Genomic DNA, 72,089 nt, shown 5'->3' with positions numbered 1-72,089 from the left:
CTGTTATACTTTGTCATATCCAAAACTACGCGAAGCATTTCAACCTTGAGAAGCACATTCGGTTCAACACAAACGTAATCGACATACACCGCAACAACTATGGCAAGTATTGGAAGTTACAGATCAAGGATAGGGATGACAAGCTTTACACTGAAGAGTTTTATTACGTCATGATTTGCACAAGTGTTTACAACGGGGCCTCTATTCCTTCATATCCTGGGATGGAAAACTTCAAGGGAATTAAAATACATGCAAATAAGTATCGAGAACCCAGTAAATTCAAAGGAAAGAAGGTTATCGTCGTCGGTAAGTTACACCCCTATACACAAGCGAGCATAACTATTAAATTTTCCAACTGTAAGTACATCCAAACAGTTTGGAATCATCTGACATCAATATTAGAATTAACGGACGACGCGCTGACCATTATTTTTTACCGTTTATTTATTGGCTTGTGCGCAAGGAAAGCCAAAAATAAATGCCAAGCCCGTTAATTTTGGCTTTCTTCCAGCCAGCGCCCATAAATAAACGTTAATGGTCAGCGCGGAGTCTGTTATTTCCATTATATTATTAACGACCCCCCCCCCCATTAAAAAGACGTCAAAATTTAAGAAAATTCCCCGTGCGAACGACAACTGGGCGCTAGAACCTGTCAGAGAGAAGTGCGCGCTGCAAAAATATTGCAAATCCGGAGATTTTTTATGAAATACAGCGTGTTAACTTGGCCCACAAGTGATCATTCTTATTTTGTGGTTCATTATGATCTTTGTACAAATCACAGTTTTCGTTTAAGCTGTAAAGTTACTATGATTCATGTTCAGGGGCATGAAAATAAACAAACCATTACTGTGAATTTGTGGGCAGTCACATGGTTCAGCTCGACCAATTAAATCGCGATGGACAGGGCATGTTAATATAATAAAGTATATAACATCGACCAAAACCAACAAAAATGGAAATCATATCAACATAAATGATATAAATTTTGTTTCTACAAAAAGACACATTAAATATAAGGACAACGACCACTCTTTTTATTTTTATTTCCACTAGGTGGCAGTTTTACGGCTGGTGAAGTATCATCGGAAATTGGAAGAAATGGCGCAGAGGTAAACACAAACAGCTTTTAAAGATGGATATCGGTTTCAGTTAGTGTTGAGTGTTTCATTGAACATTTTTCATAAAACTTTCTATAAAACCCGGTACAAAAATGCACGGATTTGTCAATACATTAAGCACATGCGTACTTACCTTCTGTTGATAGAAAGGCGACAATTAAGCAAAAATATTGTGGCAAGTCGACCAATGTGGGTGTTACTTGGTATCTTTGCTAACGCTCAATGCCTAACTCTGCATTTTCAGATAAGTAGACGATCAACATTACCTAGTGCTGTATTCGAACTTAACTCTGTATCAAAAAAGTTATGCTTACGAGGTGCAAAACTCGTCCATATGAGCACTCAATGACGAAGTACGCTGATGAAACTACCTACTATAAACTCAAAAATCACTCATAACAACTAAGATTTATGTCTATAGCTATGTTAGGATTGTGTAAATATATTGTAAAAGTTCGAAAAATGCTGTAAAAGTAAGGAAATGCTACCAACATCATTCCCGTAACTTTTTGGAGATATGGATAAAATTATTCCATTGTATTTGGTGTCCATTAATTTTAAAACATATTCAATAATGTGAGAAAGAAGTTACCAATAATTTGATTCAGAGAATTTTAAGTTTTGGATAAAAAAATCAGTCACGAATAGAAATGCGAGTAGCTCTGTCGCGAGATTAAAGTGGAAAATAAAATGTTAAAAATCAGTCACTAATGGTTCAAAACTTCTAAGACTCCATCTTAATATATTAACATAATTCACAGACTGAAAACTGAATGGGCAGTCTCTGACTTCAGATACTTTTAAACTAATACGAAAAGATAGCCCTGAAAATAAGGGCAAAATTCAAAATATTCCGTTCACGTAGAGTGGGGTCATTGAATTTAGCCAAAAAGGCGTAACCTATCGGACAAGTGGTGTCAGAGACTAATGGAGTGAGAAATTTGGACCAACGGTTTACATTCGCGAATGTCGTCATGTTTTGGAAACATTGTAAGGGGCAAACGTTTCAAATAACAATATTTAGACTTCTTGAACATGGTATAAGTATTGAGAACATATAGCTATGTTGATAATAATGTTATCTGTGACAAAATGAAACCTGATCTAACAAATACAGTTGTCAAAAATACCACTCGACGTGAAACACATCAAAGCTATGCCAACTTTTTTAACTCTTAGCAGTTAAACATTATGTAGGGATAGAGCAACTGAATTTTACTAACAGAACAAAACCACTGAAAAGATGCTAAAAGTAATATGTCTCTTTTAATTGGCAGACTTGCTGAAGATTTCAGTCAAAAAACTCTTAACAAGTTCTCAGCATATAAATATTAAAGAAACACTTGAGATACAGGGAACTTTTATAATAAATTATTTTAAATGAGAAGGCCATCGGAGCAGCTTGATGAGACAAGATGAATTTTGCCCAAAAATGATTAAGTAGGACCTCGTTTTGTATATGGCACAAAATTTTTCTCAGCTTAACTCTGCATCACCAACAGTGAACATGATGATGTGCTGTTAAAATGTAAACGTAGTGTGGGACAATAAAGTTTGTAAGTAGTAGTTTTCGTTGTAAATGTTCACATCGGATACTCGTCAAATGATATTCAGAAGAAAGACGGGATAATCATTAAGTGACACATTCGTATGAGGTATATTTAACAAAAAAATCCTCAGGTAGAACGCTCATCACGGGACAGATATTTGGACTCTCAAACTTAAACAACACTTGCTGGGGCTCATTATAAAACTCTTTGTGTAAGAAAAATTATCACCGTCTTAGTTTTTTGAAAATCAAAAATGTTATTATTCTAAACACAGGGATAACGGCCATTTTGAATTTCACATTTTGTTAAATCTTCGGTAATTCGTTTTTCTAGTACAAAAATTTAGACAGTGACCTCTAATTTATTCAGTGTTTGGAAAATTATGGATGAAAGATTCATTAAGGAAAGTTTGAGCAAAAGTTTTTATCTTTCACTTTGGAGCGGCATATTATCTTAAAAATCTTATTACTAATATTTGTACTTCTCTTTAAGGTACACCTCAGCATGCGGCATGGAGTGTGGTTTTTCCCTCGCATCTGCCAGAATGGTCTACCGTAGGACATAAATCTGTTTACTCGGTCGTCTAAAACAAAGCTAATCGCACAGTTAGAGAATGCATGTGAAACAAGAGTCGGTGACCATGTAAAATTCGGTTCACAGGTAAGTTGTTAACAAGAAGACATTTTGTAACTTGGAGCCTCGGGAAACTTAGAATGCAACTTACAAAAGGGTAATGTCTAATGGTGCATTCCAATAGAACATTTCTAAGTTTTATATTATTAATAAAATGTGCATTGCATGGTAAGCTCTTTCGGTATTATCAAGGGTAGTACAGTTACTTTGGGCAGCACACATTGGAAATCCTGCTCATATCATAGCAGATCTGATGAATGTTAGACTAATGCAATGGGGTGCCTAACGATTATACCTATGAGGAGCTTCCCCTAGGAACAAGCAATTATTTTCGGAGGGGTAATTGTTGTTGTACAGGTGCGCCAAAATATCTCATTAGTAAATTGTCACTATAAGACTGGGCTAAATTTCCTAAAAATTGGTATGTTCGCATTGATAGCTTCAATGAATATCGCGCTCGGTATGCAGAATAGCAATTATGCCAATTACAATTTATATATATATATATATATATATATATATATATATATATATATAATATATATATATATATATATATATATATATATATATATATATATATATATATATATATATATATATATATATATATATATATATAAATGAACAGATTACTTAAAGTACAAATTGGTGAAATAATAGATAATATAGATATTATCGTAATATATTTCATTACTTTGTACTTGAAGCAATCTGTTCATTTATAACGCTGTGCTTAGCATTTAGCACTGTAATTTCCCACGAGGACGTATGTATACCTCGATATATATATATATATATATATATATATATATATATATATATGTGTGTGGTGTGTGTGTGTGTGTGTGTGTGTGTGTGTGTGTGTGTGTGTGTGGAGATAATGAGAGAGAGAGAGAGAGAGAGAGAGAGAGAGAGAGAGAGAGAGGAGAGAGAGAGAGAGAGAGAGAGAGAGAGACATTAAAATGCAATATCTCTTTGGGCCTGTGGAGGTTTCGTCAAAATGGTTGCAGTACTCCTAATCGATACATACTTAGTAAAATTTATATCACAGTTTAGTGAGTAGAGAACGTTTTTCACTACTGTCCAATATTTTTCTCATCAGCACTCATTGCAAATTTCATTTCACATATGTATTTTTCCTCATTCTCTCGTAGACGGGCATATGGGCCTGATCAATATCCATTCTTCACAATTAATGAGGCTTTTCTGAAATACTTGATTTCAGGGTAATTAATTTTGAAAATCATACTCGCAAAAAATTACTTCGTTAGACCGAATTAAACGTCCCTGATTTCATTCCGATCCGTGTTTTCTATCATTAAGTCAATAAATATTCTTACGAGTATCATTCTTTTGTGTGCATGTTACTTCTAGCTGTCATTCACTGCTGTTATATGCTGGTGTATTCAACATCTGAAGCAAGTCTCATAAAATATTGTGCAGCTGTTGTTGATTTACATCCGTTCTCTTACGTATTTGATTATGATAATTAAGTACAAGCCAGACACGCCAGAAACATCAGTTCGTGTCACCCCCTAACAGAATTTATAGACATGTACCTGATTTTGACATATGAACTATTATAATGGGACTGCATGGCCTTCTTTGGCGCAGTGTGGGAGAAACACGGTTAAAATCCTCTACGTTTGATTGATTATGTGATCTACTCATCGCCATACTTGTGTTAGTGGATGAAAACATGATCTAGAGTTTACGATAGGAGATATGGGGCAGCCGAGTAGCTAAGATTTTTGTTGCATTTACACGATTGATTTGCAATTACTTTGAGCTTATGCAAATTTGGGTAGTGACGGAAAGAAGTTTGGAACTTCGATTATGCTATGAATTTGAAAATCTCCCTACCTGCCAATATTTCCCCATTCCAACTCAAAACCTAGGCAAGCTTCTTGCTACCATTTGTGCTCCGCACTGCTCGGCTTCCTTCCCTCCACATGACTTGGCCGTCTCTGACTGTACGGTACTCTAAGCAGTTGAATGTAATGTTCACCAACATTCTACAGTATTCCAATAATTGTGGCTCATTTCTCATGGACATAATTAGCGTAGACACTAATGAAAGAAACATAATTGAAGTGAAAAGACGAAGATTCATTCATTTAAAACTGAGTTAAGGGTTTGAACGCCGCTACCTTTCAGCCAAGACAGGAAAGTCATCTGTAGATAATAAAATGTGCATGCAGGTGCACTGTATCTATAATAAACAAATATATTATCGCACTACAGAGCATGGAGATATACCCAGCAAGGAAACGTACTATGGTATCTGATGAAATGCAAGATAGACTTGCACAAGGTCATATCAAACCAATGGTAGAAATCGAAGAGTTCAAGGGAAATGACGTCATTTTCAAAGATGGTACCACTCTAGAGAATGTAGATGCAGTCATCTTCGCGACGGGGTATGAGTTTGCTGTACCAATAATAGAAGACTCGTGGCTTTATGGTAATTTAGTATTTTAGAATTTTCCGATACTATAGCAATTTGACGCTAAACTATAAACCAGTCGGTCAATGCCCACTTTTGGTACAAATCTCCTCCCGTGTAATATGCACATTTTTATACTTTCCATTCACAGACGAATCTGACAAAGCTGAGTTTTACAAGTACATCTTCCCAGTGCGCTTGGAACATCCTGAAAGGTTAGCGTTGATAAACTTGGTGCATTCTGTCGGATCGCATTGGCCTGTAGCTGAACTACACGCCCGGGTCGCAGCAAGGGTCTTTGCTGGAAATCTTGTACTGCCTGACAAAGTTGCAATGAGGAAAGATATTGAGCAGAAGATTCAGTATGAGAAAAATAAGTATTATCCCGTAAGTTTTAATACACGAAAACGTATTCAGCACAAATTAAATGCATCAACAACTGAGTGAACAAATTCAGCGTTCTGTATGCACAAATATTGAGATATTCTTATCAACAGAATGGCAGCTAAAAATTCGTGTCTCTTCCTCGTGATGTGGAAGTGTTGATGTGTTCAATATTTTACGTTTATATTTGTCCGCTCTGTATGATAGAAAGAGTACACATGCGCCTCTCGAACTCTATAGTGTGTGGAGTGGTCGACGTCAGAAAATTTGTAACTACTTAGGTCGCGAAATATATCACTGATTTTAAGGTTTGGGATTTAGCCGAGTGGTTTTGACTGTGATGACAATGTGTTCGCTCTATGAGACTGTCGTACATTATCACCTCGAATCCGAGATATACAATTAATTAATTTCAAGTTCAGTTGATTCAGTATGGCATTTCTTATGATATTATTTGTTCCATGCGGAGCGAACGGTATCTGTCACCAATACGAATATAATCTCTTCTCTAATATAACATTTGGTACAGGTTCCCGGTGGAGCTCATATGGATGAACTGACCGAGATGCTGGGTGTGAAACCATCCTTTTGGCGTCTGCTCCTGTCAGATCCGAAGCTGGCCATGGCATTCAAGTATGGCCCAATGGTACCTTACTGGTATCGTCTGAAAGGTCCAGGAGCATGGCCTGGAGCAAGGGATAGAATATTGAATGCGATAGAAAACACAACCTACGCTTTGAAAGGATACCCCTCGCTCAGAGAGGAAAAATGAATGAGTTTAAAGATACAGTACACTTACCATACGGCAGATTAATGTGGATATTTTTAAGAATCATTAGTCGACTAATTTTTTTGGAAGAGGTATTAAGTTTAAATATTTGCAAGCAACTAACCAGACAGCTGTAAAGCAGTCTTGCACTTTGCGCTAGGCTCGTGACAAACAGTTGTTTTCCATTTAACAGCTAGGTTTATGCCAGGTCTTGCCCTCATAAGTCTGGTAATGTCAAATATTATTTTTCAAATTGGAGCCATATTAAACATGTCCGAAGGCTGGGTTGTACAGTTAAAGGCAGGTAGTTAAAGGCCCGATAGCTGTATCTTTTTCGCATTATTTTGTGATCTTACTTCAAAACTAAAACAAGTTCATGGGAATGCACTCATTGAGGGGTGTTATACCGGTAGAATAAACTGTCCACTGGAAATACATGTGCAATTTTGAGCAAGATAAATAATAAATGTTTGCCCACACATAAAAATGGCGCCCTCACGCAAATAAAGCAAAACACAGTACGCAGTGCATATGCATTGGATTCTTCACAGAAACAACAGAGTAGTCCAATATAATGCATAATGCTGAATGTTCTCTACCGGGACACCATATGCTCTGTTTTTGTTGCAATATTATCAATTTTTAAAAATGGCGGGAAATCAAAATAATGGTTAAAATTTAAATTTGCTTGTCCAATTTTTCAGTGGTTAAAGACTATATCCTAAATTTGTAGAATTGACAGAAAACCAGAGAAAAAGAAAGCCTTTTTCGGGTCCAAAAATTTCAAGAGTTACAGCTACAGGGACTTTAACGTCACGAAAATTTTAGACTACTAGGTAAAGTTATATGGTGTGCACATAATTTACATATGCCAACAATGATGGCTCGAAATTTAGGGTGATTAGAATAAAGCAATAGTATCAACAAATAAACGAATAATTATGAGACCAAGATAGGTGGTACATTTGTGAGGCACATAAATTTACTAACTCTAGAAAATTAGCCTACGTTACAATATTTTAATGGGTCTTACTAAGAGAAAATAAGAAAAACTCCTACCTAGCTACCCCATTTTTTGAATACATGTGCGGGAATCCCTCATATTATTATTTTGCTTTGTCTCTCAAAGAAAGGCAACGAACTATACAATAACCTTAATTATAAACATTTTTGGAGCCCTGAAATTGTAGACCCATTTTAAAACCATTAAATGAAAGGTCCCGTAAGTAGCACTTTAGACTCAATTTTTAAAATCCATACCCAAAAAGACGGCAGATATGTATATATCGTTCAAGAAGTAATTTCCTGCCTACACTTACAGTCGCCCGGCAACTCTGTGAAATACAACCACGTGCTCCTATAAAGGAACGAAGGCAGGTACCTGGATATCATGCATAAGAGCTGCATGATTCCAAGAAGTTCAGTGAAAATTCTGGAAGTACCCACTAAGCTGGCATTAAAGATTGACACCAGTCTTATTTGTTTGGAGTTACCGAATCAAATTATCGAATTGGTTTTGAGTTTTGCCGTATCAATCAATATGTTCAATAATTAGTGAGGCTATCCGAAATTGATTAAAGTAAGGCGTCAGTGGGCGTAATAAAAAACAACCGAAATAGTGGTGCAATTAACTATTAGGGGTATTACACTCACACTGATACTAGAACAACGAAACATGAAAGGTGGCCTGAATTTAAGGCAGGGTCAATGCACATTTTCGCCAAAACAAGGTCTTTCGCATAATTATTTCTCGAAATATAGATTTCCAGAATAAAATGATGAATTACTCTGCCTTACACTGATGCACTTAGTATTGACCATGCAAGGTTCAGTGTCAGTGGAATCAATAACGACATTGAGTCAGGGTCATTCCTATTCATATAGTGCAAATTTAATTTTGATTTTCATGATTGCTTTTATTTAGCAACCACATTCTCTGCAATAACTTACCGCTTTGGATGAATTTTTCCGCAAGTATTTCGAAAAATTTTTTGAATAAATATAAATAAGTTTTCATTGGCTACAGTTCTTTGATTAAATTTGAGGGATATCCGAATAAGAAATTTGTCGACAACTGAAAAATATAAATTCCGTTTTATGTATTTTGGGCTTCAAAAATTGAACTTGTCACTTGAAGGGTAAAGCACTTTTTTCTTCATTATTGGGGCCACGTCTGCATTTATTTGTCTATTTTTAGTTCTTTGAAGGAGTTTGGTTGAAGTACCTTTGGAGAAAAAAATTACGGGACAATAACACATACTATAGTCAATGCGCTTGATACACCCATTTTAGTTTTTGTTTCGTTCTGGCTTTTTTTATTTTTCCTTGTTTCGTTTTGATGGTACACATTTCAGTTATGTGCGAGGCAAAAGAAGCTAGTTCAATGCTTTGCTCTGCGTGGAAGCTCTGTTTGTTGTGTGACGGTTGCGCCTACGAACAATTACACTTATGCACACGGACAAGCCATCCAGACCTAGCGGAGGCTGGGCTCGGATATTCATCAAGTGGTTTTACTGCAACGTCACAGGCATTCGTAATTGTAGACCTAGAAACAAGCCAAGTGCATAGGAAGCGATGGTATCATCTAGTATTATAATGACAAGTCCCGTCGGTATAACACACTTAATCAGGGATGATAAACTTCTCATGGTCAAGGATGATAAAACAGTGTCTTTGAGACACTTTCAATAATTATTTGTTGGGTAGTATTTATTTATCTGCATGTTCAATTTGAAATTCATTATTATCCTTATAGTGGAACATAAAAAATGTGTAAGTTTTTTTGGGTGCATAGAGAAAATTTTCCATTTGTGCATGTTTCATTAATGCACAATAAAAGTACTTTACATTAATTTGAAGTGATAAAGTAAGATCTTATCGGGTTTTTTTCAATGCCCAAAATCACAGTTGTTTGGTGGCCGCACTCGTGATATGGAATCACGTTTGAATAAAAAGAATTTTCTACACAACACCTTAATGTTTATGAAATTTTGCTTTCCCAAAACTAAAGTTTGGTAGATACAAAGTATGAGAGACAAAACTCTATTTTTGGCTGACTAAGCTTTCCAATTTTGACAGCATATCTTTAATTTCAGCGTACAAATCTCTTATCACAAGAAATAATATAAATTTTGTGGACTCAACTTTTATTTTGGCATATACAAATCGCTAATTCTCTAGCATACTTTTGCGTAATTTTATTTTCAAGCACTTTTAAATCTTCAAAAAAGAACATTTCTATCTTTTGTGAGTCAACATTTAAAGTAATCTTTGCTTTTGCATTTGTAAGAATAAGTTTTAAATACTTAACAAACCATCCTTCTGAAGACTGACGACTTAATCCATAAAAAAGATTTGCCCTTTTTTGAACAAGAGTAACTTTAAATAGCCATATTAATAGCTGTGTGATTTATTCAGAACACAATCTTAATACCTTGAAAACGGTAATTTCAGAGGATAAAACATTTTCTTCCTAAACTAATAATTATTTCAATGTTTTGCAAGAATCGTTTTCTTCCTGAAAATATCTTTAATAATCTGAATAAATCTGTTGATTTTCGAAATAAAGAAAACATTTTTATATTGCATACAAGTATTATCTTCAAAAAAAATAAATAAATGTTTCAAAATAAATGTTTTACTTAGGGACAGTTATATTATGAATTGACCAAATTTTTTCGTAAGTTAAACTTTCCTTTTACAATTTCAATCCACTTTGTAGTCGCAAAAGTTTTGTGAAGGCCTTCTCTGTGTTGTACCGACTAATAATTTTGTGAGGGCATATTTTAAGGTGTTGGTACGCAAACTCTTCTTTGAGATGGCAAAATACATTTTCATACAACAAAATTATTTTTTTCTTCGGAAAAGAAGTGAAGTGAAGTTATCCTGCAATTTCCATATAAGAGGACGTTGTATGAGTACAAAAACTCATCAAACGGATACGATGGCTCTGCTGCACTGAGCAGGTTGCCTTCATTTCCTTCATAGTCTTACCGCTCGAGTAGTCAAGCGCTGTCCACTGCATTTTTTGTCCTTCGCCCACACTGCGGGACAACTAGAATCGCTAGAGTTGCACTAAACCTTTTGACCCTTTTGCGTGTACGTAATACCAATGAAGTCAGTAACGGTTGTCTCGGAGACACTGCCTTATCATTGCCCAACTGTTTCGGATGTAAACTTTGGTGTTGCATCAACTTCCGCTGCCATTGAAAAATATGAAGACGCCAGAAAAAATTCTCTTCTCAAAAATGTTACTCTGTCGAATTTGTAAGAGTTTGCTACGCATAAGAGGTACATTGTAGTTGAGCGCGCCCTCATATGAGTGAATCTAAATTGCGCCCTCAAGAACAGTAAGTTTGAGTGTTTCCTTCTCTCTTTTTTGTTCTTTCCCGTATATTTGTACAATACAATTCAGTTTTGCCAAATACTGAAGTCATATGGAAATGGCGCGAATGCATCTTAAAGGATTGATTTTGTTATCTTCAGAAAATAATTTTGCTCTGTTAAAAAGTTTTATTCAAAGTATTTAAATTTGTTGCTCTGAGAAAATCTGTTTTCCAGTAGTGTATATCATAACATGCTTTGGGATACTGTACTTGCTGTTCAAAACAAAGTTGAGAAAGTCATTAAATGCTAGCTTAAGACATTAAGCCAATTTACAGGGACATCAGGAGAATATAAAAAACAAAAACATTATAGATAAAAAATAAAAGATAAAATAACAGAAAGCAATCTAACATCACTGGACAATGCAAAGCAAGCAAACACATAGATGAAAACAACAACACAGGTTAACTTGTAGAGGTACTCACTTTCCAGCACATGCTGAAAGGTGGAAGCAGAAGTACTAGTGAATAAAATGAATGTTTAGATCAGCTTTGAAAATGTTTTGAAGTGGTTAAACATCTTAAAAGGGGGGAGTACATTCTCAGACTAATTCTAGAGGCACTCACGCGAAAAATATAGTTATTTTGTAGCTGTCTGCTTCGTACATTAGAGATTCACCTAAAAGTGTTTGCAACTCATCAACTGTGATGTCGTGGTTTTGTCTTACCAACGATTCACCGTATTAACCTTAAGACTCGACTGGAGCTGCGGCGTTACTGAGCCATTAAAATGATCGACGGTATCCTCATTCGATTCTTTGAATTAGCAATAGCTTAGCGACTCTACATTTCGTCGGACATGCATTCTATGTTTCCATGTCTCGATCTATCCGGTCATCTTTTTGTTAAAAATACCATCAGAGTACAGCATCGATCACGATAGATCGGTCTGTGCACCAAAGCGTACGTCGCGACGTGCATGTATGAACGGTACCAGTGCAAGAAAAAGTTCTCGAAGGTGACGAACAACAGGGGTCATATGCCATGGATTTCATACCTGTGCTAGCGGACATCTCACGATCCAGACCAGTTGATGAGATAAATATATGTATACTCTGTGACCTTTTGACCTTGTGTTTTTAAATTTTGTATGACACGCTATAAATGTCAGCGTGTTCGATTCACATTCGTCTTCTGAACGAGCGAAGGCAACTCAACAGGACCAGTTGATGAGATAAATATATGTATCCTCTGTGACCTTTTGACCTTGTGTTTTTAAATTTTGTATTGCACGCTATAAATGTCAGCACGTACGATTCACATTCGTCATCTGAACGAGCGAAGCCAACTCAACAGGCGGTACTGCTGACCTTTACTGCTCTACACTTTGAAGCCAAATATAGGAGCCGTATCCAAAAATTAGGTCAGACAGCCGTAGTACATAACCTTTACGCCACCGACTCATTTATCAAAAGTGTGAACAGGTTCACTGTGACTTTTACAACTTAGATTTGGTCTCAGTGAAGAGTACATATTATTGATCAGGAGGTTTTTAATAACACACATGACACCAAACATTGCTCAAAATCAAGAATATTAGGCCAAGTCTTACGTCTCAGTGATTGTTATCCTGCTCTTGGCTGCTATCTGACGAAACACCTCTCACTCCCCCCCCGACATGTTTCAACAATCAGAGTCTGACTTACGCCACCAATCAGCCAATTATTCACACAAACTTAACACTGCTTACACACAATATGGCGGCGAAAAAACGCGTTGCAATCGTTGGGGCTGGAGTCGCTGGCTTGGTCTCTATCAAAAGTTGTCTTGAAGAAGATGGGCTTGAGCCAACATGTTTTGAAAGGCACGACAAACTTGGTAAGCATACATTGTATAACATTTTTGGGAATAGCAATGCAATAGCAATAGCAACCGTCAGAGGAGCAGCCAAGACCAGTAATTTATGTTAACGTGTTAGGAGTGACAAGCCAATGCGCCTCTACCATAACTGTTAAATACGTTTTCAATCGGGTTTGAACTAAAAACATGCAGCAGCCTGTGAAACTGGCAGAGAAACCAGGGACAGAACCAAACCCCCACTCTTAAAAAAGAATGGTTCAACAGCCGAGCTAAGTTGTTACCCATCGACACGTTGTAGAGTTCACACTCACGCTCGTACACTCACAATCACACAAATTTTATCAAAGCAATGAATACATCGCCAAAACTGGGCGATAGAGAGCCTCGGGGACAATTCTGTCCACCAGCAGAGCTATTAACCCAGGGAAGAAACCGGGGGTGTTACTCCAATAGCAAAGGTGTACGGGTATGTGCCGCCCGAGTGGGTCACTTTTTCACTAAAAATGCCTAAACATGGATCGATTTTTCATTCCTCAAAAACCCTACACATGAATTGATAACAAAGAAAATGTCCCATTCTTCGGGAAACCTTCAAATGCAACAGAAAAATGAAGAAAATTCCTAGAATTTGTCAAACAAAATCCTTAACAATGGGTCATATTTTTCGAATATTAATAGGTAGATATTTTCAACTCAGGCAGCACACAAATATATGGAAATTTTCTATTTTCTACCCGGGGGGGTAGAAAAAAACGGCAACTATTAAATAGGGTTCGAACTCATATTAAAATATGCTAAGCTGGAATCCGGCAATCTGATTGGCTGGAGCCGGGGTTTATATCCTCAATAATAAGACCTGCGCGCTGCGTAACATTTTTGACCTCGCACAAGTTTACGCCTCAACATTGATCTTCATTGTTAAATTTTAGTCTAGTGCAGCTCGATCAACCAACAAATGAAGAGTTGGTGTAAGCAGAGACGATTATTTGGTCGGTGATCATTTCCCGCCAAATTTCACCCCGAGGTCTTACATACGCAACCAAATACCCTTGCTTGCCGTCTATAACCTCTAAACATATGACAGCCAATCACCTACTAGCAGAGAAGCCACAGATAAAACCGCTAGGCCAAATCCCCACACTTTAAAAGGAGTGGTTCTAAGCTTATAACCGACCTAAATTGTAACAATTTCTCTGACTGCGATCCCTCCACTCGGAGTTAATATATTTCAAAAAACGGAAAGGATTACGTATAGTTCAAGCAGGAATCGCCTATTAGGTAGAGTTATGTATATTTCAAAAAAATCCCACAATTTTAAGGATTTGTTGATAAAGATCATACACATTTCTGACTTGGTGTAACATCAGCAAAAACTCAGCTAATGTTTCATCAGCTAAACCGCTCTGTTTGTCCATGACGACGATTGGCCGATTTTGAGTAGTCTCCTTATAATTTTATATGCAGAAACATTATCATTTCTTCTTTCTGTCACAAAGATTCTTGCTTAAAAACGCAACTCCTCTATGAAGAAGGCGGCAAGGCCATGGCGATACTCATAGTGTAAGAGAACTCTGAAGAGGTAACATACAGGCTAGCTCTCCAGTATATGCTGATTTTTCGACTTAATCGATCGCATAAGGTAACATATACTAACAAATTATCATCGTGTGTATCTTTGCAATCCAGAAAATGACGCGACTTGAAGAGTATTTTTTTAGGATTTTCGTGCTTTGGTGGAAAAAAAAACTAGTCCAGACATGGGTTGCGGTTTAGTAGTCGCTGCCAATTAAACATTGGCGTAAAATTGACGCGCTAATCAGTCGCGTATTTATGAAGTCCCCGTCGTGTTGTCATTGTAATTAGCAGTGATGACGTAAATCGCCTTATCTAGCTTATGTGCAAAAATGTAGTGGATACTGAATAAAGATGCTCATTTGCATTTTGCCGTAGCCTATAAACACTAATAGCCCAATCTTTGTAGAAACAATTGAAGCAACCAACCTCATACAAATTGCACGTTTTTGTTGTTCAAACAAGATTGCATTTAACTTCACTATCAACACAATCAAGAATATTGCTTTGCACTGTCACAAAATAATATACAGAGTCATGTTCCCCCTGTGTGGATGGAGTGACTATGAAATAGGTCTTCTCTTTTTGGAAACTTTAGTGGCCCTGAAAAAGGGCCATTTGGTTTTGTTGTCCTTGGAGAACTGTTTCATGCATATACCCAGCGATGTCCGACGTACCGCATCCAGGGCAAGTTCGGATACAAAGATGGGACTAGCGAAGTCACGCATAAAAAGCATCACTTCGCGTCACGTAAGGACAATGCAATCGACAAGCATAGGCTGTTGTTTTCTGGAAAGGTAGTATCTCTTGCCACGCCATGCAAATCCACGATCTAGTATATTTCCATAAATTTCTGCACAGCCGCAGTCGAACTGTGCGTTTTCAGCCCTCCTCGTTGTCACAAAAGTCAACAGAATTCGATAAGCTGCTAGAGACTCATCGGTAGCAGTTAACCCTAAAGTCGGTATGTATCTTCTTGCTGCTTAAAGCACGTCCAAGGGGCCTATGATTACGCTACTGGTTACAGCAATGAGAACCTGAACTATCATCAAAGGATTACAATTATTGCGTGTTCCAAATCGTTACAAAGGCTTGTATGAAGCACAGGGGGAAACAATTTGTTTTATTTTCACTTTGGACAACATTTTAACATAACCCGAACAAACAAACGTAACAAACTAAAACACACTGTCCTTCCGGTAACATTTTCTGCATCGTTGTCAAAAGTCACCCGCGCAACAAGTGTGTCATTCTAGAGTTGACATATATATATATATATTATATATATATATATATATATATATATATATATATATATATATATATATATATATATATATATATATATATATTATCCAACTGAGTAGGTGACACAGCATAGATTCCTCTGATAAGCACCTCCATGTTAAGGACATAGGGAGTCCGTATATATTTACGTGCACATCAAGATGTAAAGAGGTCGGCGCGTCTAGCCACAACTGTTTACTTAAGAACAACTCTCAGTGACAAAAGCGATCCGCGTGACCCAAATTATCTCTACAAGGTGAGGCTTAGGGACGTCTCTGAGGGTCATTTCAGGGTCGAACTGGCAGCCACAACCGTGACCTTACGATGACTCGCATAGACGAGGCATTTATTTAGTCCCATATAGCTGCGCTTCTGAAGCTACCTATTTCGAAGCCTGTAAGGCAACATAATTCTGCTAAATATTGTATAAAACCAAAATTGCGGCTTCAAGGTAAATTTTACAAGGTCTCATACCAAGTGTTCCTCCATAACGTTCTCAAAACAATAAAAAACCTGGAAGGTAAAAGTTACACCCTTCGATCCCGCGGAAAACAGCGACGCGTCGCACCTTGGTATTACAATGGTCGGGAGTCTGAGACGATAGACTTCGACTTGCAACATGTATGTAGCAAATATGCCTAGCATGGAGGTAAAAATTACAGAAGTTGCGTGGGGATGTGATTTAACCTTGTAGTTGAGACCGCATCATCCATTCAATTTTAAAGACTACATCTTATCGACAAGACGTCATTGTAGCCCATCTCAGTGTAGGTTTACGTTCAAAATCAGATTATTTATTTGTGTCCAATCATGAACGGTCGGTGCATACAAATTTAATAAAGAATGATTATCATTCGAGCTTCTTTATTGTTGCATCAGAACGAAGTCCAATATCTCTTCTCAGCGGCGGCTCGATGTCACGCAGTGTCAACGTCAAACCTTCCGAGCGCAGGTTCGATGTCTACAATGCCTAAGCCAGACCACAGGGCCCCTCTCCACATACTGCATGACGTCGCTACAGTTTGTCAGAAGATGGTGAAGTAGTATTTGTATCCCGGGTAGTTGCTAAATTGAATGAATGAATCGTAGACAGCATTTCCGCCTCTTATTTGGCAACATAGGCTACGCTGGCAGCGTCCAGCAGCATGCCACGAGTCGGCAGACTACGTCAGGGTGACCCGGCGCCAGTCACATATAAGGGACAGCGAGTACCTTAGGTGACGTCATTAAGGTGACATTGCCGATGTTACATTCATGGTGACCTGTACTTAGCGAGATGAACTTTGACCGAATGCGATGCAGCAGAGGAAATAATACAGATATTACGCTACAAAAAGAACCTCTATAAGTTATGTCACTCATGTATACTGAAACTTTAATTATAGGACAAGTAGATGACAAATTCGAACTTCGATAATTAGATTCACCTCGCTGTAATGCAAGAAGCTGTCTATATTCTCATTCTTAACACAAACTTTGCTGTTTGTGCTATTTTGGCCTTGCGTATCCGGTTACGAAAATACGGAGCCATTCGATGGCCTTTTGGCACTGTAATAAAGGCAAAATCAGATGCGTATTGTGCTCCACTCATCGGTTATTGCTTGTAATATTTGTCACGAATCGACTGACTGTCATCGTGATCGACGGAAACAAATTACAAAATGTCAGTTTATGGAGCGAGGAATTTAAACGATGTACCGATCGTTGGACCAATGTTCTAAAGTATTCGCAAACAGACACATATCTACCGTACCGTTTTGGTAAAACGAAATGCAGCACGGCTGTGAATGGACATATTCCTATAGGATTTTATCGGGCAGTACCGAAGACTCAATGGATGGTACGATCACTGCCTGACTTTCAGCTTTCTTTGATCCGTCGACATCGGCATGGTTATACTGATAATGTCTTACGCGTACTTCCGCTGAAATAGCATGAGAAATTTTCATCAGTTGTTGTGACCGAAAAAACCTGAAAATAGGATCCCTATGATAAGTCATGACAAAATATCATTTTTTTAAAATTTAGCACACTGACTCACGTGCATTTCATGTTCTTTCTTGTCGTTACATGATATTGTAACGCCACATTAAGCTAAATATGCTGGCTTTCGAATGAAAATTCCGACTGGATTACAAAATATTTGTCCTCACCAAAGCTATGGTCCTTTCGCATTTTGTAAAATGAATGATGTCGTCTAAAAGCCCCATGGCCATTAGTCATTAAATCACAGGACTAAATCTTCTGAGTGTGACCTTCGCATTCTGTACTAGCTGTAAATCTTATTTGCTAGGCCCTCCAAAACGTGAATCACGTGTATGTGGTGGAAACTTTCAAGCCACTCTCAAGATTATTTATAAACAATACAGTTTTAGTCAGAAAGCATTTTTGCGATGTTAAAAGCGACTTGCTTTGATTTCAACTATTCAGCTTCATTTTTCTGAACAACCAATTTTCGGCTGATTTCTAGGTGGTCTCTGGAATTACTCACCCGAGCTACGGCCTGGACAGGGAACCGCCCTCTACGACAGTGTTGTTACCAACGACAGCAAAGAAATGATGACATTTTCAGATTTCCCCCATCCAAAAGAAAACCCACCATGTCTGCCTCACTCCATGGTACACTGTTATATCCAAAACTATGTGGCACATTTTGATCTTGAGAAGCACATTCGGTTCAACACAGACGTAACCGACGTACAGCGCAACAACGATGGCAAGTATTGGAAGTTACAGATCAAGGACAAGGATGACAAGCTTTCCACTGAAGAGTTTGATTACGTCATGATTTGCACAAGTGTTTACAACAGGGCCTCTATTCCTTCATATCCTGGGATGGAAAACTTCAAGGGAATTAAAATACATGCAAATAGGTATCGCGAACCTAGTAAATTCAAAGGAAAGAGGGTTATAGTCATCGGTAAGTTACACATCCATATCCAAGCAAGCATAAGTAATAAATGTATCATCTCTAAGAACATCTCAACAATGATAAAATCGACGAACATCAATAATGAAACTAACATCGACCAAAACGAATGAGAAGTAAAATCATATTAAATGAGTGATATACATTGTGTTCAAAAAGTGAGACATTAAATAGTAGTGGCACGATTACTTTTTCTTTATTTCCACCAGGTGGATGTCATACGGCTGGGGAAGTATCGTCGGAAATTGGAAGGAATGGCGGTGAGGTAAACACACAGAGATTTAAAGATAAATATCGGCTCCATATATATATATATATATATATATAATATATATATTATTATATATATATATATTATATATATTATATATATATAAGTGAAAGCTTATTTTAGAGTAGCTACTCTAGATTGCAGGATGTATGAAACTTAAGTAAAAGATATCATTACGTTGTACTTGAAGTAATTTGTGTTATTATATATTTATGATGCTCAAAATGACTAAGTAGATCCTTGTCATGTACCACTGTTATCACTATATCATCGAAACGTAGTTTACCATAGACAAGTCCCCATCAAAATCTGAAAGTTTTCTGACAAGCGAGAAGGTATATGAGAAATTTTAAAATGTTAAACGACGACGGACAGTAAATTTTCTCAGCTCAACTCTGCATCACCAACAGTAAACCCAATACAAGATGCTGTGCTGAATTGCGGCCGCTTGGAATTTCAAAATTAATTAAATCTTGGGTGATATGTTCAGTATCTTTAGTATTAAAACTTTCGCATTTACCCCTGATTTTATTTCTTGATTTTGAAATATATTATGGATAAATGATTCATTGAGCAAAGTTTGAGCAAAAATTTAAGTGTTCTCTGTCGAGAAGCACATTAATTCACATTTTAACTTGCGTTTAAGGTATACCTCAGCATGCGGCATGGAGTATGGTTTTTTCCTCGAATTTGTCAGGATGGTCTACCCTACGACATCCATCTGTTCAGTCGTTCGGCGTATAAATCTGCAACACACCAGATCGCACTGATAGAGAAACTATGTAAAACCAGAGTCAGTGACCATAGAAAATTTGGTTTACAAGTAAGTATGAACAGGAATACCACTTTTCAATAGGGAGCATTGGGACGAAGGTGTTGGTATGTGGTAAACAGTTCCATATTCTAGGTGGGACAGCAGGTACAGTTCACCAAGTAAAATGTGTTTCCGTGGCGACATTATGAGACAAGTTCTGACCTTCTGTTGCTCGGACTCTTCTTGTCGGCAGTAATTATGCAGAGTTTTTTTTTCTAAGAGGCACAAATTACATCGTTTTGTTTCGTTGGCGTATACTCTTGCTCTTATGACGATGGGCTAGCTGATATTCAATGGTAGTCCACTTTGTTTTAGTTTCCATGTGTGTTTTGAAAGAAAGTTGCTTTTTTCGTGTTCCTTGTGATTGAATGAATACCTGTGGTTGGTGTAATGGCTTTTGATCTGAATGTTGATTCTGTTAGTCCGAAGTAGCATTTAGTGAATTTTTTTATGCTTTCCGTTAGGCTTTGTATATTACATATGTCACTTGGCATTATTCACCGAGGGAACGGTTTTCCTTCTTTCGGCAATTACAAGCTTTCTGTGTAGCATCATTCTCGTGAAATTCTCCTGTTGATACTGATGTTTTTATGCACCTCTAGCTAATTTGGATGTTGTTTTTGTTCAATATTGTCTGTAGTTTAGAGTCTCTTGGTAAGTGTTTGTCAATCAGCCTGAGGAAGCTTTCCCGACGTTGGTTCAGGCATTTTTGCTGTGTGGCGTGTTGTACCAAATGATGTTCCTTTAATATGTCTGCGTATCTTGGTTTGTAAACTAAGTCAGTTACTTATGTATCTCCAGGCAATCCTAAAGTACACATTGCATTGCGGAGTTACGCTTTAACAATTTACTTTACACACACACACACACACACACACACACACAGATATATATATATATATATATATATATATATATATATATATATATATATATATACAGAGAGACATCAACGTACATATTTAGAGAGCGTGATAGAGAGGGAGAGGGGCAGACAAACATACAAACAGACAGCCAGACATAGATAGATAGATAGATAGATAGATAGATAGATAGATAGATAGATAGATAGATAGATAGATAGATAGATAGATAGATAGATAGATAGATAGATAGATAGATAGATTGATTGATTGATTGATTGATTGATTGATTGATTGATTTATTGATTTATAGATAGCTAAAATAAAAATCGACATTTAGTGTGCAGAAAATGACTGGCATGAAACTTGTGAATATCTTTCGTCACTGCTTCATGTTTGTATCATCAATACTCATTATAATTTTCATTCACTTTGGACGGGTTCTTTCTTGTATATGTATATTTCCTCATTACCTTATGAGCGGTCATATTAGCCTGATCAATACCAATCTTTCATAATAAATGGGGCCATTCTGATATACCTGATTTCAGGGTAATAAATTATGCAAATTATACTCACAAAAAGTCATTACTTCTTAAAACCGAATTAACGTCTTTGACTTTATTCCGATCTGTGAGGTTAATTAGGAGAAAAAATTATTCATACATTAAGTTCATCCGATATGTATACGAAAATCTTACTTTTATATAACCTCGTTTTAACATTCACTACTGTTATATACTTGTGGACTAAACATCTTCAACGAGTCTCATTAAATTTTGTGTAGCTGTTGTCGATTTATATTTGGATTTTCAGGCATATTTGATTATGTTACATAAGTACATTTTACAAGCCAGGCACACCAGAAACTTATCAGTTCTTGCCATTATAAAAAATTAATAGAAATGTTAATTATTTTTAAAGGTTGTAAGAGTTTTTCGGGCGCAGTGTATGTGATAGAAACAGGATTGAAATCTTCAAAGTTTGATTTAGTTTGTGATTGTATTTATCACCACAGTTGTGTTAGGCGGTAATATGTTTTAGAAAGGGGCATCAAAATAGTTCAGATTTTTTGATATGTATACTAGTTTTTGCAATTATTTTGAGCTTATGTAATTTTTAGTTGTGACTGAAAGTTGTTTGGAACAGCCCTTCTACTGCAAATTTGAAAATCTATCTACCTGCTAGTTTCCCCGTTTCCACTCTAAACCTGGGCGAGCCTCTTGCTACCAATTGAGCTCCGCACAGCCCGGCCCTCTTACCACAACATGATAGTGCTTTCTCTGGCTGTACCCTAAGAAATTGAATGCATTGTCCGCCAATCTTATGGCATGCTACAAGATACCGAAAACTTTCGCTGATTTTTCATGGGCATTATGACCATAAAAAGTATGAAGAAAAAACTAAATGAAGTCAGAAGATGAAGATTCATTCATTTAAAGTCAAGTTAAGTTCTTGAAACGCCATAACTTTATAATCACACATAAAGATAAGATGACCGCAGAAAGTAAAATGTGCATGCAGATGCACTGTACCTATAAATACAAACATATTATCGCACTGCAGAGCAAAGAGCTGTACCCTCCGTGGAAACTACTGATGGTAAATGATGAAATGCAAGATAGACTTGCACAAGGTCATATCAAACCAATGGTAGAAATCGAAGAGTTCAAGGGAAATGACGTCATTTTCAAAGATGGTACCACTCTAGAGAATGTCGATGCAGTCATCTTCGCGACGGGATATGAGTTTGCCGTGCCAATAATCGAAGACTCGTGGCTTTATGGTAATTCAATATTTATGAATTTTCCAATAGTATAGCTATTTGACTCTTAAAATAAACCAGTTGGTATTTTCTCATTTTGTTTTATACAAGATGCATATTTTTTTTCTATATTTTTCATTCACAGACGAATCTGACAAAGCTGAGTTTTACAAGTACATATTCCCAGTACGCTTAGAACATCCTGAAAGGTTGGCGTTGATAAACATGTTGCATACTGTTGGGTCGCATTGGCCAGTTGCTGAACTACACGCCCGGGTCGCAACAAGGGTCTTTGCTGGGAATATCGCACTGCCTGACAAAGCAACAATGAGGAAAGATATTGAACAGAAGATCCAGTATGAGAAAAGAAAGTTGTATCCCGTAAGCATTTATATACGCTAACATGTGTTGATGTGCTCATTATTTGTTTGCCCACAATGTAAAAAATGACAAACTACCAAAAAGGAGGGATAAAATTGCAGCAATTGCAAATTGAATCGATAAAATATTGAGCGACCAGCAGGAGATACATTACTTGTAAGAATGCAAAGTATGAAAACACAGACGTTTCGGGCTCAACCCTTCTTCATCTTTTTTAAGTACCGACGAAGGGTTGCACCCGAAACGTCCGTGTTTTTATTCTTCTGCATTACAAGTGTTTTACCTCTCGCAGGTCTTTCAGTATTTTAATGAATTACTTTTCACTTTAATTTTCTGCAGTTTATATCCTCTGCATTTTTAAGTGTTTTTCTCATGCTGGTCGGTCAGTATTTTATTCCATGATAAGGAGTATGTATGTGCGAGAGCTTCTCCTAACTCTGTAGCATGTATAGTGGTCGAGGTAAGAAAATTTGTGACTATTTGGGTCGGGAATTATATAATAACTCATTTAAAGGATGGGGTTCAGCCGAGCTTTTTTGACTGTGATGACAATGTGTTCGCTCTATGAGACTGCCGTACACTGTCACCTCGAATCCGAGATATTTAATTACTAACTTCGCGCTTAAGTTGATTCAATCTGGCAGTTCTTCGAATATTATTAGTGCATTGCGCGCGGAATAAGTGATATTTTTTCAGTTAAACAAATGTCTTCTCTACTATAAAATTTTGCACATACAGATACTCGGTGGACCTCATATGGATGAACTGGCCGAGATTTTAGGTGTGAAGCCATCCTTTTGGCGTCTGCTCCTGTCGGATCCGAAACTGGCCATAGCGTACAAGAACGGACCACTGGTACCTTACTGGTATCGTCTGCAAGGTCCAGGAGCATGGCCTGAAGCAAGGGATAGAATACTGAATGCTATAGAAAACACAACCTACGCTTTGAAAGGATACCCCTCACTCAGAGAAAAAAAATGAACCAGTTTAAAGATAAAGTCCTGTCCACTTTCTATTTGGCAGATAATTCTTGATAGTTTATTTTAAGAACCATAAGTCGACTAATGTTTTTATTCGAAGAGGTATCAAGTCTAAACATTTGCAACCACAAACCCGGACAACTGTATAGCAGTACAGCACTGTGCGCTTGGTTCGTGACAAACAAACCTTTTCCCATTCACAAGCTAGGTTTATGCCCAGCTTTGCCCGTATGAGGCTGGTGATGTCAAATGTTATTTTTCAAGTTGGAGTCATACTAAACATGCCTGAAGGCCGTGTTGTAAAGCCAAGGGCAAGTAGTAAACGTCACCCAAATAGTAGAGTGTTAGGTAAAGTCAAATGTGTTTGCACATAATTTGCATGTGCAAACAAAGATTGCACGACATTTATGTTGATTAGAATGAAGCACTAGTATCAACTAATAAAGTAACATTTATGAGCCAAAGACAGGTGCTACATTTGTTTGGCACATTAACATTAATTTATTTCTGGTAACCTCATCAACCCTAGAAAATAAGCCTACACTAGACTTGTCTTTTGCATCTTCAAAGACTTTTCGTAAATTCTCCAAATTTTGCAATAGTTTAATGGGTTTCACCAAAGAAACAGAAAATAAGAAAAAATGCTCCACCCTAGCCACCCATTTTCGGGTGAATTTACTGGAAATACTATCTTGGTTTTTTTCTCTCAGCGAAAGGCAACAAATTACAATAATCTATTTATATCTAATTATGAATATTTTCGGAGCCGTGAAATTGTTGACTTATTTTAAACTTTTGAATGAAAGAACTCATACGGAGCGTTTTCGACCAAAATTTTAAAATCATGCCCCAAAAAGACTGCATGTTTGTATGCATCGTTCAAGAGAAACGTCCCGCCTACTCTTGCAGTCGCCAAGAAACACTCAGAAAGACAACCACGTGATTCTCAACGAGAAGGAAGGCAGGTTTCCTGAATATCATGTGGGCAGCGTGATTCCAAGAAATTCGATGAAAAGTCTGGAAGTACTTACCTTAAATAGGGCTTTAGTGTGCGTGTTAGCACACACTCGAAACAGTGGCGCAATTATTTATCTGGGTTGCATTCACAGGGATACCAGAACAACGGAGCATGAATGGCAGCCTAAATGTAAGGCAAGGTTAACACAAAATTCCGCCAAATAAAGTCATCTTTCGCTTAACTGTTTCCCGAAATAAAGATTTCCAGAATAAGATCATAATAAATTACTCTCCCTTACACTGGTACACTAAATATTGAATACGCATTGGTTCAGTGGCGGTGTTATATATCTATGACGATACTGAGTCGGAGTTATTCCTCATAAAATGCAACTCTAATTAACCATTCCATTTGATTGCTGTAATTTTACCAAACTTGTTCAATAGTCTACCGGTTTCCATGATTTTTTTCTGCAACCGTTTTGAAAACCTTTGAAGAAATGGACATAAAGTTTCATTAACCTTAATTTTGATCGAAAATTCGGGGATATCTAGCCAAAAACTTTCCCTAGAACTAAAATATATTCTGTTCTATGTTTTATGTGGGCTTCAAAAATCGAATTTGTCACTCAAAGGGTGAAACACCGTTTTTAGTCCCCACGGACACCGTCCGGGGGGACTCATAGGTTTGGTCATGTCCGTGCGTCCGTCTGTTCACAAAGATATTTCAGAGATGCCTGGAGGGATTTCATTCAAACTTTGTACAAGGACTACTTCATATGTCATACATATGCACGTCGATTAGTTTTATGATACGATCCAATCTGGCGGCCATTTTTTTACGATTTTGTTATGTAGAGAGCCATAACTCAGACATGTTTCAACCGGTTTTATTCAAACTTGGAACAAGGACATTGACCAATGTCATACACGTCGATTTGTTTTGTGATACAATCCAATATGGCCGCCAGGCGGCCATTTTATAACGATTTTTTTTCATGTACAGAGCCATAACTCAAACATGTTTCAACCGATTTTATTCAATCTTGGTACTAGGACATTGTACGTTATCCCTGTACGTGATGCAGAAACAGATAACGGGAACGCGAGCCGAGCTGAATCATTTCTAGTGCGTCCCACAAGAATGGGTGACGTAACGCATAGCCAAACGGATTTTTGCACGCGAACGTGTACGCCAACACCAACTTGAATTCTAAGCGTTCACATTCACGTAAAACGTGTAGCCAAACCTGTCTATCGACCTATTTCATACACATGCTCGTCAATTTGTTTCACGTCATGTAGCAGTATAATGTAAATTATTGAAGTTTCGTTATTAGGCTTATAGGCCTATGTCAACAAATACTTCATCAAACTTCATGAACCTTTGTACAGATATTAAGCTTACATTGCTTTAACAGTGAAAAAGACATTTATCAGTGTCATTTTATTTAATTTGTAATTGCATATGTAATGAACTTTCCTAATTAGAGTGATATATCCACAAATACAACGTCAAATTTGATGAAACTTGATACAGATGTTGATCTCATAGTATTGTAAATACTGCATCAAACTTTACGTAATATGGTAACGGTAATAATTTGTTAGTGTTAGGATAGTAAGTAAAAATGTTTTGCAACCTCCTGTTGATTAATTCCTAGTTGACCAATTTAATGACCTTTAGTATGGTGGCCTACATTGGTTTTATGTTTTCATCACCATGGAACTCATCCTTGCCATTGAGCACCATCTGTATCAAATTATTTTTATCACAGATCTAATTAATAAAGAGGACTCTATCCTCTCCGAGGACTTGTAATCAAAGTACCCATTAACAAGTGGGGACTGTGTCATCAACGATGACTTGTTTTCTTTGAAATGTACATGCTTGCATGTTGTTAGGGTCTAGCCTGGATTTACCTGACTGTCTATTTTCACGTTGTTTGAATGGTTTGGGTGATTAGGAAACGTGGTGGGATAGGGGCAATGATAAACAAACCAACGGGTTAGACACACCATTTTTGTATCAGTTATGTTTTTGTTTTGTTTTAATTATTGTTTTGTCATGTTTCGATATGATGGTACACATTTCAGTTATGAGCGACAGCAAAGAAGCTTGACGCTTATTGGTACACGAAGGCTTAGATCTGCGTGGTAGCTCTGTTTGTTGTGTGCCGGTTTCACCTAGTATTACACAAATTACACTGATGCACACAGAGCAGCCATTCAGACCTAGCGGAAGCAGTGCTCGGATATGCATCAAGTGCTTTTGCCTCAACGTCACAGGCATTCGTGTGTAAACCAAACCTAAGTCACAATCGCATTTGGAAGAAATGGTGTTGTGAAAATATTTATCATCATGACAGAGTCCACAATAAAACAGGTCGAAATTTCTCAAGGTCACGTGTAAATAACGTCTTCGGGTTAGTATAAATAAATAATCGTTGCGGGAATCTATTGATGTCGTTTGTATTCATCATCTTAGATTCTACCATATGACGTAATTTATTCTAATGCTGATCGACTAGGCAATGACCAAAACGAATGTCATTAGACCAATCAGCGATAGAAAAATCACGTCATATGATAGAATCGTTCTCTGGACCGTTTTTCACTACGTTTGGCCTGAAAACACAAAAAATATAAACTTCATTAATATTCTTTACAAGCGCACTGCATTCCCCTCGAATCCAGACTAGAATTTTTAATGTAAATATCAACAGAGTAATTAAAACGTATAAACGCTGTGTTGACAGCTAAAGGGTGTTTCAACATACTCTTAGGAATAGCGCAAGAATTTGCGATTGACATACAAAACAGTTGGTACTTAGAATAAAAATCATTACAAGTTACAGACAGGCCTTGTACAGAAAGTTGATTCAGTGCTTTCCCTGTATTCATCGCCCAGCTTTCGCTTCAAATTTACATTCTCCTCCCAAAAATATATTCCACTGAAAACATTTGTACGTGATAAGAACAGGACTTTATTCAGTTTAGGTAATGTGCCAGGCATCCAACATTAGGCCCGTACAATTGATGATGCATTTCCACAGAAAGTCAAATACTAACCACCATACATGCCGTTCCGCCCAGCCTTCAATTGATAACACATAAAAATACATTTATGTTACATTTGTAGGTAAATATTGAAACATTCTGTATACTGTAATTTGCTATGGTATATTTTTTACGTATTGCAAGGCTTTCACGAATATTACAACTCTGAACATAATATCATTTAAATTGATATAACTATTGAAAACACTATGTATAATTTGTATTAAACGATCGATGGCAAGCAGTAATGTTCATCCCAGAATTTAAACACACAAGAACACTTATGAAATCAACGTTGGATGCAAGAATCGACACTATTCACAATCTAAACATTAATAAATTACAGCAATTTAACAATTCTGTGAGCTACTCATGAGCACGAAGCTTGATCCCTCCAAAGTCTACCCAAAATCACTTAAAATAGATAATTGCTTACATGATATGTCTAGTTAACTCCCTTCGTCGCACTTTCGTATATCATTGAACAACAGTATGCCATAACAAAACGCATAAACCCAACACAGTACTTTTCAGTTCAGCGTAGCGCAACACATCACAACAACTGGAAAACATAGGATATCCACACACTGCAATACAACATATCAAAACGTTATGCCACGATGCAACAGTGTGCAACAAAATACAATTTCAGGTGCGTTCTAATGGCTTGAATACACCATCGTAATAGAAGTGAAGCTATATTACATGTATCACTGTTCACATATCTATAACTGTGTGCAATTATGATGCAAACACTATTCACAATTCTAGCGTTGTTTATCCACTAACACTTTCATCGAGTTACAAGATCATAATCTCCCAAATCAGTTCAAATCGTGTTACAGGTACTACATCCATGAGTCAGACACAAATAGCACATACCCATACATCCGGCGATGGCATCCTTCAAATATATAGTACATTGCCACGCTTCATACATTCAGCACTTGTTGTTGATTTGAACATACATCTACCATAGTCATACGTTAAGAAAACCTAATACATCAAGTGTTTTGTTGAATTTGTAGCAAAAGTTAATGATTCGGGGTTTTTTCTAACCAGCTAGCATTAGTACCACTGTTTGCCAATAGTTATTATTAACACAAGCAACAGCAATCGATACAATGAATACTAGTAAACCTGACACCTGTCTGTAAATAAATGTTACACAGAGACTTAAGCAGAGACAACCAGGTTATGTTAAGGTTCTGTTACTGTAAACTGTTTGCGAATCTCTTTGCTGTGAACCCACGGAACATCGGGAATATTGCAACATTAAGTGAAACTGGAATTATTTCATTCTAAAATTTATAGTTAAGTACTACTGTGTCCCTCCTCGCTCATTTCAATAGGTCTAATTATGACGATGATATATTTAAATTTGCGAACTGATGGTGTTTATTCACTCGATATTTCCTTACTTGACGCTTTCCCGAGCATGATTAGCAGCTTTTCGTGCACTGTTGATTTTATCCGCAGTGAAGGCCATGAAAAGTAACACTCCCTGCAAAGAGTTAACGATATTTGAGATGAAAGTCAGAAGTTCAACTTCTACAACTGCTGCTATCAATGTCAGGCTCCATGTTAAACCCATCAGCAGAAACGTTTTCACACAGACGAGAAAATATCGCTGCCAAGAGCCGATCTTATTCGTTCCAGCCGAGCCTGTTGAGGAACGGACTACGTACCACAGTGTGAGAACAAAACAGCCTGCATTGATAAAAAATAGAGCTGCGATCGGAAGAAAGAAGAACAAAAGCACTGCAAACTTACTACGAATCCAGCAAATCGCATTTGCACCGTAACCAACATCAAAGTCTGCAAACTCCCCGAAATCCACAAGCAGTGCGACGGACACGACAAGGAGGGGTGTCGTCCAGCCACATGCGCAGTAGTAAATCACCCACCGGCGATTCTGTAAGACTCGGAGATGTTTGTGTACCGAGCGAAAGGTCCGACAGATGTCAAAACTTATTATTGTTGTCCAGAAGAAACTAGCCAACCAGGTGTAGTGCAGAACGGCTGCAATGTAAGTACATAAACTCGGCATTTCATTTAACCCCATGCTTGATACTAAAGCGACTTGGGCAAACAAAAGGGACAAATTCAAGTTAATCAGCAACTTTTCCGGTAAACTTTTGACGGATTTGCTCACACTAAAAATAAGTAAGTTGACAACCAAAGAAACAATGGACAGTGATGAGCAAATAATTGTAACCCAGGAATGATTACTAATTCCCACGTGACTGACGATATCCCTCGGTAAACAAACAATCGCCATTGATGCATTTCCTACAAGTTTGTAAAAATATGTTGTGAAGGTAAATGCATTTATTGAAAAAGTGAGAACTTCGTCACTTATGTGGAAATCTTTCTGATTTAACGTGACAATCTCTGCCGATTTTGGACAAGTTAGGTTAATGTCTTCGGGTGGATTTGGGACGGTGTCATTGAGAAGAGCGACAGGGACAGTTGCCGATGTCTTGTCGAGCGTCACATGACGATGAACACCAACTTGACGCTTCCTTACAACGGCTAAACACGACTGCATTGCAAGATCAAAATTTCACCTTCAGAACAATTCAAATTCCTGGAAAGGGAAAACGATGGGGTACGTTTGAGTTTGACGCTCAGCTGTAATTGCCCTCGGCTATTTATATCAAAAAGAAGATTTAATGCAAACACATGCTTATTAAAATGCATGTGTGTATATGTAAAACCACACATATTTCCCTCTGTAGCATTATTACAAAGAGCACAGTGAATGTTCCTGAAGTATTGTAGCTTGTTATGAGCTCTGTGTTCAATGATCGAAAAATAGGACTGACACATGTCGTGCAAATAGTCCGTTTCTTTGCTGTTTTCCGTATGCGAATCGATGCAGTTGTCAATGTATGGAGTACACGCCCTCAGTTGCCCTTCAAACTTGTTCTCCACTGTAAATGTGGCATGCAGTGCAGTTATATATGCCAAAGTAACCATGATTGGCGAAATAAACATAATCTTCCATTCTGTTGAGACCATCCACTGTTTGAGAATCTTTCAAGACAAGTACGACATTGACTTTCCATGCCACGATTTCAGACTGATTGACACCATTGCACAGTGCACAATATATGTTGCGATAGTTTTCGGAACTGGCAGGCCATATGACTGGAACACTTTCAGCTGATAGGCCTGCAACGGTATAAAGAAGATAAGTAAATAGAGGTGAATCAGCTGGATTCTCATTCATTACATGACAAAATGTGGTTTCTGTGCGGAAATAAATATATCGACTACAACCACCGACTACAACAAATATTATATAATCCCAGCCCCAACCTATATGATTCAAGTAGTTTTATTCGGTCAAAGAAGCGGCTAGGCTGTTTGGGAATCCACAGACAAAGAATCGATAAGATAAGTTGTATCTTGTATTTCTGTGTCATCACATATTTTGTTGGTTGATTAATAATAATTATTATTATACATCTACCATCGGGACAATAGAATTTAGCGTGCGCTAAAAAAACCGTACGGAACGCCCTTTCCGTAACACGTACGGTTTCAAGGTGCCCATCCCCTGCAGCTATATCTGCGCGTTCACTATTGAACGGTTTCAAGGACTCATTGGCCGAGTGCATCCTTTGCGGCATTTTCGTAATAAACCTCATAGTCACACCGAATATTTTAAAGGGCCAATAGCTCTAACTTTTGATGCTTTTGTTCATATGACATTATTTTTATATTGTATATCAATAGCGAGTTCTTGTTGCACTCCCAAAAGCATGTTGACACAAGTGTCTATATGTGTAGAAGGCACAATTATTGTTTGCATTAAGACTTTTGCGAGAATATGCTCGGCAACAAGAACCATGCAGTCTGCAAATGTACAGACCGAGGTAATTATGCTTGCTATTTCGGACCAAAAAAATAAAAAGAAAAGCATCACAAGTTGGAGTTACTGGCTCTTTAAGTTAAAAGGGATACTGAAACTGAAAACGTGTGAATATAAACTCACTCATCGGTAGCTTCTTTTCACACTTTCCCCTGATTTCGATGTCTTGCCACCACTGCGGGCATTTACCAACCATTACGACGCCGCTCTGTGAGTTTTCTTCAATCTTTACGCATGTATAGAGGACACTGTAGTCGAGTTCAGGAAATTGGGATTTACTGGCGAGAGATTGGTTGTGACAGACGTGCAGGTAGTCATAGCAACAGTCGCCGTAACGCAGACAGTCCTCATCGCAGTTGCAGCTCCATCTACGACCCCACATCAACTTACTTCCCACGTAAGTCAACTTCCTATTGCAAAACTCATCGCCTGTCAAGAAGGAGCACGAGTCTGCACGAGTCGAGCTTTCCTCGTCAGTGCATGGGTCAGCGGCTTTCACTTTCAGCAGACTAAAGATTAATATGTATAATATGGCCATAGAAGCCATTGTCCTGTGACCAAAATAAGAAAAGAGACAAACCATTATGAACCAGACGGAAAGAGCGTTAATCGAACCTAGAAGGATGACTGAAGCGTAATTTACTTAAATATAAAAGGATGCATTCTCTTAGATTATGTCATTTCTATGACTAACAATATGATCGAAACAAGAATATGCTATATCCCAGTTCATTTTGGAGAGCTTTTCAATCAATGTATACTATTACGTAGTAAAAATCACGCGAGATCACTTCATTGTTTTCAGGCAGCCTTTAAAACTGTAAAACTTGTATTTATATCACATTCACTGTATGAGAACTGATTTTCATAATAATGCCAGTCTTGGCCATTCAATGAAATAAAATCAAACGAATTTTATTTTAGGATTGCAACCACGCTTCTAATGAAGATATATCAATGCCATGTATGTTAACAGGCATCGTAAAAACATCACCAGCAAGGGTCAAACTGTTTGCATACATATACCGCTGAGCATGTACCAAAACTCTGAGCATGTACCAAAACTCTGAGCACGTACCAAAACTCTTAGCATGTACCAAAACGCTGAGCATGTACCAAAACTCTGAGCATGTACCAAAACTCTGAGCATGTACCAAAACGCTGAGCATGTACCAAAACTCTGAGCAAGTACCAAAACTCTTAGCATGTACCAAAACGTTGAGCATGTACCAAAACTCTTAGCACGTACCAAAACTCTGAGCATGTACCAAAACTCTGAGCATGTACCAAAACTCTGCGCATGTACCAAAACTCTGAGCATGTACCAAAACGCTGAGCTTGTACCAACACTCTTAGCATGTACCAAAACGCTGAGCATGTACCAAAACTCTGAGCATGTACCAAAACTCTTAGCATGTACCAAAACTCTTAGCATGTACCAAAACTTTGAGCATGTACCAAACTCTTAGCACGTACCAAAACTCTTAATATGTACCAAAACTCTGAGCATGTACCAAAACTCCGAGCATGTACCAAAACTCTGAGCATGTACCGAAACCCTTAGCATGTACAAAAACTGATGATATTGCAAAATCAGTGCTGGGACGACAATTACGATTACAAACGTTGAACTTAACTTTATTGTGTAGTTTTAATTTTTGCGCACTCAGACTACCAGCTGCAGGCAACAAAGCTATTCGTGCTCAGTGGTGTTTTTCACTGCTCAAGGTGCAGGAAGATTTCTAGCAGTGAGAACAGAAAATAGGTACCCGAGCGGAATGCCATGTTTGATAGAACCTCTGAGAATATTAAGCGCAGAACTTATATTGTCTGCACATATTTTCGTTGATCTTTGTCCCCAACACGCACACCTGATGAAAATATATCGTTATGTATTATTATGTACTCAGTCGAATGACTGAATATCACTGTAAAAATTAAGTGATCGTTAGTTTTGGCGTCAGAAGTGTTACGTCCGAATTCTGTATCTTTGTCAAATGACATCTATTTAACTAGACCGCTGATATTGATACTTTACTGAACGTCTTTGGTTAACATATTTTTACATTATTTAAGGTACGTACATAGCAATGTCAACAACAACTGTGATCAAATATATATATATATATATATATATATATATATATATATATATATAATATATATAATATATATATATGAAGTCTTATTATTTTAATTTGACGTGGATGATCAATATTATTGTCGAACAATTGCGTGACTGTTGTCGCCATTTGTGTTTCATTTACCGGGATTACTTTAATTTTATTCACAAAGATGCCTGTCACCCTAGAGATATGTAAATGATTTACAGGTACTTTCATTTATAAATCCGACATAGTTGTATGATGTCTCCACCAATCAGACATACAGATTCGGTCACGTGAAGGTGTGAATCATCGTCTCCCAATGTCCTAATGCTAAAGCAGGTCGGCCATCGGTGGATATATCTTTCACTGCGCTAGTGGCGAATAGCCATGGTATCATTTTTCACACAATACCGTGATTTATGTCCGAGTGCATCGTTCAACGGGGTTATTGTCGCGTGTCGGATAATAAGCGTACGACGTACGAGAACATAAATCCCGATATTTTGTTAATAATTATTATTATTCATGTTTTTAGTCCAACTTAACCAGAAAATGTCGAAATTAAGGCGGTTTTGTATGCCCGTTGCGCACTGCGCTGAGCGTCCGGCCGGTGTCACCTCGTCAGTCTTGATCTCGGTAGTCAATGTTTTCGTCTTACGAACTTTGATGTTTGCAGTAACACACGTCTCGCGTGGAGATACTAATTTTTGTTACTTGACGTAAACGCTGTTCTGTTTTGATTTTTGTCTGAGTCAACTTTCGAATCTGGATTCCACAGCGCTGCACTGAATAGTTAAGGCTGCAGCTCGACAGCTTATATCTTTGCTATAGTGCTCCCCTGCAGGTTCGATTCCGATCGATAATTTACGGAATCTATTGTGCGATGAATGAAATGCATCGTTGTCCGTCAATTGACCTTTTACTTGTGCCTTCTCTGCGGCTTTCCTGAAGATTATACGGTACTCATTTATTCAGTTGAATTTGCGTTTAGGTGTAGCTTTCGGGTTTATCGCCAACCGAAATCGCCAGGTACGACGTCCACTCCATAGCCACACCCCGAAGGCAGACGGGGATACTTTCAATCGGTTTAATTACGCTATCGAAGGAAACGATGTCCTGCATTCAGATGAAGGGGTGTGATAGTTATGTCAGTTTCTTAAATCGTCTTTTTGTTGCTTCGCTTTGTTGATGTATTTACCTAGATTGACAAACCGTCACATAATATCTCGTTCAGAATCGATCGGATTTAACAGCATAGCTGTTAGGCTAAATCCTTTTGGAAAAACTGGTAAAATTTTAAATTTCGCATTTTGTTGGTCCGAAAATGACAAATTTAGCGCGATATTAATACATTTCGCAAAGAAACAGAAAAGAAAAAAAAGCCAAATCGTTGAAATTGTCTTAGAGAGCTGCAATGTCTACATTCTTAAGTGAAAACAAGTTCGAGTCCCTTGATGGCAAACGTTATTTATCTATATTGATTCTCAGTGCATTGAACCTACTGCACAATTAGAATTGCCAGAGGGCAGATCAAATTTGCTGGTAAGTATTGTACACTTTCAAGAACATATAAACTCATTATGAACCTAGAGTTCTTTTCCTTTCGATTATACAAATCAGTTTCAAAAGTTGGCAGCGAGATTTTGTTAACATTAAATATTTCTAACAAAAAGCATTGGGATAGGATGTATTTATCCTGTTCGAGATTGGATCAGATTATTGATAAATGTTTTGTATTTAAAAAGTGATGTCTGTAACGATCGGAAGTCGAATCTGCAACGTTTTGAATGATGAACTTACTGTTTTTAAGAAAAGAAATCAAATTCTTGACTCACCGTATGTTCTGATATCAGGAGGATCTGGAGAGGAAACGTCTGTATAATGGTAATGACGGTCCTTCTATATTCGCTTTGCTTTGAAAGTCGTTCTTTTATCATATTTTCAAACAACAGGAACAATAAGCCATTCCATTAGGTGTGCAGGTAACGACGGATGACCAAAGTAGCCGAAGTTATTAAACTGTAGGTTGATGTCATTGGACTTTCATCTTGGTTAAAACAGCAAATAATGTCCCACACCCAGTCATCGGGAAAAACCTTATTCGAAACATTTAATGCAATTGAGGCGTGCAATATAAACTACCGAAAATATAAATTCAAAAAGAAAAACATTAACACATAGAAAAAGCTTAAGATTTGATTAAAATTGATATCATATCTTATCATATACCCATGCTCATATTGCTACATTCTAGTGACGTTCAACGTAAAATATCAGCCGTGATATTTCACGGTAAACGTCGAGATATGCACGATGAACGTCACCAGTTTTAGAGTTTCCCGAACTACATTAGCAGTTTGTTGGTAAACAACGTAAACAACAAAATGGCTGCCGCTCCCCGCCTGCGAAGCGATGTCGCCGACGAAAAAACTTGAAGGGGCTTCGTGGAACACGGGTATTTCTGGTTGCAAAATACGAAAATATCACGTTGAGTCTTGAAATGTTTTCCCATGGTATTTTTTTGGTCAAGGTCTAGCAAACATTCTGCCGTTCGGACGGCGCCGTCACTGTGCACGGTCTCCACCGAACAGGTAGTGAGCGCGTGGCGTGACAGCGATGTCGCGCGCGCGACGACTGTTGACATGGCAACTCTAAAGGTAAACTAACAAAATGGCGTCCCTCTATGCGCGAGCTCCGTGCCGTACGACGATCGAAATCAGGATAGATTTAAAGCTGAGCAGTTTTTGATCAGTTACAGTTGTAATAGCATATTGCACCTTAAAATGTTCCTTCTGCATGACGATTTTTGTATCCCGGTGTCTTTCTTCTTGGGTTTCATTGAGATATGGACGATGTCGCGCGTAATGTTGACATCTTCGTCGTAGCTTATACTTTATGAATGAAGCCTGTTCACATAAACATTCTGATATTTATGCGCAAGGCGTAATAAAGTAAAGCCTCAAAATTAAAGGTTTTTCGTTCTATTAGTAAAAATTCCCTAAAATTATGGGCATGGGTATATGATAAATCGGTTATTACCCAATATCGCCTGTTCCTTGTGTCGTATCAGCATTCGTGTCATTTGTGCTGCGTCAGACACTCGACTTCGTCTCGTGTCATTTGTGCTGCGTCAGACACTCGACTTCGTCTCGTGTCTGACGCAGCACAAATGACACTCATGCTGATACGACACAGGAACAGGTGATATTGGGTAATAACCTCTAAATATCATATCATATCATATCATATCATATCATATATCATGTCATGTCATGTCATGTCATGTCATGTCATATCATATCATATCATATCATATCACATCACATCACATCACATCACATCACATCACATCACATCACATCACATCACATCACATCACATCATATCATATCATATCATATCATATCATATCATATCATATCACATCACTCTGGGCAAAACGCTTGATATACGTTCAGCATATTTACGTATACTGACGTATATTGAACATTACAATGCGTTGATATATACGGTGTTTTATCTATCTATGCAGACGCGTAACGCAGATCTTTGCACACTAATGTACACCGTACTTATTAGTATGCGTATGCTCGTATACTCAAGGTATTTGACAAATGTACAGAGTCAGTATGTGTGTATATATTTTTGTGTATCAAGTATTCTGCCTAGTGATATATCATATCATATCATATCACAGCCGATCATATCATATCATATCATATCATATCATTTCATTCTATGCCAAAAAATAGCAAATCACCTCACATCAAATGACATGACATGAAATGACATGAGATTTAATCTAATCATATCTCATCGCATTACATTACATTACATCTGTCAGACACGAGACATAATTGACTGCATTAGAGAGAAAACAAATCGTCAACTTATATGAATCGTTGAGAAAATAGTTGAGAAATACTGAGTATTGTCCCCGCTTTTTGCATTTACTTTGCAATTTTAAAACCAATCCCTATTTTGACCTGGTGGTAAAAGTAGTAATTTGTCTTATTAAGCTCTAGTCTCATCGGTTGTCATTTAATATCGTATATCAAGTTCATTATTCTTCTATCATGTTCTCATAATATTTCCTGTGTGAATAGTGAGTAAACACTGTGCCAGGTTGTCGTCTTGTATTATATAAACAATGGTGTTACTAAAATGTAATGACTTCGTCGAAAAGCAAGGAAATCCGCTAATCATTGTCCAGTTTTTAGATATAAATTTAAAGAAATCGGACAATAATTTTGTCTCGCACTTTACTACACATTTAAACATGTGCAATCGCAAGATAACAAAACAAAGTTCTTCATATTAAATGCATGATGATTTTTGGTGCAGTTTGAAGTTTTTTGTTTTCGTACGGTATTTTGCTTTTCAAACGTATTGTAATCTCTAAGAATTGTCCAATGCATTAATCATCAAGTGTGTCACTAACACGAATCGATGCATTTTCAGTATTCAAAAGAAATTCTTGAGAATCACACCTCAGCTATTCAAAGGATATGCTTCGACAGTAATTTCACAAAGCCTTTCTTCTAATGTATAAGAAAAACCATGACACGCTGATAAATTTCAAATGGAAAGGGCGTTCTCAACGACAATACTATGTTATTAGAAAAGCATGGTTGGACGATTCTGACGTTATTTCACAGTGATGACGTTTCAGATCACATTGACATGTAAGTGTTTTCCTCTAAGAACTATTGAAGTGTAAGTAAAGTCTTTGAAATGTGTCGCACTGGTTTCACGGATAATGCTTTGAAGATATCGTGTTTCAATTGCGAAGAGAATCTTTGGCAAAGAATAAAAGCGACGTCAAAGTTGTCATCCCATCTCAAGACACATAAATGGGCAGCACGAGACGATTGACAATTTGTACACAAAAATGTATTAAGAATGACTTGTGATTAAGTTAACGGGTATTGCACCTAACAACTGTTTTTAAGCCAGTATATATATGCATGCAAAAAAGCAGATAATGTCTAAGTTTAACATGGTGGCAATAGTTTACTCGAAAATGAAGGGATACTAACATTGGGTCCAAAACGTCGATTGAAGTCAAAATCTTGCTACATTTTTATGAATTTTTAATAGATCACTTGATGCTATAGTATATGTAGGATTAAAACGACAATTTTGATTTGCATTATCTATTTTGTTGTGATTCTGCAATGGAATAATCACTCAATCCAGTAAAACAGCAAAAGATGTCTGGCACCTAGTAATTGGGAATAGACTTTAATTTGAAACATTAAGTGCTCTCAAGGCATTCAATATAAATCGTCCAAGATACATACTGAAAAGTGCAAAACACATGAACACATGAAAAAATCAGAAATTTACAAAATTTATAACATTTTATATGGGCACCAAATGCAAGTAAATATCAAATCCTATCATCTCTTACCGTATCTTATCGTATCGTATCATATCATATCACATTAATCGTTACGGCCCTGATACGGTTTTCTGCGGACCGTGGTTGAACGGCGTAAGGGACCGAGCGTGCGAGGGCCAGTACGCCGTACGACCGAGGTGCGCATGTATTAGGAATGATAAATACATAGTTAAAAGATTGTGCAACGGTTTGAAGATAGAAATTCATAAACTGTCAAACATTCATCGCCATTTTTGTAAATTTTCGGAACCGATGGCCGTATTCGTAGCTTGATACTTAATGACCTTAGGCCTATTTGTTTACCTGAAGAACTGTTAGAGCAATGTACGTATACCAACAAAGAATGGGGCGTAAATCGCGGTGGAAGAAGAGTGGCATGGTGTAAGTGATCATAAATTTCATTGCAACGGCAGGAGATTCGATCATCAGTAAAAAGCTCGACTGAAAAAATATTGTGTCTTTAATTTTCTGAGGATTTTGCGATGAATGACCGTGTACTTGAAGCTAGGCGACGCATGACGGGTAGGTTCAGCTTAGCCGTCGCATGATCGCATTCGATAGAATTCAGTTCATTTTCTAATCTTTCAAAACGAAAACATCATCGATAAAGTGTTAGTCAACACTAGATTTTAACATAAAACCCTGAGAAATATCATCCGATTTCGCTAACTTCACTGTCGTCCGTACGATCGAACTTCGCATTTTAAATGATTTGGAAAATTATGCAAGATTGAGAGAGGAGATAGCATTTTTGTAAAATTTTCCACTGATTGTGTCTTCAGCCATACAGAATAATGTGAGGGAAAGTAGGGAGACCAGTTGCACCTGTTTTTTGAAACAAAAGGATACTGATTTTTTCCAATGGAAATGACTAAAGAAATTTGCATTATACTTTTTCTAAGAGAACGACCCCTTCAGTTCGTCATAACTTGCTGCCTAAAATGTATGGCATTTTAGTACCTTCAAAACGTGACTTCAATGGTTGTTTAATGGTTATTTGGAAACTTTTGCTGAAATTTCTTAAACGTACTTTTACTTGATATTATTTATCAATTATTCTGATGACACACATTATTGTTTGCATACAGAACTGAAGAAGGTATAAGAAAAGTAACCTTCAAGGATACAAATAAAAAAGAATTTTGGGTAACTTATTGTACTGTGTACTTCCTGGCAGCTTACATGATTTCAAGGAAACCAGTCTTCCTTCCCCTTGAGAATCACGTGGTTGTCTTTCCGAATGTTGCCGGGTGGCTAATGAAAGAAAATTGTTTGTTTTCCGTCCAGGGATTTTTGAAAAACCTACCATCAAGTCAGCAAGGGGAAAACACAGGAAATTAACGCAACATAGAACAATATGGTAAACTTAACTTTCAAATTTTATTTTTTGTCACAAGTATAAAAACTCAACTATTACAATGCAGTGTGTCTTGTGTTCTATATTGAAAGCTATGCTTGGATGGACAAGTTGTATTTGTACGTGTAAGTACCACAAGTAAAGTTATAGTTAGGTGACTGTGAGTCTGAAGAAATATTCCATAAAAAATATGGCAAAAACCTCATGCCCGTACACAATATATACTACATGTACAGTGTGACAGTAACCGACTGCTTCTTTTGACAACTTGTACACTATGACTTTGAAAATGTTGAGGTAGAGAACGAAAAAATTTCTTTCAGACTCAGAAATTTTCAAACATTAAACTGCAAAAGTTGCTGGGTATAACAAAGTTAAGTTGACACTCAGAAAACAAATGCCAAAGATCTTGGTAAAAGTTTAAACTACTGTATCTTTCATACATTACAATTGTTGTAGTAAGAAGAGTGTGCAGCTGAACAAATCATGACCGCCTTCAGTGACAACCCTTCTTAAAGAGTCCAAAAGAATCAAATAATACTTGTCCTGAGCATAATTCCTGTTGACTTAAATGCTCCATTAGCTGTAACTTTTGGCTATTCTGAATTGTGTGTATCAACTAGCTTTTCTATCCCACTTCTAAGTAATCTGCTTGTCAAGACAGCCTATGCATGTGTAATGACCATTGATATTTTTGATGACCGATTTCTAATCCGGACCTTAATTAAATTTTCGATAATAGCAATCCTGTTAGTACATGATGTCTCAAGCATTGTATAGATTGCCCGTAATATTATGGGGCCTGTACGGATACGACCCCCTACATGGGCCACAAAACTGGAACAGAAGGGCTAAAACTTTGCGGAGTGGATTTATTTTGGCAGTCTCTAAAACATATGACTGATTTTTATCAAATTTTCATGTCGGACAAACTTTGATCGTGGGAGAAATACGGGCTGCCTTGTTAACAAATTTACGTTGACGAGCTCATCAAGGATCGACGCAAAAAGTTCCTACGCATCAACATTGATGACTTGGACGCTGGTTGTCGGGACGTAGAACGACCAGAGAATAAATCCCGGTATTTTCCGTTCAGAGATGACCAGCCTTACTTTTGCATGTGATATACCAAATTATAAATATGAGTGTGTCCGGTACATGCATTGAAATTGGGGTACCTAGGGCGGAGTTTGTTTTTCTTATTTCCTGTTTCTTGTCTGCGACCCACTTAAATACTGGAAAATTTGGAAAATTTACGAAATGTTTTTGAAAATTCGAAAAAAGTCTAGCGCAGGCTAATTTTCTAGGATTAGCAAGGTTACCAGGAATAAAATTAAATTTAGCACGTATATATCTTGGACTGATATATGCTCGTTTATTTGTTGATACGTTTTATTCATTTTCGTTTCAACATAAGTTTCGTGCCATCATTGTTTGCACATGCAAATTATATGTGCACACCATGTAACTTTACCTAGTTCTCTAAAATTTGCGTGACGTTGACGTTAACTACCTGCGTTTAGTTTTCCAACTCAGCCTTCGGGCATGTTTAATATGGCGCCAATTTGAAAAATAATATTTGACATTACCAGCCTAACGGGGCAAAACCTGGCATAAACCTAGCCGTTAAATGGAAAAGTTTGTTTTATCACTAACCTAGCGCACAGTGTTCGACTGCTGTAGAGCTGTGGGCTTAGTTGGTTGCAGATGTTTGTGATATATACATCTTCGAAACAAGAAATTAGTCGACTTATAAATCTTGAAACAAAAATATTTAAAAATATCTGCCATTTGAACTAGTTCATTTTTCCTCTTTGAGCGAGGGGTATCCTTTCAAAGCGTGGGTTGTGTTTTCTATCGCATTCAATATTCTATCCCTCGCTCCAGGCCATGCTCCTGGACCTTCCAGACGATACCAGTAAGGTACCATTGGTCCGTACTTGTAGGCCATAACCAGTTTCGGATCCGACAGGAGCAGACGCCAAAAGGATGGTTTCACACCTAACATCTCAGCCAGTTCTTCCATATGAGGTCCACCAAGTACCTGTACCAAATGTTTCAAAAGAGAAGAGATTTGTTGAGGTAAAAAAATATCTTTCATTCCGCAATGCACTAATAATATCATAAGAATTGCCAGACTGAATCAATTGAAGTGGGAATTCAGTAACTCAACGTATCAGATTCATCAGAGTGAAAACATCTCGGCTAAATCTGCGTGCACCCGTAATACCTGACTTTAACAGTCACACATTTCATCACCTCAAATGCGGAAGAAAAAACACTGATGATGTTTCGGGTTCTATCCTTCGTCGGCACTAAAATTGATGACGAAGGGTTGCACCCGAAACATCTGTGCTTTTATCTTTTGCGTTTTTACAAGCGTTATATCTCTTGCTGGTCAGTCATTATTTCATTGTGTCAATATTCTTTTGCTGCAGTTTTATCCCTCCTTTGTGGTAATTTTTCATTATTAGGGACCGAGCACAATTAACGGCGGGGGGGGGGCGGAAGAGAAAATGGGGGGGGCCACGAAAAAAAATGAGTGTTCTTGGGGTGGGCCATGAAAATTCCAAGGAAGGTAAGGGGTGGGCCACCAAAATTTTTTACACCATGACAGACAGAGAATATTTTTCAGCATTTTTGTTCCTTGTTGAGGTTGGAGTTCCTTGTTAAACTTCTTGTAGCGTGATGAAATACCAAGTCTTGAACCTCACAATGCAGTTGTTCTGTGTAAAATCAGCAATATTATGATTAAAATAGCACAACACAATACTGACAAGTATATTCCCTTACAAAACTGAACTGCCTATTAGCCAGTGCACATAACTGTGTGGAACAGGTGGCATGGCTATTTGAGGGAAAATAGGCAGTCCATAGCAGCCCAACCTGCCACATGCCAGTATTGGAAATACGACATGTTAAAATTTGAACATTCATCACAAGCTATGCATGTGAAATCAGGCTCAGCCATGTGAAGTAACCATTCATTAGCAGTCCTATTGAATTCATGACAGAAGGGAAAATTGTCAATGATTGAATGGTAGCTTACACATGTGGCAGTAAAAATTTAGACATGCATTAATAAACTCCAAGGACTGACTTGTTTGTCAATTCTCATGTTTTCATATCCCTATCGTCTATTTAATTTAAATAAATTAGGCAGCACTCATGTGTAGAGTTGTTTTTACTTGAGTTAAGTTTTTCAGGTGAAATTACTCATGTTTGCACAATAGAAATGTCACATGGGTCACATGCACTGGTTACCAGTTAATTGTTCTCAGACTTAAATATTTAGTGGATACAGAAGCAACGGTTTGCCATTTTAAAGTGACAGTGTAAAGCTGTAAGTTTTTGATTTTGTTAATATTTTTGTTATGTATTACTTTATTGGTTCACAAATTTAAGTTGAATTAGCTCGTTGATATTATCAATACAACCAACATACACTTTGTGTGCATGTATATTATAAAAGTCCACGTGTTATTGTGTTCAATTAAAGTTTAGTCCAGACCAAAATGTGTTTTACCAACAATAACAATGCTGACTTTACATAATATAGGTTGTGAACACTGGACATTTGAACGTGTTTTAGAAAATAGAGTAACATTTGCAATACTGGCTAGTCGATGTACGAAGAACAAAATTTCTGCCAAAATTATGAAGTTACAGACTATCCCTTAAATATAGTTAGAATTAATTTAATTCATCTCCATTCAAAAAAAAGAGACCAGGATTTTCAGCATAAACCAATGAATATGACAAGAGGGGAGTAATGCAGATGGCTGCGAACGTCTGTGAGTAGTAAATTAAATCAGATAAATCAGCACAGATCAAATTTTAAACATCGTTTATTTTTATTTTCAAAATGTGAAATAATTAACACATGTTCACCGCTAAATATTCAATATGATCGGAACCTGCATTCTATTGAAAGGTACTCACATGGTTGGATCTGTCAATAAATTTTGTCAGATCATCACACAATGACGAACACACTTGCGACGGTTCTGCATCTGCCATTGTAAAACTTTCGCGATCACAACTTACATAAAACTTAATGGAAACGCAGTACAGGTACTGTTCATCCCCAAACCGTTCAAAAATCGAGCCGGATCGACTAACGGTTCTGACGATGTATGATGTCGTGACTTTGGAAAGAGTTGCGTTTCCGAGAGTGGACGGCACGCAACAGGGTATGAACGTAAGGGTCCCGTAAATGAGTATGCTGGAATTTAACAAGGCTGATCAGTATTGCAACGGGGTTCACTTAGTGTGCTGGCTTAGTGTGCTGGACTTCCGTATTTTAACTGATCTCTTCATATAAAGTCATTTTTTGCTTATTAGAAAAATCTAAAAGAACAGTTTACGCGTACTTGAAATGTCAAAATTTTGCGACGGTCACGACCCTTGACCTTTCGAATTTGACCAATGCTTTGTGTTCCCACGCGATCGTTATCGGACACATTATGCGTTGCATCTCTCAAATGAGATAACGCATAGTTTTTTCAAGTATTAACGGCTGTTCAAATCTCCAGCTGAATCTTACGAATTATGGCTGATTTCTCAGTCATTTCTTCCCCCAGTGACGACACATTTTTAGTCAAAACAGCAAGTGAGTTAGATCTATGTATGTTTCGGTGGACATTCCCCGCGACATTGTTGGATGCAGTGACCGAGATAGCAAGTCGCCGTGGACGATAATTTTCCATTGATCCGGTAAGTATTTGAAATGCATATTTATAAAGGGCAATTACGAAATTAGTATGCCTTATAGAGAGGCTTTTCTTTGCACATCGATGTTTCCCTGGGAAGCTTGGCTTTGTATATGGCCCGACATTTTTAACCTGAGCTTGAGGGCCAGTGGCAACAACTAGTCAAGTCAATACAACTTACACAAGCCCAATACATTTCTAGATATGTTACACTTTTAATGTGTTAATTTTGCACTCGCAAAGATGCATGTAAAAAATTCCTCTATGTGTATGTAACAAATCACACACATGTTCTGAAACTGTATTGTAAATTTGTTGTCTTAATAAATGTTGCTAAGTTCATTCTCTTCTTTCTGTTTCATTTCAGTGTGCATATCAGCCAAGGCCCAAGAAAAATTCGGCAAGAATAATCATGACCTACCTAAAGAAGTCTTCAATATCAAATTTCAAAACAAAATAGGACATGAAAGACGAGACTTGGCCAGAGCTAAATGAACTCTTTTAAAACTAATCTTTGACTAAATCACTTTTCACTGTGTCTATGAAATTTGTTGAAGCCAAAAATTTATTAAATTGGTCATCAGACTTACAGATATAGGCCTATTTTGTGCTTTTTATTTTGAACGTTTGGAAAGGTGAGTCTGCTTGTGTTTGCTGTGATCAGGTGAGTCTGAGTTGCTTTTAACTCTGTTTGGCCTGTCTTAGTTTTAGGCCAAATATGGTTAAATTACATCTCTAACCAATTGTATCATATAATACATGTACACTAAAAGAGCCTGTGTAAAAAGTACTTGATTTCACTGGAATTTGATTTCACTTATTTGATATTTGCTTACACCTTGCAAACATGCAAATGTAACAATGTTTACCAAATTCGTAACAGCAACATCAATAAAAGTAAAATCTGGTGTCAAATCAGTACTTTTCATGGTGCTCTTTTTCTGCCAGGATGACCCTGTCATTCATATGTGCATTCAAAATAACCGTTCGTTCACATACATGTGAACAGTTCAAAATAACCATTCGTTATTCAAAATAACCATTCGTTCACATTTATGTGAATGGCTAGCTGAAATGAATGTGTACTGCCTAACTGCCTATTCCCTATGCACATACAGTTAGCCATGCAACTAGCCATGTGAATGCTAATTTCACATGGTACTGACAGGCATTCCTGTTCTATAAGCTAGCTGTAGGTGTTACAAGTAGTAAAGCTTGAACATATGTTATTTTGTTTATTATTTATATATTTATTTGTTTATTATTTATTTCAAGAATGCAAGAATGTTGTTTTCACTAAAGCATATATTAAAAGTTATAAGGATTATATATATGTGTACAACTTTGTACCCATGTAATCTTTCTTTTTTTTCGGGGGGGGGGGCACAAAATTTTGTTGCCGGTGATGGGGGGGCCACTAAAATTTTTGCTGGTGTTAGGGGGGGGCCTGTAAAAAATTTTTGCACCACATATTTTCTCTTCCAGCCCCCCCCCCGCCGTTAATTGTGCTCGTTCCCTTACTCCCCATTATATATCCCAGACAAACGAAATCACTGAACACATCAACACACGTTTCCGTATACAAATGCTTAAGGGATAATACTTGTTTTTCTCATACTGGATCTTCTCTCCAATGTCTTTCCGCATCGTTGCTTTGTCAGGCAGTACAATATTCCCAGCAAAGACCCTTGCAGCGACCCGGGCTTGTATTTCAGCAACTGGCCAATGCGATCCCAGAGAATGTACCAAGTTGATCAACGCCAACCTTTCCGGGTGTTCTGACCGCACTGGGAACATGTACTTGTACACATCAGCTTGTCAGATTCGTCTATGAATGATAAAGAAAAATATGCACCTTGTACGAGAGAGGTTTGTAAAAAGAAGTCGAATCGACTGACTGGTTTATAGTTGAGCGTCAAATAACTATAATATTCGAAGATTCTAAAATACTAAATTACCATAAAGCCACGAGTCTTCGATTATCGGCACAGCAAACTCATATCCCGTCGCGAAGATGACTGCATCTACATTCTCTAGAGTGGTACCATCTTTGAAAATGACGTCATTTCCCTTGAACTCTTCGATTTCTACCATTGGTTTGATATGACCTTGTGCAAGTCTATCTTGCATTTCATCATTGACCATCGTATGTTTCGATGCAGGGTATATCTCTTTGCTCTGTAGTGCGATAATATATTTGTTCTTATAGATACAGAGCATCTGCATGCACATTTTATTATTTAAAGATCACCTTATTTTTGTTTATCGTAAAATAACGAGGTTCCAATAACTTAATTTGGCCTTAATTAATGAATCTTTTATCTGTTTTACTTCATTTGCATTTTTTCTTAGTTTTTGTGGTCATTTGGCCATGAGAAATCAGCGACACTTTTCGGAATCTTGTAGCCTGTGAGAGTGTCAACTTCATGGACAACACATTTAATTGCTTAGGGTAAAGGCAGGAAAGGCAGTGCCATGTGTTGGTAAGGGGACCGAGCAGTGCAAGAAGCTTACCCATGTTTATAGCGCGAATGGGGAAATACTAGCAGGTGGGGAGATTTTTTAATTTGTAGCAGAAGGGCTGTTCAAAACAACTTTTAGTCACTACGTATCCAAAATTTGCAAAGGCTCAAAGTAATTGCAATAACTCGTGTAAATGCACAAAACTAATTAGGCTGCCCCGTTGCTCCTGATTGTGAATGCTAGATAATATTTTTCACCGGCTAACATAACCATGGCGATGAAAAGATCACAAAATCACTAAAACGTAGAAGATGTCATAATGCACCCAAAAAAGTCACTCAATCTCATTTTTATAGTCGCGCCAATGGCTTACTGACCACGCATGCGCAGGTTTGGTATATACCGTGAGAGCAACCGTAAGTGTACCCGACTAAATCATGGGCGCAGTCATGGTTTATTTAGTGCTCGTAAACAAACAAATACGAAACGTGCAAATTATTATTTCATAACATGCTATTAATAAAGTATATTTCTTTTTAGCTAGTAAGTATAATTATAATCTAACTTTTCACCGATAAAAATATTGTTACTATCAGATCTAAAAATAGAAAAGAGAGAAAACTGTCCATAGCACATTTTGATTGGCCTAGCATTCTTCAGGTTGAAGCGGTGTTGTTATAAGCCAGATTTACAATGTATGCTTCCCAAAGTAAGTACACTGCATTTAGTAACACCACAGACAAATATAGAACAGACAAACAACGCGGCTTGCCCCTTGTTCCATGGTCGTCTCGGTAGACTATGACCTCTTTATATTAAAATGAGATTCAAAGGTGTTAAACTTTTTGGAGACTTTGTTTTGGTTGATAATGCACGAGATTATGCAAAAACTACCACTAGATGGCACCGTGCTGCCAGTCGCGTAGCAACCAGTGTTACTTTGTGAGCTATCAGGGCACTGCAGAAACACTGCTTCATGCAATCAAAACATAACACGCCCGCAGTTTCATAACGTGTAAGCAACGGTATGACTGACCGTAAACCATTGAGTAAAATCTGACAGTATCGATAAAAGAATTTCAAATTTGGTTCAAACGCGCTCATTATATATTCATTAAAATGTGAGAGGATTTTTTACAATGGTAAAGCTCACCTCCCCGACGCTTAAAACATTCCAGTTTTCGCCAGCACGCCAATTCTACTAGGTACAACAAGACAACAACAACACGAACTTTGCCGAACACACTTTCGCTTAAAATTAGCGAAAATCCGGAAACTACGGAAGGATGCATGGTCGGCACTCTTCGGAAAAGAGAGTGGCGAGCTTCCTGAGGCGAGGCAAAAATGAATGGCTTAGGTAACCACTTCACACCTTGAACAATGCCCGTTGCTAGTCTGTTATATATTTGTCTGTGATAACACTGTTCAGATTAAAGAACTTACCGGGATATATACAAGCAGTTAGTATCAATAAAGTATGATTAGATCTTCCTTTGCAATGCAAATGACAATACAAAAATAAAAAGTGGTAGGAACTGTTCTATTGGAATGTGCCAATAGACCTAATGTATTTACTTTACCTATTCTGTACCATACATTCTAAGTTTCCCGAGGCTTTCTGCCACAAAATATCTCGATGTTGCAACTTACTTGTAAACCAAATTTTCTATGGTCACCGACTCTTGTTTTACAGTGATTCTCTAACAGTGTGAGTCCTTTTGTTGGAGATTGATACGCCGACCGACTGAACAGTTGGATGTCATAGGGTAGACCATTCTGGCAGGTAGGAGGGAAAAAGAACACTCCATGTCGCATGCTGAGGTATACCTTAAACGCAAGTTAAAATATGCACTAAAATTGTTAAGGTATAATATGCTTCGAAAGTGAAATACTTAAACCTTTGCTAAAACCTTTCTCTATGAATCTTTAATTTCTAATCTTTCAAAATCAAGAGGAAAAAATCAAGGATCATCGTCAAAACTTGGTAGAAAAGAAACAAATTTCCAATTTAAAATACAAAATGGCATCTATCCATGTTCCCTGTGTTCATTCTATTGAGAAAAACAAAAACAATTCGATTACCGAAAGACTAAGAGAGTGAGAATTTTTCTTACATCCAGAGCTTTAAAATGATCTATCACAAATGATAGATCAGGAAGGAATTGTAAAAGTTTTAGAGTCCGATTATTTGTTCTCGATGTGCATCCTACCTTAAAACAATCATTTTGAGGAATATTTGACATTTATCATATACCCATAACCATATTGCTTCAACCTAGTGACGTTCACTGTAAAATATCAGCCGTTATATTTCACGGTAAACGCCGAGATATGCACGATAAACGTCATCATATCAGTTTTGGAGTTTTCCCGAACAACATTATTAGTTTGTTGGTAAACAACGCAAACAAATAAAATGACTGCCGCTCTCCGTCTGCGAAGCGATGTCGCTGACGTAAAAAACTGAAGGGCTTCGAGGAACACGGGTATTTTGTGGTTGCTAAATTCGGAAATAACATGTTGATTTCCCATGAATTTCCTGTTAAAGTTCCTGTATTTTTTTGGCCAAGCTCTAGCAAACATTTTGCCTTTCGCACGGTGCCGGCACTATGCATGGTCTACCCCGAAGAGGTAATGAGCGTGTGCCGTGACGGCGATGCCGCGCGCGCGACAAGTGTTGACATGGCAACTCTAAGGGTAAACAAACAAAATGGCGGCCCCTCTCCGCGCGAACTCCGTGGCGTACGACGATCGAGCGCGATCGAAATCAGGTTAGATTTAAAGCTGAGGACAGTTTTTGATCTATTACAATTGTAATGGCACATTGCACCTTAAAAGGTTCCTCCTGTATGACGATTTGGGAATCCGAGTGTCTTTCTTCTAAGGCTCGATTGAGATATGGAGGACTTGCTGTGATATATATATATATATATATATATATATATATATATATATATATATATATAATATATATAAATTGTAATTGGCATAATTGCTATTCTGCATACCGAGCGCGATATTCATTGAAGCTATCAATGCGAACATACCAATTTTTAGGAAATTTAGCCCAGTCTTATAGTGAAAATTTACTCGTGAGATATTTTGGCGCACCTGTACAACAACAATCACCCCTCCGAAAATAATTGCTTGTTCCTAGGGGAAGCTCCTCATAGGTATAATCGTTAGGCACCCATTGCATTAGTGTAACATCCATCAGAATTTTATATTAGCAAAGTTACCAAATAATCCTCACATTGGCAAACTTGCCACTGTATTTTGGAATAACTTTCGCCTTTCTATCAACATAAGGTTAGTATGAATGTGTATGATGTATTGCCTTACGTAATGACAGGTCCATGCAGTTTTGTACCGTGTCAGTTAGAATATCTTAGGACAACATGCAACTTGACGCTCTACATTAACTTGAACCGATACTCATCTTTTTAAAGCTATGTGTGTTTACCTCACCGCCATTTCTTCCAATTTCCGATGATACTTCACCAGCCGTATGAAGGCCACCTAGTAGAATAAAGAAAGTGGTCGTGATAATTATGTCGCCTGTGGCTTATTGTCGTAACAAAGTGTGTATCATTCATCGATACCATTTCCTTTTGTTGATTTTGGTCGATTTTATTTACATTATTGATGTCACTCGACTCATGATTGTTGGCACGCTTTTACAGATGATAAAATTTACTAATGCCCGTTTGTATATGGGAGTGTAACTTACCAACAACTATAACCTTCTTCCCTTTGAATTTACTTGGTTCTCGATACTTATTTACATGTATTTTAATTCCCTTGAAGTTTTCCATCCCAGGGTATGAAGGAATAGCTGCTCTATTGTAAACGCTTGTGCAAATCATGACGTAATCAAACTCTTCGGTGGAAAGCTTGCCATCCTTGTCCTTGATCTGTAACTTCCAATACTTGCCATCGTTGTTGCGCTGTACGTCGATAACGTCTGTGTTGAACCGAATGTGCTTCTCAAGCTTGAAATGCTTCGCATAGTTTTGGATATGACGAAGTACCATTCGGTGAGGCATAAATGGCGTGTTTTCTTTCGGATACGGAAAATCTGAAAATGTCATCATTTCTTTGCTATCGTTGCTTACAAGATTATCATAGATGGCGGCTCCCTGTCCAGGCCGTAACTCTGGTGAATAATTCCATACACCACCTAGAAATCAGCCGAAAATTGGTTGTTCAGAGAAAATATAGCTGAATAGTTGAAATCAAAAGCAAGCTGCTTGTAAATGTCTTCCGTCTATTGTTTATGAATAATCTTGAGAGGGGTTTGAATTTACAAGTTGTGAACTCTTGGTCAAAGAAAGTTTCGACCAACAAATGATTCACGTTTAGGAGGGCCTAGCAAAACAAGAGTTACAGCAAGGTCGGGTAGCAAAGGTCACACTCAGAAGATTTAGTCATGTGAGTTATTGACTAATGGCCACAGGGCTTTTTGACGACTTCATCACTTTACAAAATGCGCAATTTTTATTTTGCAAAGAACTTTGTTTTGGTGAGGACTATGACAAATGTTTGAAATGTTGTCTCAGTTGTCATTCAAAAGCCAGCACTTTAGTCTAAAAAGGTGTTGCAGTTCCATGCGACGGCAAGAAAACCTAAAATGCACTTGAGAGAGTGGTACTTTTCATTAAATGACATTTTCATGAGTTAGGGCTGATTTTTCTATCGAAAAGTTTCCCCCCTTATAATTTCAAATTCAAAGAAGCTCATACAAGACTAAGAATCTGAAAGAATTGTACATAATTGATAATCTTAATATCCGTCCAATCCGTGCAATAAAGCACACCATGGGACAGTATACCACGAGATTTTGACCAGTGCACGACATATATGCACTCGCTTTTGCACGTGCACATATGGAGTGAACTGGTCAGAATCGAGTGGTTTACCGTTGCTGGGTGTGATTTATTGCTATTATATCATAACAGTATATTAAATTTATGGCAAGGAACGTCAAAAACAGATTTTTGTTCAAGCTGACAGCTCGCGCGTATATCGTCGATAAACCACGGTTCTTTTCGCGTGTCAACCAATAAGATCGCTGTATTTGCGCCATCAATATACTGGTATGATGTAATATTCAATATCTCACGCAACACATGCCTTTCACCAATTTAATCTCAATCCACACTATAAACAATGGCCGGACCACGAATGGTTGCCGAAATCTGACAAAGTAGGGATTTACTTTTAAAACATTTTGACATATGGCAAACGTGTTTGAGAGAACATCCACAAGTGGTATCTTCTCTAAGGGAAATAAGAAAATAATATGACAGAGCTCAGCGGCCTTTGAGGGCACTCTGTGAAGTGCCGAAGGTATTTCCCGAGGGATACGGTGTATTCTGCCGCCAGTACTTTTCTGAGCGAAGCGAGGAGGAAAAGTACTGGCGGCAGAATACGCCGTATCCCTCGGAAAATACTTTCGGAACGCTACAGAGTGCCCTCCAAGGCCATAGGGTTCTGTTATTAATACATATGTTCCCCAATTTTGTCGATCGCCGTCGAAACACATAGCCAATCACAACACGGCCTGATTGCATATAGATTCTGTATAGTGCGCATTGATATGCTGTCAATAAACTTTTTCAGCTGTGAGCTCACTGATTGGCTAAGGGAAAATTTTGTACCATTCATATGCAGATATTTGATGTGGCGTACCAAGTTCACCATATCACTGTATTTCCATCTCGACTAAGACAACAAAAACAGACACAAAGACGTTTCAGAACAGAAATCTTAAATATTTTAAGTACATGTGAACAAATTATTGGTATTAAGAGTAACAAGATCAATTGTAGTGAAAATTAAAATGACTGGAACTTCCAAACTTTTGTAAGCAAAATTAGACTGATCGAAGTCCGAGTCCGGCTGTCCGATCTACGGTTACGTCAATGAAACATGGTGGTGTACGGACATCTGGCGAAGAAGACACTGTCTGGTAAGAGTTGTTTTCTGAGGCCGTGATATTGAATGTGAAGTCGAAGACTTCTCCGATGATTTGAGAATAGCCCGGGTAACTGGTTTTGAACTTGCTTGCACCATTGCAAGGATTGTGAATTACTGATCACCGTGTTTTCACAGGAGCCGATCTATCACATTTGTCTTTGCCATGGCCGACACGGGTATCGCTTGTCGATGTGCTCGGCCCGGGTGCTCGGTCAGTGCATGGTCCCTATCACGGTCCCTCTATCACGGACCGAGGTCACGGGTTGAATTTGTCATCAACCCCACTCAATATTACTCATTTGCCCTTGTTGATCTTCGTAGACGAGTGATTTATGGTAACTGGATACCGATCGCGAATCTAGATCATACTCTTCGTTGCTGTTTCAGTACGCTGACGTAAACCGGCAAGATTTACGTCACGGTCGTGGGTCAAGCTCGACTGGTACAAGTTTTCGTTGTTATTGTCCGAAGCCAGTCGTTGAAAACAGCAACTTCGGGACCCGTTTCCATACCATTTTTTTCCGTTCATTTTCTTGCAACCTGACGAGAGCTTTGACGTCTTCGGTCGAGACTGCAAGAAATATTGCTAGGTCAACGGCTTAAACTTCCGTGTACCTTCGCCGGTACCGCTTCCATCGTTGTCACAGTATTTTGTTCCTTCAGAGCCCAGATATTAGTTTCACTTCCATAATAAAATTCTGATTCCAAATGTTCAAAATAAATACAGTTCTGCTAATCGTAATAACTACTTTCTTCCACAGATATACAATCCGCTGAAGTATTTATTATTGTTTAGGAGCCGGCAAAAATATTTACCAATAGAAAGTAGTACGGGATGATAACTAATTTGCTTAGTTTAGCGTGAAATTATTTCTTAACCATGGTTTTCTACGTAAACATTATTTAATGACGCGTGACCTGTTTTCGAAATGCTTTTAAGTTGATAAAACACGTGAAATACTTTACTGAAAGCAAGCAATTAGTAAAATATTTAAATGTAGTGATAATTAGCTCAATCACAAGCTAAAATACTTAGAAAATTGTCACAATTTTTAGAAAATGCAAAAAACATACAGAGACTATATTATGTCTGTCTGTGAAAATATCAACTTTATTTCCCTGCCAACAGATTTGTAATCTGTGGTGTATATGTAATAATACATTAGAATATAAAGCTAGAAGACCAACAACTACTTTAGGGCACTGGTCCAGTGACTGACACGCTGTGCACAGGACCGATTAGTTATTAAAAATTAGCTCTACAAACTAAGTTAGGTTATTATCGAAAGGTGGGGAAATGCGGTGAATTTTCAATATGTAGAAGGAGGCCGGTCGCGAAAATTTATCACATTTTATTCAAACAATTTAAATTATCCATCTATTGACTTGTAAAAACACCCATAATGACTAAGGTAACTTGCTCACTAACGGCCAGCTTGCAGCATGTGCATACAAACGTGCGTTCTCTCAAAACCCGGACAAATCGCACATAAACATAAACATACGTCAATATGAGAAAATTACAATGGTAAGACGTTGGAAGGTCAGCCCCTTTGTTTGGAAACTGGGCTATTGCGGACATTATAGTCTGCTTCAACAAAGACTTCTGCCCGCTTAATTTGAATCGAAAATTTGCACGTCTGTATCATGTCCGATATGAATTTCATAACTTACTGACACTACTTCGGATACGTCTAATTGTGTACTTGGGCAAGAAAACGTTACAACTCAAACAAAACTGATCGCATTTTATCAAACGTCCAACAATTTAGGTTGTCCAGAATATTTATGCAACTAAATGGTAATGATCTACTGTCAATGCTTTTTTCACTCCTGTGTGTAGCAGGAATTCTTATGTCAAACACATGATAGAAAGCTATATAGACTATCATGGTAATAGTTACCAAAGCAAATGGTCGTCAAGGTAGAAGGATACAACTAGCTTAACTTTAAATTTATATCATTTTTGTCTATCGGGCTCTGACGCCAGTAGTCTGTATCTGAAACAACTTCATAACCAGGGCCCGTGGAAAGATCTCTCACACAAAGACCACGATCTATCCCGTAATATATTCATTTCGATATGTAATAGACGGATAAAAGGATGAAATTAGCATATCTTATCATTTTCGTCATCCTACCCACTGTTTGTTGTGAGGTTCAATATCGCCAGGGCGGCACAAAATCGTCAATCTCAAGTGTAATCCTTCATGTTTTAATCTCCATGCTAAGGCTATTGCTACATACATGTTGCAAGTCTAAGTCTGTCCTCTCGAACTCCTGGCTATTAGAATCCCTGTAGAGACAATTTGTTACGACGCGTCACTGTTTTCCGCGCGGGGTCAGGAGAGTAACTTGCTACAAGACTTTGGAGAATATACCTTGAAGCCGCAACTTTGTTTTTATACGATTTTTAGCGGAATGGTGTTGATGCTTTGAAATAGGTAGCTGCGAAAACGCACCTATCTGTGGCAGGATATAGACTTTGTTTACGCGGGTCATCAAAAGGTTGTGGATAGCGGCCGGGTTGACCTTTTGATGACCCTCAGAGACGACTGTAGCCTCTCTTGCTACAGACACAACTCCTTTTCTCTGCTGCAGATAACTGTAGAGCTACCACGTCTACTAAATCACATGTAGATTCATATAGTCTTATTCAAAATGAAAGTTCTAGAATTTAAGGACATGTAGCGGTTATTGAAGTAGTAATTTTGTTCCGTAGGTACACCGAAAACTAAAAACAGTTGTCTATCTGGTAGTACGACCTACCCGAGTTAAAACACAGACCAAAATGTTTTCTTCGATTGTTCGAAAACCAAGCGAGTTAAGAGAGAAAGCTAAAAATCACGGAAATATTGAAGATTATCTTCTTGGCCCACATCCGGATTTTGTAAAATGACAAGTTTTTCCTGACCTATCTACCCTATTGCTGACGGACAATTTATAGAAACGATACTTTTTTGCAAAGGTTCCCAAGCAAGACCCGTACATTGTTTGGCCCTCGTACGGGCACAATAACAAAATAAGCAAAAGTAAAACACTTTTCTTAAACCTTGGATGGGAAAGTTTTCGCCTGACAAGGCACATCGATAGTTCTTCACATTTCATCACCAGTAATAAATCTCCACACCTGTCTCATGTTCACTAATTCTTGATCTGATGGTCAGAGGAGAGAGTTGTTATGGTGTACGCTTATCGGTCCACTCGGAACAGGTGACAATAGTTTTATTCTACTTTCTTCAATCTAAAGTTTTTCATTGTTTAGTTTCATCACTTCAACATAAATCGCAGTACAATCGTGTGCAGGAGTTGCTGTAAGAAAAATTGTGGCAACAAGAGACCGTAGATATTTGAAACACGCGCATGGTAACGCAAGTTCGGTGTTTTGGGGAAATAGGTTTTTCGGATTTTAATTACTGGCGCAAATATCGCACTAAATGTTTTACAGTTACGTTATTTTACATGAGCAGTGTCCCACATGTATGCCAAAAGAATTGTGTAGCCGGTGGCGCACTTACCTGATGCACGTCAAACAACATATATTACAGTGCGATATTTTGCGATACATAAAACGTAGCGAGATGTTGTGATATGAAAACATGCAGTATGAGTTTTACGCGCTGTATTCGACATGAAGCGAACCCCTCTGAAAGCGGAATTTGCGTTTGCTGTTTGCGTGTTTAAATGATCCACGGCCCTTTAGCTCGGTTATTGAACCATTCGTTTTTGAGAGTGGGGATTTGGCCAAGCGGCTTTGTCTGAGGCTTCTCTGCTAGGTTTCCTGGCTGCCGTATGGTATGTTGTGAGTTCGAACCCTGATGATTACAAACTTACTGTATGATGGTAGAGGCGGAATAGGGTGGTCGATCCTAACATGTTAGAATAAATTACTCGTCTCCAATTGTCTGCTTATCTGACAGTCATTGCTATTTACAATTAACGGTATACAATATATGCTAACCAAGTCTTTCGTGCCTCTCATGTTGGCTCGAGCCCATCTTCTTCAAGGCGTTTTTTCGCCGCCATATTGTGTAATCACTGCTAAGTTTGTGTTAATAATTGGTAAATGAGTGATATAAGTCAGACTCTGATCGTGAGAACATGTGGGAGGCCAGTGCGAGGTGTTTCGTCAGATAGCAGCCCGGGCCAGGATAACAATCACTGAGTCGTAATTGGGGGGGGGGTTAATATAAAAATTACCTTGATTTTGAGGAATGTTTGGTCTGATATGTTTCATCTCGAACCTACACATCTCATCACTTTTCACAAGAGAAAGGTTAGCTGTGAAGTCACATAGCGAATCTGCGTACACTATTGATAAATGAGTTGGTAGTGTAAAAGTTATTTACCTCCGCTGTCTGACCCAATTTTGGATCAACTGCTATATATGGTTTTAATACAGTTATACACTTTAGTAGTAAAGTTGAGCAGCGTTAAGTTGACTTCGCTGCGTATGGTATGTTTACAAACTAACAGTATGACGGTAGAGGCGGAATAGGGTGGTCCATCCTAACATGTTAACATGAATTACTCGTCTTGCCTGCTTATCTGACGGTCATTGCTATTCACAATTAACGGTATACAATATATGCTCACCAATGCTTTCGTGCCTCTCAAAACAGGTTGGCTCAAGCCCATCTTCTTCAAGACAACTTTTGATAGAGACCAAGCCAGCGACTCCAGCGCCAACGATTGCAACGCGTTTTTTCGCCGCCATATTGTGTGTAAGCACAGCTAAGTTTGTGTGAATAATTAGTAGATGAGTGACGTAAGTTAGACTCTGATCGTGAGAACATGTGGGAGGCCAGTGCGAGGTGTTTCGTCAGATAGCAGCCCGGAGCGGGATAACAATCACTGAGTCGTAATTGGGGGGGAGGGCACGTAAAAATTATCTTGATTTTAAGGAATGTTTGGTTTGATATGTTTCATCTCAAACCTACACATCTCAGGAATATGTACTTTGCACAAGAGAAAGGTTAACTGTAAAGTCACATAGCGAATCTTGTACACTATTGACAAATGAGTTGGTAGTGTATTAGTCCGTGGGCTAGAGGGGGTCTACGTGCACCCCCCCCCACAGGATAACAAACCTGTATTTTTCAGAACCCTTGGGATCCCTAGAATACGAAATGGAATTTTAACAGAAAAATATAGGGACGCAATAGCTGTTATGGTCATGTTTTGAAGGGTACCGCAAAATCACGATTTTCCAAGCCAAATGCATTTTCGTCAAATCTGTCTTCTTGTAAGTCATGTGCTGAGCTCATTTTTTAACATAACCTCACTTGTTTGGTATCATTAGAAAGGGAATTTATTCCTCTTTAAGATGACATATTGCATTATGCAATATCTGCTACAGTTTTGTCAAATATAACCAAAACTTACCCCTTACCCCAAAATTTAACATTACAAATTACAGAAAATCTCAAATTCTACCAATTTTTTAGCTAGGCATAATAAAAAATGCAATGCTTTGTCTGAAATCTGTTTTATTTGATACAGGGACATGTCAGAATTATGAAATAGACTTTTAACAGAAAAAATATTGGGAATCTACAGCTGTAACAGTCATATTTTGAAGGGTACCGCAAAATAACAGTGTTGCAGATTTGCATGCATTTTTGTTAAAACTGTCTTCCTATAAGTTATCTGCTGAGCTTGTTGTTGAATATAACCTGGCTTGTTAGGTATCATTAGAAGATAATTTCCTAATCTTAAGAATGACATATTGTAACATGCAATATCTTCTATAGTTTCATGATATATAACCCAAACTTACCCCTACCCCAAAGTTTACATTGAAAATTTCAGTCATAGCTAAAACCAAATTCTACCATTTTTTAGCTTGACACAAAAATCTGGCCGTTTTTGCTATTAAATCTGTTTTATTTGGTACAGGGACATGTAAGAATTATGAAATAGACTTTTAACAGAAAAAATATTGGGAATCTACATCTGTAACAGTCATATTTTGAAGGGTACCACAAAATCATAGTGTAGCAGATTTGCATGCATTTTTGTTAAAATTGTCTTCTTATAAGTTATCTGCTGAGCTTGTTGTTGAATATAACCTGGTTTGTTAGGTATCATTAGAAAGATAATTTACTAATCTTTAGAATGACATATTGTAACATGCAATATCTTCTATAGTTTTCATGATATGTAACCCAAACTTACCCCATACCCCAAAGTTTACATTGAAAATTTCAGTCATAGCTAAAACCAAATTCTACCATTTTTTAGCTTGACACAAAAAATCTGGCCGTTTTTGCTATTAAATCTATTTTATTTGGTACAGGGACATGTCAGAATTATGAAATAGACTTTTAACAGAAAAAATATTGGGAATCTACATCTGTAACAGTCATATTTTGAAGGGTACCGCAAAATAATAGTGTTGCAGATTTGCATGCATTTTTGTTAAATTTGTCTTCTTATAAGTTATCTGCTGAGCTTGTTTTTGAATATAACCTGGCTTGTTAGGTATCATTAGAAAGATAATTTACTAATCTTTAGAATGACATATTTTAACATGCAATATTTTCTATAGTTTTCATGATATATAACCAAAACTTACCCCTTACCCCAAAGTTTACATTGAAAATTTCAGTCATAGCTAAAACCAAATTCTACCATTTTTTAGCTTGACACAAAAAATCTGGCCGTTTTTGCTATTAAATCTGTTTTATTTGGTACAGGGACATGTCAGAATTATGAAATAGACTTTTAACAGAAAAAATATTGGGAATCTACAGCTGTAACAGTCATATTTTGAAGGGTACCGCAAAATCATAGTGTAGCAGATTTGTATGCATTTTTGTTAAATTTGTCTTCTTATAAGTTATCTGCTGAGCTTGTTGTTGAATATAACCTGGCTTGTTAGGTATCATTAGAAGATAATTTACTAATCTTTAGAATGACATATTGTAACATGCAATATCTTCTATAGTTTTCATGATATATAACCAAAACTTACCCCATACCCCAAAGTTTACATTGAAAATTTCAGTGATAGCTAAAACTAAATTCTACCATTTTTTTACCTAGACATATAACATCTGGCCGTTTTTGCTATTAAATCTATTTTATTTGGTACAGGGACATGTCAGAAATATGAAATAGACTTTTAACAGAAAAAATATTGGGACTCTACAGCTGTAACAGTCATATTTTGAAGGGTCTCGCAAAATCACAGTATTGCCAACTCGCTTGCTTTTTTGTAAAATCTGTCTTCTTATAAGTCATCTGCTGAGCTTGATTTTTGACATAACCTGGCTTGTTAGGTATCAATAGAAAGGTAATTTACTAGTCTTTAAAATGACATATTGTAATATGCAATGTCTTGTTTAGGTTTCATGAAATAGGACCAAAGCTTACCCCATACCCAAGGTTTACACAGCAAATACTGCAAATCTGAAACTCTACCATTTTTTACAATTTATTAACTTTATATACCAAAGGCAATGCTTGTATGCAATCTATGAAATATGTGTTTTGTTAAAAAGTATGTTACAAATATGAAATTAACTTTTAACAAGAACATAATATGATTTTGTAGCCTTTTGGATCATATTTGGAAGGGTACCCGGGTATCAGGGCAAATTTGCCGAAACACATACATTTGCAATATATGGGTTCCCCCTCCAAAAATGATCCAAATGGCTACTAAATTGTATCATCTTAAGTTAATTTTATACTTGTGACATACTTTTGTAACAAATAAATCAGATTTTAAACAAGAATTGCCTTTTGTATTATGTGCAGCAAAAAATGGTAGAATTTAAGATACACTGTAATTTGCGATTTGAACTTTTGGGTATGGGGTAAAGTTTGACCATATTCCACGAAAACTATGTATGACATTGTATATTACAATATGTCATCTTAAAGAAGAATAAATTTTCCTACTAATGATACCTCACAAGCCAGGTTGTGTCACAAAATAAGTTCAGCAGATGACTTACAAGAAGAAGAATTTAACAAAAAAGGTGCCAGTTTGCGGTACTGCGATTTGCATTTCCCTTCACAATATGGCTGTTACAACTATACAGTCCAAATATTTTTTCTGTTAAAAGTCTATTTCACATTTCTGACATGACCCAGTACCATATACAACAGATTTAATACCGAAACAGAGCTATTTTTATCATGTCTAGCTAAAAATTCACGGAATTTGATCACGTTATCTATGACAGTACTTTCAATATAAACCTTGGGGTATGGGGTACGCTTTGGTCATATTCCATGAAAACTATACAAGATATTGCCTGTTACAATATGTCATTGTAAAGACTATTTACTTACCTTTTGAATGATACTAAACAAACCGGTTATAATCAATAACAAGCTCATTAGACGACTTATAAGGTGACAGATTTAACAAAAACGCATGCGAATCAGGAATACTGAGATTTGCTGTACCCTTCAAAATACAGCTGTTACAGCTATAGAATCCAATATTTTTTCTGTTAAAAGTTCATTTCATATTTCTGATATGGCCAAGTACACAATAAAGCACATTTCATACAAAAAAATTGCCTATTTTTATTTTTTATGTCTGCGTTAAAAAATTGCTTGAATTTGACATTAGCTATGACAGTAGTTTTCGATATAAATTTTGGGGTATGGGGTAAGTTTTGGTCATATTTCATAAAAATCTGTACAAGATATTGCATGTTACAATATGCCTTTTAAAGACTAGTAAATAATCTTACTAATGATACCTAACAACTTAAATTATATTCTATAAGAGCTCAGCAGATGACTTAAAAGACGATAGATTCAACAAAAAGGCACGCAAGTCAGGAATACTGAGATTTTGCTGTACCCTTCAAATCTGACTGTTACAACTACAGAATTCCAATCTTTTTTCTGTTAAAAGTCTATTTTATATTTTTGACATGACCCATTACCGAATGAAATAGATTTCATACAAATAAATGCCGGAATTTATATGTCTAGGTAAAGAAAATGGTAGAATTGATTTTAGCTATGACTGTAATTTTCAATGTAAATTTGGGGGTACGGGGTAAGTTTTGGTCATATTTCATAAAAAACTATAGAAATATTGCATGTTACGATATGTCATTCTAAAGATTAGTGAATTATCTTTCTAATGATACCTAACAAGCCAGGTTATATTCACCAACAAGCTCAGCAGATAACTTATAAGAAGACAAATTTAACAAAAATGCATACAAATCTGCTACACTATGATTATGCGGTACCCTTCAAAATATGACTGTTACAGATGTAGATTCCCAATATTTTTTCTGTTAAAAGTCTATTTCATATTTCTGACATGTCCCTGTACCAAATAAAATAGATTTGATAGCAAAAACGGCCAGATTTTTTGTGTCAAGCTAACAAAATTGTAGAATTTGGTTTCAGCTATGACAGAAATTTTCAATGTAAACTTTGGGGGAAGGGGTAAGTTTTGGTTATATATCATGAAAACTATAGAAGATATTGCATGTTACAATATGTCATTCTAAAGATTAGTAAATTATCTTTCTAATGATACCTAACAAACTAGGTTATATTCAAAAACAAGCTCAGCAGATAACTTATAAGAAGACAATTTTAACAAAAATGCATGCAAATCTGCTACACTGTGATTTGCGGTACCCTTCAAAATATGACTGTTACAGCTGTAGCATTCCTAATATTTTTTCTGTTAAAAGTCTATTTGATATTTCTGACATGTCCCTGTACCAAATAAAACAGATTTAATAGCAAAAACGGCCAGAATTTTTGTGTCAAGCTAAAAAAATGGTAGAATTTGGTTTTAGCTATGACTGAAATTTTCAATGTAAACTTTGGGGTATGGGGTAAGTTTTGGTTATATATCATGAAAACTATAGAAGATATTGCATGTTACAATATGTCATTCTAAAGATTAGTAAATTATCTTTCTAATGATACCTAACAAACCAGGTTATATTCAACAACAAGCTCAGCAGATAACTTATAAGAAGACAAATTTAACAAAAATGCATGCAAATCTGCAACACTGTTATTTTGCGGTACCCTTCAAAATATGACTGTTACAGCTGTAGATTCCTAATATTTTTTCTGTTAAAAGTCTATTTCATAATTCTTACATGTCCCTGTACCAAATAAAACAGATTTAATAGCAAAAACGGCCAGATTTTTTGTGTCAAGCTAAAAAAATGGTAGAATTTGGTTTTGGCTGTGACTGAAATTTTCAATGTAAACTTTGGGGTATGGGGTAAGTTTGGGTTACATATCATGAAAACTATAGAAGATATTGCATGTTACAATATGTCATTCTTAAGATTAGTAAATTATCTTTCTAATGATACCTAACAAGCCAGGTTATATTCAACAACAAGCTCAGCAGATAACTTATAGGAAGACAGTTTTAACAAAAATGCATGCAAATCTGCAACACTGTTATTTTGCGGTACCCTTCAAAATATGACTGTTACAGCTGTAGATTCCCAATATTTTTTCTGTTAAAAGTCTATTTCATATTTCTGACATGTCCCTGTATCAAATAAAACAGATTTCAGACAAAGCATTGCATTTTTTATTATGCCTGGCTAAAAAATTGGTAGAATTGAGATTTACTGTAATTTGTAATGTTAAATTTTGGGGTAAGGGTAAGTTTTGGTTATATTTGACAAAAACTGTAGCAGATATTGCATAATGCAATATGTCATCTTAAAGAGGAATAAATTCCCTTTCTAATGATACCAAACAAGTGAGGTTATGTTAAAAAATGAGCTCAGCACATGACTTACAAGAAGACAGATTTGACGAAAATGCATTTGGCTTGGAAAATCGTGATTTTGCGGTACCCTTCAAAACATGACCATAACAGCTATTGCGTCCCTATATTTTTTCTGTTAAAATTCCATTTCGTATTCTAGGGATCCCAAGGGTTCTGAAAAATACAGTGTTGTTATCCTGTGGGGGGGGTGCACGTAGACCCCTCTAGCCCACGGACTATAAAGGTTATTTACCGCCGCTGTCTGACCCAATTTTCGGAAACGGTTGCTATATATGGTTTTAATACAGTCACAAACGTTAGTAGTAAAGTTAAGCAGCGTTAAGTTGACTTCGCTTGTTCAGATTATATATATTATATATATAATTATATATATATATATATATATATATATATATATATATATATATATATATATATATATATATATATATATATATATATATATATATATATATATTACACAAAATGTATACAATGTGCCCTCCCGGTTATCACCATAATGACTATATGGCAACCTCTGAACTTGGGCACAGAGTGTACGGTTAATATATATATTTTATTTATATATATATATATATATATATATATATATATATATATATATATATATATACATATGATACATAAATTTTCAAAATTTATATTGTTATTTTGACTTTATGTGTTCAATGTTCGTTTCAATCACTGTGTTTCAAGCACTCCATGTTTAGGCTTTCTTCATTGCCATATATGTTGCCAAAACTGTTGAGGTTTACCGGATTTGTATGAAAGGCATACGAGTCTCTGAGGTTTGTCAAATAGTTCTTATGATTCTGGTGCTCGTATCCACATTCAAATCTTAAGAATAATATTCTAGCGAAATGTGTACGACGTTTTGAAAGAAATGGTTGGAATAAGTTTTCAAATGTAGATGTGTCTTAGTATATATTGAGTGACATGAGAGGGGAAACCGCGAACGCTGGTGTTTGACTCTCACAGAGGCTCTTATTTTCTTTTTTATCGTTTTATCCGAACACCAGAGTACGCACGAGGTAGAAGATGCAATTTGTATTATGAATAACCTGCGGTGGAAAACAAATCTTTCACCAATACTAAGAAGGCATCTTATAGTAACAGGTGTATCACCCCAATATGTAATGATTAACCCAATATGTAATACTAACCCAATACAGGGAAGCTTGATTCGGAGATGAAGAACATCCACACCTTACAATCAAAATCGACGTCAAATCGAGATAATGAATAAATATGAGGACATCATTGCAAGAGTTGTGTACGCGTTCAGATGTCATTTTAAGAACTGCGGTGATAAATCATTTGGTTTACGCTTCGCGAAATAAACATTGTCACTTTTTATTCGTCTTCGTCGCTCGTATGGCCAAGTACAAACTCGTGCTGGGTACCTGTTCGAAGACAATAGTTCAATATTTGATTCTACTGTTGTCTCTTTTTGGTGCTAAAACTACGAAGGAAACAACTTTTAGTACCATAAAGAGAAAGTTAATGATGACACAATATAATAGCAATAGTACCCTTCACAAGTATGTATACACTTGATTTAGGTACAATTCGCTTCATATAGAACTATCTCAGCGACTTATGCAATATGTCAAGCATTTTCGCCTAATTCCGTGTATCCTTGTATGTGGCGGCGGTCATTGCTTAGGTAGTCACGTTTACCTTGTGGAGAAATACCTGGTTTCTCTTTTTTCGAACAGAGATAGGATTGGTCTGCCACAGCTACAGCTGTCGTCGACCTATCAAGAATTGTTTATTGTTCATTATTGTTTATTGTTTATTTACAATGCTTATTTGACTTTCCATGTCCTTCTTTACAAAGATATCACATACGACAAGGGTAATCACAGTTCAACCTTGGACACCATATTGGTTACGTATAATCTACTTGATATCCTAGTGAAGGTGGCGAGATGGAATGTCATATCCGTGGCGGGAAAGTGAGGTTGTTGATGTTTACAACACAACGAACGAGCAATTGAAGTTACCACCTGGTCTTTTTTAGGTCCAGGCACAACTTTATTTACGTTCAAAGAGTTCATTACTTATATGGTCACAGAGCTTATATATATATAAAATCATTGATAGACAGAGTCACTCCTGGATTGAGTCAGCGTCATCTACTTTCATACCCGCGCCGTGAATAACAGATCAACCAGATCGTGCCTGGATGGATCGATGCGACCGCAAATCTAATATCATTGGTGTTCTTATGTGACTTATCTTACCTCATCTCCCACACTGCATATGTTTCGAAGGTTATGACACCTGTCGAAGCGTTGCATCCAGTCTCTTGATCCTAAGTTATTGCTTGACCTTATAGCGTTGCATCGAGTCTCTCCCTCGGCGTAATCGCAGAAAAAAAACAAAGAAACACAAAAAAACACTGAGGATTAGTTTCCAAACTTGGTCATACTGTTTCATACGATCGTATTGGAAATGAGTTATCGCACCAAGACGTTTGATATCCCCAACGTTTACGATGTAAAACAATAAAAGGCCCATAGTATGTCTCTCTGCACTGAACTAAGGATGAAGCTTGGTTGGCAAACAACAGACCGCAAGGTTGCTTCGTATGTCAAAATTATGATTGACGGAATTTTTAACAGCATTTCTCTAATACATATATTACGAAGTCCTATCCTGAGAGAGAGAGAGAGAGAGAGAGAGAGAGAGAGAGAGAGAGAGAGAGAGAGAGAGAGAGAGAGAGAGAGAGAGAGAGAGAGAGAGAGAGAGAGACAGACAGACAGACAGACAGACAGACAGACAGACAGACAGACAGAAGAGAGAGATTGCGTGTGAGAACAGTGATAAGACTTCTAATCAAATTGTTAGGTATCATAAGCCATACAACAAATAAATCTGTGACTCCAGACTATGGGTATACTTCTCTACTCAATTACCATAAAACACTCTAAAAACTCAGATACACCCCTGCTTTGTTATCATGCAATTAAATATGGAATGACCCTACTCCGTTTAATCTCGACAAGATTGGAGATAGTTGAAGCATTCCTTTTTGGATTGATTGCTACGTTGTTCAAAGGTCATGTGACACGGAGAAGTACGCTTGAATCTAACAGAGTAGACGTTCGCGAGACAGGAACGCGCAAATTGCAAAATGATGTCTATAATTTTCATAAGACGTTATGTTGAATGGTGTGGAGAGCCGTAGAGGAACAATAACTGCTAAATTACATAGGTGACATACATAGAGTTTCATCGAAGAATACATTAATATTTTACTTTACGAGTAAAGTCCTTAGTAAGGAAGATCTTTGCGAATAAAAACTAAATCACCGGTTACCGTAATTCTTACCGTCCAAAATTGTAACGTCACCAACCGCCTATGTTTACGTCAGCGACCTGCACAATAAATATAGGGGGACAATGTACACTTCTCTGATAAATAACAGTCTGATTGATAACCTTTGATACTGCAAAACCCTCCATTATAGAAATTTTATCTCGAAGCGTCCTTCACGTCGCCAAGGCGTGTGAATCTTGGTTCAAGATCGTACGAGAAAGAGATAGAAGTAGAGTCACATCAATTTAATCAATTATTGGTAAAAATGTCGATGAAACAATCGAGAAAGGTATATTCGATGGTTTTGTCTTCTTTAATCTTAAGTAACAATCGAAGACCGACTGTCAGTTTCAGTTACCGAATGCACTGCGATCCTGACTGGTAACTCAACATGTATTTTCTTAAGTATTGAAGCGAACAACTTGGTGGAGAATCCGGTAAACTGAAGCTGACACACATATATTTATTTTATCACCACTTTTTATCTCTATTGCCAGTTGGCGCGACATCTAACGTTTTAAATTCTGATAGTCAGAGTACGTTCTCAACAAAGTTATATACTTTTCTAAACTTACACAACTACAAAATTATGATCATTATAAAATGGTCATCTCATGAAATTTCCGTCAGTCTTTGATTGCTTTTTAAGATTAAACAAGATCACACCATGGGATATACCATTCTCGATTGTTTTCATTTTAATCTTCGCCAATAAATAATTAAAAGTATGACACAATCTTCTTTCAGATCTCCTTCTCGTACGATCTTGAACCAACCTTCACACACCATGGCCACGTGAAGGATGCTTCCAGGTAAAATCTCTACAATGGAGGGCGTTAGAGTAAACTTTAAAAAAAGTGACATCAATACCTAAGAAATCACCCCAAGGCCCATTTTAGTATCAGAAAGAAGCGTTTTACTTAAAACTAGGCGTCGACGTCGGGTATTTCTGCCGCGCGATTGTGCAAAATCCACGATCTACGGAGTAAGTTCGCAACAGTAGGGTAGTATATGAAGAAGTGCTGACTGAAGTCACAGAGCGTGATGGTACCGGTGTTAAGACTTCTTGGCCAAGTGAGTGATAATTTATCTCAATTATTTCATGAAATACATTTTTTTATATTTTACTCAATAAATAATTTTGAAATACCACGTTTGTGGCGATGTAAACTCTGAATGCATTACGTACAATATGCAATATTATTATCAGTTTTGATTGTACCCATCCAACAATGACCCACTTGAAAGCACTTTTCATTTGGGCGCTTTTGCTTGATGCATTAATGAAATACTTGAACTATACGAATCTTTTCAAAATTAATGATCATAACCAAATATATTCTAGGAAACAGTAAAGGTTCTCGTAATGTAAGATTATAATTTATTTGATGTAATTGACCTTGTTCTCGTACGCGTGTTGCTGGAAAGTCTTGCGATCACGAGCTATTAAACGGGTTAAATGGGAATAAAAATATCGTTGAATGGGAATAGCGTCAACCTTGCGGTTTCAAACGCCGCGTTAAATTTCAAAATTTAGGTCAAGCGGGTAGCTTTTTACTGACAGTTAAAATGTTACTCATTACGTATATAGTTGTGGCTAGACACGACGACCCCTTACTTGATAGCCAGAGAACACTTCACTTGTCTTATCAGTAAGGAGAGGGAATAAAACTAACTGTGATTTTCCCTACGGCCTTCTCATACATGGTTGGCAACAGGGATGGTGAGGGCGTCCTACGCATACATCTTGATGTATAAATAAATGCGGTCACGGTAATGTTACCACATTCAGCCACCTTTTGTCCTTGACACAGAGGGGCTTATCAGAGGAATCATGTGTTGTGTCACCTAATCAGTTGGGAAAATGTACACGTCAAATATACTTTTTGACAACGATGCAGAAATTTATAAGTATACCAGATAGACACTCACTTTTGTCACGTTTGTTGTTCCCGTTACTAAAGTTAAAATGCAGTCCGAAGTTAAAAAAAAAACACAAATAGTTTCGCCCGTGCTACACACGAGCCTTTATAATGATTTGGAACCAGCAATAATTATAATTGTTTAACAATCGTTGTTTAGGTTTTCGTAATTGTAACCAGCAGCGTAATGCCCCTTGGACTTGTTTTAAGCAGCAAGAAGATATACCGACTTCCGGGTTAACGTTACTACCGGCACGTCTCTATCAGCCAATTGTGTTGTTTTTATTATGCAAACGAGGAGGGTTTTATTAAAAATAATATTTGTAGCATTAATATACAAAGTACATGTTTTCGTAATTAGTGAATTCAAATGTAACATGGTTTGGCTGAACTTTTTGGGTGCAAAGGATTTGTTAGCAAACGCACAGGTAAACTGTAAATTTCCCCTAGTCGAGTTGAGTAAGCACCTTGGAGACTGCTTATCAGTTAGGGGAAAACTTACCAAAGAGTATTTTTGCTAATGACCAACACTAGAGAAAAATCTCCGGACTTTACAGATTTTAGACCAGCGGATAGAACGGACCTGCAGGTAACGAGACATCAAGGTCACCTCAGCGACAGAGTTTGGTGACAGACAGCAGAACGGCTTCATTATATTCCTCCATGCTTCCCAGAACAAATAATATATCAAGACATGTGGGTGCATTGGTTCCCTTTTAGCGCCATGGTGAGTGCAATGTTTGTACAATAGCAGCTAGGCATGCACTGGACAAAAAGGGCGTAAACCTCGCGATCGGGAGACATAGAAATACAACATGTATTTTGATTCTGTATTACTTGTATCCCCATTACAGTCTTCCTCATATAAGAAGGATTTTCCAAATCTTGAGAATTTATTGTCCTAGATGTTTGACAGTTTAAAAAGTATTAATGATTGAATTGCGGAATATAACATGTAACGTTGGAGTTTGTGTAAGTGACAAATTGCTGTATATATTTATGAAGAGAATATCACTATTATTTACACGATTGGAACTAATTTTGGTTGAACAATTGAAAAAAGAATTTGTGACTGTCATTTGAAACAAAAGTAGTTCAAAAACAATCAAAAGTTACAGATGCAGGCCATTTGAAGCAACAGAAGCTGCGACTTTCGATAATTTTCACTATTATTGGCTTTAATGTCAGCGAATGTCCTTCTACTTCTACGCAAAGCATGTGGAGATACACAGTGTTCAACTTGCTAAGAAGTCACCCACGTGTTCCGAGTTTATGGTGACTGTTTCGAAGTAAATATTAGACTTTACGAAAATCCAAATGTAAACAAAAACGTACGTACTACCAATTGTATTGCCCGAGTGTGACGTGCATGCAAGGCCTGCCGTACTTTGGCAAACTTGACTACGTGTCCATGATGCGTAATGGACAGTGTTTTTCTATTGCCATTGTAATACTGCTAAACATTGAGGTTCCTATGAGGGCGCAGTTCATCTAGGTGGGTTGATCTCAGAGAGGTTAATATCCACTTTTCACACGGTTGATTTGTATTGTGGTCTGAGGCACATCAGGTACAATTTTTCGATTTCCTGCAATACATCTCTGATCTCCCGATAGCGTGGAATCATTCTGTAACCTTTAAGATTACATGAAATTTCCAAGTTCTGTTTTTTTTTCGTGAAAACCAAAATGTGCGCGTTTGAATCATTCCTTGTCACAAACATTAGTAAGTATTACTGTCTTGGGCACACTCAGACTTTCTAAAACCATGATACATGGCACCCTTCTTTTGGCTCTTGGAAGATAGGGAAAAGGTTAGGAGAAATGAGTAATTGTACTCTGTCAGAATACTCCTCCCTGCCAACCTCTTTGCCCCTTCCTCTCCAAGGATTATTGTCCTCTGTAAAGACGTTTACATCATCATGTACCCGACGTACTATTATAAAGTTTGTGTGCGATGTGCGTTAGTGAGTGTACGAGCGTGAGTGCTTCACGAAATCTACAGCGTTTGGAGGGGTTGCTGTCAGAAACATTGTAATCTTTTTAGATTGGGGACTTAGCCGAGCGGTATTGTCTGTGGCATCTCTGATAGATGACTGGGTACCGTACGTTGTGAGTTCGAGCACGATTGAAACCCACCATATTTAATAAATTTATTTTAAGGAAATCGCTAACAATATATATATATATATATATATATATATATATATATATATATA

The 72,089-nt window shown here is 37.2% G+C and overlaps 2 protein-coding genes and 1 long non-coding RNA gene across 4 annotated transcripts; 2 read left to right on the top strand and 1 right to left on the bottom strand.

The window, feature by feature from the left end:
* Window positions 1–12,985: 12,985 nt before the first annotated feature.
* Window positions 12,986–23,951, top strand: LOC139125982 (flavin-containing monooxygenase 2-like). The gene is made up of 7 exons (XM_070692055.1): window positions 12,986–13,106; window positions 18,418–18,867; window positions 19,086–19,141; window positions 19,794–19,970; window positions 22,391–22,610; window positions 22,735–22,970; window positions 23,709–23,951. Exons 1-7 carry the CDS (start codon window positions 12,986–12,988, stop codon window positions 23,949–23,951), a joined length of 1,503 nt encoding a protein of 500 aa, XP_070548156.1.
* A 20,758-nt stretch (window positions 23,952–44,709) lies between these two features.
* LOC139125797 (uncharacterized) lies at window positions 44,710–46,031 on the top strand. The gene is made up of 2 exons (XR_011550350.1): window positions 44,710–45,432; window positions 45,796–46,031. It is a non-coding gene; the product is annotated as an uncharacterized lncRNA (long non-coding RNA).
* A 996-nt stretch (window positions 46,032–47,027) lies between these two features.
* LOC139126003 (flavin-containing monooxygenase 5-like) lies at window positions 47,028–66,979 on the bottom strand. Of its 2 annotated transcripts, none has more exons than XM_070692074.1 (6): window positions 66,873–66,979; window positions 51,622–52,071; window positions 51,355–51,410; window positions 49,542–49,718; window positions 47,387–47,606; window positions 47,028–47,256 (listed from the first exon to the last, which is right to left on the bottom strand). In XM_070692074.1, exons 2-6 carry the CDS (start codon window positions 51,983–51,985, stop codon window positions 47,183–47,185), a joined length of 891 nt encoding a protein of 296 aa, XP_070548175.1. In that variant the 5' UTR covers window positions 51,986–52,071; window positions 66,873–66,979; the 3' UTR covers window positions 47,028–47,182. The 2 variants fall into 2 exon arrangements, with proteins under 2 accessions (XP_070548175.1, XP_070548174.1); XM_070692073.1 differs by lacking the exon at window positions 66,873–66,979 and adding an exon at window positions 58,467–58,593.
* Window positions 66,980–72,089: the final 5,110 nt, after the last annotated feature.

This window comes from Ptychodera flava (assembly GCF_041260155.1).
Source record: "Ptychodera flava strain L36383 chromosome 3 unlocalized genomic scaffold, AS_Pfla_20210202 Scaffold_26__1_contigs__length_13983176_pilon, whole genome shotgun sequence".
NCBI classification, from domain to species: domain Eukaryota; kingdom Metazoa; phylum Hemichordata; class Enteropneusta; family Ptychoderidae; genus Ptychodera; species Ptychodera flava.
The sequence above is the reverse complement of the archived record's forward strand: the minus strand, read 5'-3'. Positions and strand labels throughout refer to the sequence as shown.

What these genes read in the sequence shown, in the direction of transcription:
- LOC139126003 (XM_070692073.1), bottom strand. Translation starts at nt 58,587, where the DNA reads ATGGCGGCGAAAAAACGCGTTGCAATCGTTGGCGCTGGAGTCGCTGGC. An exon ending in TGAGAGGCACGAAAGCATTG is followed by an intron (nt 52,072 to 58,466) that starts GTGAGCATATAT and finishes GCTGATTTCTAG; the next exon opens with GTGGTGTATGGAATTATTCA. An exon ending in ATAGAAAATTTGGTTTACAA is followed by an intron (nt 47,607 to 49,541) that starts GTAAGTTGCAAC and finishes ATCGCACTACAG; the next exon opens with AGCAAAGAGATATACCCTGC.
- LOC139125982 (XM_070692055.1), top strand. Translation starts at nt 12,986, where the DNA reads ATGGCGGCGAAAAAACGCGTTGCAATCGTTGGGGCTGGAGTCGCTGGC. An exon ending in TTGGAAGGAATGGCGGTGAG is followed by an intron (nt 19,142 to 19,793) that starts GTAAACACACAG and finishes CTTGCGTTTAAG; the next exon opens with GTATACCTCAGCATGCGGCA. An exon ending in CGAAGACTCGTGGCTTTATG is followed by an intron (nt 22,611 to 22,734) that starts GTAATTCAATAT and finishes TTTCATTCACAG; the next exon opens with ACGAATCTGACAAAGCTGAG.